Below are 72089 nucleotides of genomic sequence, written 5' to 3'. Positions count from 1 at the left end.
TTCTGAAAAACTAAGTATGTAGCTTATGGACGTAGTAACTACGTATCTCTATGGGGATCTTGATACAAAAATTTATATGAAAGTTCCCAAAGGACTTTAACTATATCAAATAGTTCCAGACCTTGGAACACGCTCTCAATTCATCTGAGGCATTCACTATACAATTTGAAGCAATTTGGAAGATTGTGGTATAACCGTCTCAGTGAGTATTTAACTAGTCAAGGATATCTATGTGAACAATGAACTATGCCCTTGCGTGTTCATTAAGAAGTCACATTTCGGTTTTACAATTGTTACAGTTTATGTCGACGACATAGACCTCATCAGAAGTCTTGAAGAGCTCGAGAGAACTACCGTGCACCTGAAGTCGGAATTTGAGATGAAAGATCTAAGAAAGACTTGATACTGTCTCGGTCTCAAGATGGAGCACCATTCGGATGAAATCTTAGTACATCAATTGAACTACACCTAGAAGATGTTTCGATGCTTTAACGAGGATAAAGTGAAGCCTTCGAGTACTCCTATAGTCGTTTGATTGCTAAATGCAAAACGAGATCCCTTCTGTCCGAAGGATGATGAAGAAGAGATTTTGGAACCTTATCTAAATGTGATAGGCACTTTATTGTACTTAGCTCAATGCACTAGACTCGACATCTCCTTCACTGTTAATCTTTTGGCAAGATACAGTAATGCACCGACACGCAGACACTAGATTGGTGTTAAAAACATCTTCAATTACCTTAAGGGTACTACAATTCTGGGCTTGTTCTATCCCTACGGATCCTCGAGTGATGCCATAATGCCCCTCGGTTCTCCAGTCGATTCCCGCCTTGTTGGTTATGCCAATGCATGCTACTTATCTGACCCGCACAAGGGGCGCTCTCAAATGGGTTACATCTTTACTGTAAGATCCCACATCGCCCAAGGGTGAGGATCCTGTAAGCCTTATATGTATATTCCCATCTCTACCTAGCACGAGGCCTTTTGGGAGCTTACTAGCTTCGGGTTCCATCGGAACTCCAAAGTTAAGCGAGTTCGAGCGAGAGCAATCCCATGATAGGTGATCCATTGGGAAGTTCTCATGTGAGTTCCCAGAAAAAAAACCGTGAGGGCATGGTCAGGGCATAAAACGGATAATATCGTGCTACAACGGAGTTGAGCCCAGGATGTGGTGGGGGCCTGGGCCGGGATGTGACATTTACCATTAGTGGCACTATAATATCTTGGAAGTCAACTAAAGTGACCTTAGTTACCACTTCGTCTGACCATGCTGCAATATACCTTACATGAAGCTACTCATTAATGCTTCTGGCTGAGAGCAGTTGTGAGCCATATTTAAAGCTCCTACGATCTTTACCCCTCGTTGATGTTTTCACGACGATTGATGAAGATAACACAGCTGCATCGAACAACTCAAGAAAGGTTACATCAAAGGAGACAACACCAAGCATATTGCACTGAAGTTCCTTTTCTAACATCAACAACAAAAGCATAAGAAGATTGAAGTCATGCAAATCCGTTCATAAGACAACTTGGCGGACCTCTTCACCAAATCACTACCAAAGGCGATGTTTCAGAAGCTTGTTCAAGGAATAGGTATGTGTTATGTCAAACATAGGGGGAGTATCTTGAAGTATACTTGCTTGATCTTAATGTACTCTTTTTCCCTACGATTAGGAGCATTTTTCCATTTGGGTTTTTGATACTTAACGAGGTTTTGACAAGGCACCCACCTTGGGTTGATCATATCCCTAATGATGTCCCATAGATGTTTCATTTGACTTTGCATTTTCTCACACATTTTTTCCTTAGACTATAGGTTTTCTCCCTACTCAGGTTTTACCATAGCCATTGGGTTTTCTGTGAGACTTAGTTCCATATGCAAGTTCCTTCTTTGTTTGAGACTAGCGTATTCCCAAAATCTGTGCCGACGAGTTGATTTCCTCAACTCTACATGATGCCGAATCTTCTTGAATATTTACACACTCAAGGGGGATTGTTATAAACATTGTATTAAAGTGTCATTGTGTAAATCCTAAATTAGTTTTGATAATAGTTATTCTTCCCTATTAGGACTTGTATTCCTTGGAAGAGAAGGATTCTTCCCTCCTTTATTATTATAAATAAAGGCACTATGTAGGGAGAATAACACATCATCCACACAACCCTACAAACACATCTTTCTCTATAATCTCTCTCTACTGCTGCACCTCCTTCTCCGTTGTCAGATAAAATATGCCACAACAAAATAGAATTTTTTTTATTATCCTGCTTCTTAGTCCTATGGTTCTGTTAAGTAAAATGGATAAAACAGCTATTGACCATTTGGGACATGTAAAGATGGCATGTTCTAGTCTTATATCGGGTATTCTTCTATTTAGCAAGTAGAGGCTATGGCTTTGAAGCAAGCTTTAATGTTGGATGTTCGAATGAAATTTAAGCAAGTCAATGTTAAAGGAGACTCGAAGATTCTAATTCAGGCTATCAAACTTTAATGCTTTAAAATTGAGAGTGTATTTTTTAGGACCTATGGTTGTCATTAATTTGCAAAGGAGGATAAAGAGTATATTAATGATAAATGTGTTGGAAATGTGCCCTAAAACCAATCATATGATGATACTTTACGGACATTTCACATGTTAAACTAATATAGTTTAATATAAAAGGCAACAATTATTGTTTGAAGCCTTCTCATATAAATGTTATACGCTTAAACAATAAGTCTAAGGAATATGTAATTGGGAGACTACGATCTAAAGAAGTTAGATTCATGAGACCATTCTCTTTCTTATACATATCATAAACGTTCTTGATCATAGGATTGCCAATTGAGCATTGAAAGTCCGTTAAGATCAGTACGTGCTATGTCTTCTCTTAGGGAGAGTGACTGGTCTCGAGTCATTGGTGTGACTGACACCAAGACAAGCATGTAGGTGCTCAATAGAGAATGAGTCCACTGAACACGATCAACAAGGAGTTCTCATACTCATGTCACATGAGAACTCATGGTTGGTATAATGCAAAGTAGTCCTTTGACCTGAGGCATCATAGTTGCCTTGTGGTTAGGTTCTTGATCTTTGACTATGTCAAAGTTGAAGAAAATTTTGTAACAAACATGTTCATTTGAGCAACATCTATGGCATGCAATTAACAATTAAAGGCGGAATCATGCTTGTATGCACTCAAAACAAAACATTACCCACGAAATTCAAAGCCTAGTAGTTATGTGAACCAAGACTCAACTCAAGAAGAAAGTGAGTTGAGAAATTTTATACCTTTGTTGATTCCTCTTTGCATAAGCAAAGGCTAATCACCCAAGGAGAGGGCCTTCATTCCTTGCTTCTTAGCTCCATGGATTTCTTGGATGAAGATGGTTGAAAGGATTCTCCAAGTTCCCAAAGTTGAGAACATCTAAGTCTCCACACCAAGGAAAGACTTGAAGAAGAGATGAGTGACCTAGAGGAAGTAAGATTGCTAGCTAAAATCCTCTAGGGTGGCCGACCTCCTAGAGAGAAAAGGGAGCTTGTGTTCTCATCTTTTCTCCAAAAGAAACCCTAATGAAGAAAAGGCTATAAAGTCATATTTATACCTACCTTCATTGGAGTGGCAAACTTGTAATAACTCCAAAACCCACTCCTTTATCAATATGGCCTGCCATAGGGTTTTATTGGGCTATTTGGGCCTTTGTGAATTATTAGTCATTAAGTTGTCATACAACTTAAGTCAATGGGCTTGACGTTCGAGGCCCATTGGGCCTTGAGGCCCAAAACTAACCCGAGGTCTTTAAAGAACTTTATTCGTTTGATTAATTAACATATTAATTAATCCTTGCCATAAATAATTAAACCATTTAATTATCCTTACTCATCTCTGTTGTTTCTTCAATCTCTACCTTACACGGTGTACGATCCATTAGGTTTCTTTTAGCGAGGCAGTGGGCGATTAGAACTCTTTCAAATCGATTGTGAATTGAAACTTACTTTCAATTCTCCCTTTAGTGATTATACATGTTTAGGGCTTCCACAAACCATGAGTGACACCTAGCAGTATGTCATGGTTACCCAAGCTAATCAGAAGAGGCGGATAACCTATTCAGTTTAGGATTACAATGCAATATGGTATTTCTCTAATATAATACTCTTGACCACATTGTTTGGTTTGATAGTTTATTCATGTCTACTATCCAATGTGATTCTCTTTCTTATATGATTACCTTGAATGTGATTTGGAACGATTTCCTAAATCTCATTCATACTCTGGCCAGAGATTCTTAATCATATCATAGAGTATTCTCCCTCAAACGGTTTAAAGGTTAGAGATCCCTTGTTGCGCATTCACTTGCCTCCATGGCTAAGTGGCTTAATCCCAACTATGCCATGGACACCCTCTGACGGAGTGACTTTGACATAATCAAAGATCAAGGACCTAACCACAAGACAACTATGATGCCTCAGGTCAAAGGACTACTTTGCATTATCCCAACCATGAGTTCTCGTGTGACATGAGTATGAGAACTCCTTGTTGATCGTGTTCAGTGGACTCATTCTCTATTGAGCACCTACATGCTAGTCTTGGTGTCAGTCACACCAATGACTCGAGACCAGTCACTCTCCCTAAGAGAAGACATAGCATGTACTGATCTTAACGGACTGTCAATGCCCAATTGGCAATCCTATGATCAGGAACGTTGAGGATTTGTATACGAAAGAGAATGGTCTCATGAATCTAACTTCTTTAGATCGCATTCTCCCAATTACATATTCCTTGGACTTATCGTTTAAGCGTATAACATTTATATGAAACGGCTTCAAACAATAACTTTGCCATTTATATTAAACTATATTAGTTTAACATGTGAAATGTCCATAAAGTATCATCATATGATTGGTTTTAGAGCATATTTCCAACAATCTCCTACTTGCACTAGAGCTAATCAGCTTGGTCATCAATGATTATACCTCTTCTGTAGTCATTTCAAAAATGGCTGAGTAGTAGGCCTAGACAATGGATATCTATATGTTATTCATAGAAGCAACCTTGAGAATAACGACGTCACCATTATACATGATTCTCAATCTTGTGGTTTAGTCTCTCATTTGAGTTCGGATCTTGATGAGACCTTGATTCCCTGGCTATCGCCCCATTAGTGTCGTAGTGTTGATACACTAGAGACACTTTCTGGTTGGAACCGAATAGAGAGTTTATGAATGAACTTTCTCATCCAAACAACATTGTTGTAAGCTTCTACATGGCAATATATTTTGCATTCACAATGGAACACACTAAAGTCATTACTTTTAATGTTTCCATCCAAATATCTCTTTAGTCATAATAAAAGGATATATGATTATCTCTTCATTCATAATGAAGAAACATCCAATGATGGATTAGACTCATAATCTAATACATTTACGCTTCCATTACGTTACCCTAATTCTTTCTCATTCTTTGAGGAATATATCCTTTAGTATTTCTTAAATACTTAAGGACTCACTTGACAGTTGCCATGGTTCTGATCCTGGGCTTGCACTGATATCGTCTTGTACCGTTCTAAGTACAACTCATACCAATGTTTTTCATATAATATGAAATACGTAAATCACCTTTCTGCGTATGCATAAAGGATTCTATTTATGCATTATGTTTCTTTAGGAGTCAAAAGGGTACGTTCGCTTTGAGAAGAGCAACTTCCTAGTCTCACTAGAGTTGTCCTTTTGATTTGAAGTTTATCATCATATGAGAAACTTCCTAGCATCTTTTGTCTATCATTAGGGCTTGATATAATCCAATTATATCCTGAATTCTATCATTATAGATTTCCATCCCATGTTTATAGACTATGTCTCCCATATACATTCTATTGTTATAGAATGTTTAAAGTCATAACTTTAACGAAGAAGTATTCTTTTCATTTCCAAAATTAATATATCATATATGTGTATATATATATATATATTCAAATTTAGGAACATGATTAACTCTCACTAATCTTTTGTAAACCTAGTAAACAAAAGATTCATTTACATCTTTATGAGAAATCAAACGATTTGATCTTTCTCTCATAAGACGCTTAGAGCTCCCACTAGCTTGCTAAGATTCTTGATGGATGGATCTCTACAACTTACATGTCTTGTGATTCATAGTTTCAGACATATATTATCAAGACTATCTTAATAATGGTTTTGGAAACCCATATTATGTCCAAACATTGAATCACCATTTAGTTGCAGCTAGCAATCTTTGAATTAATTGAAACCAAGACTATGTCAAAGATGGTTTCTTCCAAGTCAACCTGTTTGGGCACAAAATATCAGTTTGGGCCGAGTGTAGAATTATTCTCGGCCCAGAAGGCCTTATGACAGGGTTAGCAGGGATCGTTTAGTTCTGGATTGGTTAGGTCGTGGGCTTCCAAACCTGGGTCGGTTAAGTCATGCTGCATGACGAGTCAAATCTTGGTGCAATGAGGAGTCTCGGCAAGATTAATAACCCGGAAGTGAATCCGGCTCAATAAAGGACTAGGTTCACAATTATAGTGAAAATAGGACTGGTCGAGTTAGTGTTTGATTAGGAGAAGAAGTCCTAATCGGGGTAGGTTTTTAACTCGACCTTGAAGGTATCCGGTGCTATAAATAGAGGAGGCTGTACATCGTTCCAGGCCCTTCCAATTCAACACACAACTGCCCTGCGCAAATTCTCTCAACAACTTTGAGATTTTTATTTTCTCTTTTCGCTGACACATCTTCCGTTGGCATCAACATCACTGTGAAAGCAACCGGTGATATCTTAAGTCGGCATAGATAACTCTGTCGCCATAGAATTAGCCGATCTCGTAGCATCTTCTGTTGGCATCAACAGCACTGCGGCAAGGACGGTTGGTTACCTATCCAAGTCTCGGTCGAGAAGGATTTCTGAATCCTTATTGATTGAGGTCATCTCATTAGCCTTTTCGGCGAAGTGAGGTGTTATAGTTTACTGAGCTCGGCACATTGCACGCCGAGTTATTTTATGATTGGATACTCTCAAGTGGGATTTAGAGTTCGGCATTCAGACGGTTGAACCACGTTCACTATTAAGACTTATATTCGCTTTGAGTATTTGTGTCCTTACACTTTGGTGGCGATTCGGCGTGAGTTTACTCTGACGAATAACATCACTGTGACCGAATCCGACGATGACGATTTGTGAACTTTGTAAGAATAGTAACCTTGTCTTCAGGTTCGAGAACCCAAGAGGCCGAGACGTATTCTTTCCTCGGTCGTAATCGTGAGATGCAGAAGTCAACCGCGCACCCAACTCAACATCAACAAATTTACTCCTCGGCCAAGCTCGGTCGACGAGTTGGCACGCCCCTTATTCATCGAATGACGTAGTTAGCTTATAGATTACTCGGCCTGCGCGCCACGTAGGCTTGGTAGTTTTTTGGGTCAACATTTTGGCACGCCCAGTGGGACCCAGTGCTAAACTACGAAGTTCATGCCAATTGAAATGTGATCGGTAAAAAAGAAAATAGCTATGGGAAAGTCAACAACCAATTTGCCAATTCAGAATATAGGACAAAGTGTGTCGCATGCGCAGAATCCCATTAGCGTCGTGACACCTGAGTCCACAAGCGCGACTCGTCGAGAAAAGGAAGTTAATCTCGGCAGTCAGTTTCGCAGTCTTGAAGTCCCTAACAGGAACACCTGCGTTCTCAATGAAGGGATAATGGAGGATTGTGACGAGGATGGTGGTGAGGGAACTGATCCACCAACAAGATCGTTTCTTCAAAAATGACTTGACGAGCAATCTCAGACGGTTGAACAGACGTTTAGTCGAGGAATTGATAAACTTCATGACGTGATACACAATACTAGTGAGGCACAAACCAGATTACTCGAAATACTGGTTAGTAAGGTCAGCGACAGTAGGTCTTTCGATCTTGCCCTGCACTTGCCACCAAAAAATAATCTATTACCAATTGCACCGGCTGAGTCAACCCTTGTTCGGCTCAAACCAATTAACTTGGAAAAGGAGGAGGATCAAATAGTAGGTCAGACGGATCCGACCAGAGAGTGGAAGCAACACCCGTCGATATGACCGAGGTCCAACGGATGATCGATTCGGCCATGAAGAAAGGGCCGAAGTTCCCTAAATTTATACATCCGTATCCAGCTTATGTGGAACAGTTCGAATACCCTAGAGGTTTCAAAATCTCAGATTTTAGCCTTTTCGCTGGAGAATCATCCTTATCCTCGTTGGAACATGTGGCTCGTTTCACCGCGCAATGCGGAGATGTCAATAGCGACTTTCACAAGCTGCGACTGTTCAACTTTTTGCTGACCGGTTCAGCATTTGCTTGGTATATCAACCTCCCACCGAATTCTGTCCAGAGCTGGGAGGAGTTGGTCGAGAAATTTCATGAGCAGTTTTATCGGCCAGGGATGGAAGTGTCAGTATCCTCGTTAGCAAGGATGGCTCAAGCATCCGACGAGTCACCAATGGATTATCTTACTAGATTTAAATCAGCCAGGAATTGGTGCTGAGTACCTCTCCCTGAAGTCGAATTTGTCAGACTTGCTCTGAATGGTCTTGACGTAGAATACAAAAAGAAATTCTTGGGGGCAAACTTTCAGGATATGTATGAACTAGCCCAGCATGTCGAGCAATATGATTATTTGCTCCGTGAAGAGAAGATCTCGAAAGCTCCGTCCAGAGGGACGATCTACAAAAATCCCACTGTCAGTTATGCATCGGTCGAAGGTGAATGTGTTAGCATGGACGCAGCCGAGATAGTTATAGATAAGCTATACGTTTGCAAGGCACTGACTCAAATTGACTCTAAGGAAGTCAAAACCCGCTCGGCCCCTGAAGAAACAATGAAAACGTCAAAAGTCTATACTTTTGATATTACAAAGGCCGATGCAATTTTTGATCAATTGCTATCAGCGTAGATCATCAAACTTCGGCCTGGGCATACCATTCCCAAGGCCGACGAGCTTAAAGGAAAGATATATTGCAAATACCATAATTCAAGCAAACATACGACAAATAATTGCGTTGTGTTTCGAGACAACATCCAAAGCTGGATTGATAACGGCAAACTCAGATTTCTGGAGAAGAAGATGAGTGTTGATTCCGACCCATTCCCCAAGGCAACAGTAAATATGGTAGATGCTCGCCTACCTAGGGACAAAGGAAAAGGGAAAGGAGAGGTCGCTACACCGCAACGTTCTTTGAATCAGAATTCTCGGTCATGTTTCAATGCTGATTTTCATTCAAACAAACCACCTACAGCTCTAACGGGACCTGCTATCGTCAAGCCTATGATAGATTACAACACTGATGAAGACAGTGGGTCGGTAGTTTTATGCAGCAAATGTAAAGCAAATGTCAACATCGAGCCAAAGGAAAAGTCCTCTCCGCCTATAATGGAACAACCTACAGCCGCAACACAGCAAAATGTGCTCAACGCAGGCCAACATCAAGGGGTTTTTGATAGGCTCAGTCCTAAAGTACGGGTGGAAGAGACATCTTCAGTCAGACAGCGCCTCGATTTTGATGCTCCGTTTTATGACGAAGATTATTACATACGTAATTCTAGCAGCTCAGAATCATCACAGAGCCAAAAAACTTTCAAACCTCCTAAACCTCGAGACCAACGTTGGTATACATATCACTATTCGAAAGGTGTCTACACTGCACTGTCCAAATTCCAGAAACGTCGGCACCAAAGAATAGATTGCATGGCCCACCGACGGGCAGCCCAAGAAACTTCGGTCCCTAAATGGCGGCCGAAGGAAATAGTTACCAATAACGATGAACGACCATCTCTAACGATTATGACAGAGCTGGTTCCAAGGAAACGGCTGGTCAATCGAGATGTCGAAACCACGTTTGAGGAGGCTGATAAACGGATCAAACTTCTTCTGCGGCCCGGGGAGATGAAGGTACGCTTCGAGCATTTCAAGCAAGAAGCTGAAAGCAAACTACCCCCGCCAATCACACAAGCACCTTTGATTAAAATTCGACGGAATTTACATCCACCATTCCTCAGGGAGGCCTTGGAATATATGTGAGAGTTTCATAAAAAACATTCGGCCAACGATCTATATGGTTTGCCGAAAGCATGTCAAGATACAATCGATCTCGTCCTAACTTGCCCGGATGCCGAGCGAATTATTCAGAAGACCTCAGATCCAGGATTGAAAGCTAGGTTTCAGCGCATACGAGAAGATCGAGTCCTTGGTTTTGAAGTCGACCCATACACTGATATCGATGCAGCCGACTTTCCTTTCTCATTGGAGGACATTCAGTATTTACGATACCATTTTGAAGTCTTTTCGGCTGTTTCCTTTGTCGGCCTTACGGCCGATGAGATAACATAAGTCACACGGTTGGATGCCTATCTCGACACCAGGGATGCCTGTATAATGTACCAAGAGCAAGCTCGTATCCTGGCACCAATCCCAGGCACACTTCTGATCTCAGACCCACTTGAGGCACCTACGCAGAACCAACGGGCTGCTGAAGAGACACCAAGGGAACAAACTATTGAAGAAGGAGCAGAGGAGTCTCTTGGTACAACTAGGGCTGGGCACGGTTTGGTTCGGTGCGGTTTTGAGTGAAACCGAAACTGAAACCGAAATTTTTTGCGATTCGGTGCGGTGCGGTTTTGAAGCCAAAACCGAAATGAAACCAAACCGTTTGGTTCGGTTTGGTGCGGTTTGAAACGGTTTCGGTTTGGTTTTTAAGAAAAAATGTACAATTTGCAATTTAACATATTAATAAACATTTCCCAATAGCAATAGGAAAAAGACATTTGTTATGTAAACAATTAGCATGTTGCATGTAGCTGTGATGTTAAAACATGTTTGTGTAACAAAAGGGTGTCTCTTACAATGTTTATCATAAAACAAGTTGAATAAATTTGAATTCATTAAACGTGAGCGAAACTTTGATACTAGAATATGTGATATCATGCTTCAAATGAGTGGACTTCATTAGATCATTCTTCGACTCTTGATAACAAGATCAATCCACCCTTGTACATATATGTGTGTGTGATGGTATAAAATAACAAAGGTCCTTCAAGTTAATGAACGAAAGAAAGTGATGAATGATGATATTCTAGTGTGGTTGAGTCCTATACTAAGTGTACGGATTCGAACAAACAACCAATTAAAACATGAAATATAATATGGACATTTAATTAAATGTTTATTAATATTTGCGGTGCAGTTCGGTTTCAGTGCGATTTTCAAAAGCCAAAACCGAAACCAAACCGTTTTCTATGTTGCGGTTTGGTTTCAAAACCGAAACCGTTTCAAAACCGCAAAACCAAACCATTCGGTGCGGTTCGATTTGGTTCGTGTTTCGGTTTCGATTTTCGGTTCTAAGTGCCCACCCCTAGGTACAACTCTAACGGAAGCGGATGCCGCAGTCAGTGACCAGGAAAGAGAAGAGGCTGAAGAAGATGATCGTAACCTGATGCGCCCGTCAGTCCTGGATAACATGGAAATCAGTATGGTCCATGTTTTGCCCGCTGATTTTCAGTCGAGCACAACTCAACCAAATTTCCTTGATGGCGACGTAGTTGCCGAGGAAGCCGGTCACATTGATTTTGTAACCATTGCTGAAATCGAGTTGACAACAAAAGATGACAATCTCAAGGCAGCTTTGGCTAAATTGTTTCCTCGCTCCTCATCGGCCAAACTTCATCATTTGAAGCCATTGTACGTAACGGCCCATATCGAAGGGTATCCAGTCTCTAAAGTTTTTGTCGATTATGGAGCCACTGTTAATATCATGCTTGTAAACATCATGAAGGCATTACGTCGCTCCAATGACGAACTTATTCCCTCTGGGATCACAATGAGCAGTTTCATCGGAGACAAATCCCAAACCAAAGGGGTGTTTCCTTTAGCTGTAAACATTGCCGGCCGTAATCACATGACCGTCATTTTTATCGTCGACTCCAAGACCGAGTATAATGCACTGCTCGGTCGCGACTGGATTCATCAAACCAGCTGTATTCCTTCATCATTGTATCAAGTGCTCATTTTTTGGGACGGCAAATCGATCATTGTTCACCCGGCCGATAGTCAGCCATTCGAAGCTAACATGATCCAAGCACGGTATTATGATGACCATGTCGGCTACATCACCCTACAGGGTTTCAATAATGAAGGACGACCGACTCAGATTTCTGTTCAAAAAGCTATCGAGGTTGGCGCCGAAACTGTCCACCAGGATTCAACGAGACTCGGTTTAGCTAACTTCATCCCCGACCCCGATGTTTGACATCGATCGAGAACAACGTCGGGCCGCAGTTTCATATACTATGGAACGACTGTTGGCTCATTGGCATACTATATCTAAGCAACCAAATTCGGGCGTTAACCTCGTCGAGTTCCTCGCCGAAGGAGATAATGGTCCTGTCTTATCTCTTGACAAAATTCAAGCTGCCCCGGTCGAGCTTGAAAACAATCGGCCCCAAGTTAAGGACCCCTTGGAAGAAATTACTGTTGGGGCGGCCGATGACCCACAACCTTTATTTATTAGTGCTTTACTTCCCCAACCTATGAAAGCCGAACTTCGTGCCCTTCTTGAGGAATTCAAAGATTGTTTTGCTTGGAGCTACCATGAAATGCCTGGCTTAGATTGCACTCTCGTCGAGCATGAGTTACGTATTAAACCTGGATGTAAACCTTTCCATCAACCACCTCGATGATTCTTGACTGAAGTGCAACTCGGTATCAAGGATGAACTGGTTCGGCTTTTGAAAGCAGGGTTCATTCGGACAGCTCGATACGTTGAATGGTTAGCCAATATCGTTCATGTTTTAAAGAAAAGTGGTGCATTGCGCATTTGTATCGACTTCAAAAATCTGAATCTGGCAACTCCCAAAGATGAGTATACAATGCCGATTTCAGATTTGTTAATCGATGCTACGGCGAATCATGCAATCTTATCTTTTATGGATGGACATGCTGGGTACAACCAAATTTTCATTGCCGAAGCCGATGTGCACAAGACTGTTTTTCGCTACCCGGGGGCACTCGGCACTTACGAATGGGTTGTCATGCCATTCGGCCTCAAGAACGCCGACGCCACATACCAACGAGCAATGAACACCATATTTCATGATTTAATTGGAACCATCGTCAAAGTCTACATCGACGATGTTGTAATTAAATCTAAACGCTGGCAGACACATCTGGATGATCTTCGACAGGCTTTCCTTCGTATGCATCAACACAACCTCAAAATGAATCCTGCCAAATGTGCCTTCGGTGTGTCAGCTGGTAATTTTCTCGGCTTCCTTGTGCATCACCGTGGGATTGAAGTGGATGAAAATAAAGCATGCGCAATCATCAATGCTCCACCCCCGACGACGAAGAAACAACTACAGTCCTTACTCGGTAAGATAAATTTTCTCCACCGATTTATAGCTAACTTGATGGGTAAAATGAAAGCGTTCTCTACGCTTTTGAAACTTAAGGACTCAGATAAATTTGAGTGGAAAGACGAGCATCAGGCGGTGTTTACATAAATCAAAGTCTCCCTCACGACACCACCTGTCCTTGTCCCACCCCGACGCGGTAAGCCTCTCAAGCTATATATCTCTGCAGCCAAAGAGTCCATCGGCTGCCTTCTCGTGTAAGACAACGATGCTGGACAAGAGCAGGCTATTTTCTACCTCAGTTGAAATCTTAATCAACCGAAGATCAATTATTCCGCCGTCGAGAAACTCTGTCTTGCCGTATTTTTCGCCGCCTCCAAGCTTCGACATTACATGCTCTCATTGGTCATACAAGTCATTGCCTAGACCGACGTCATTTGCTACATGCTCACCTGACCAATCGTAAAAGGCCAAATTGGGAAGTGGACAATGGCGTTGTTCGAGTTTAGCTTGCAATACGTGCCCCAGAAAGCTGTCAAAGGCCAGGCACTGGCTGATTTCCTCGCTCAACACCCTTCCCCCTATGGTTTTGGGGGCATCGACGTCGAAATCGGCATGGTTGAAACGCGCGATAACTACTGGACGATGTACTTTGACGGCTCAAGTACTTCATCCTCGGCTGGCGTCAGAATTGTCATTCAATCCCCAAACCACCATCGTTGGTATTTTTCGCTCAAGCTGGATTTTGAATGCATAAATAATCAGGCCGAATACGAAGCCCTCATCATCGGCCTTGGCATCCTTCATGACTTGCGGATAACCCGTGCCCTCATCCTCGACGACTTTGAACTTGTGATTAACCAACTTAATGGGTCTTTTCGATGCATGAGTTGTACCCTAGCACCCTACCACATGGTTGCCAGCTATTTGGCCGAATCCTTCGATGGTATTACATTTGAACATATTTCCCGGATTCATAACACAGAGGTCATCGGCGCCGGACTCCGGCGAACCAAGGAAGAAGGAGAAGAATATTCCGTCAACTTTGACGGAATATTTTGACGCCGTTAGGTAAAACTAACAAATTCTATTACTTTTTAATGGAATATTCCTAACAGCGTCACGGTTACCGTTAGTGTGCCAGGCACATGCCTGCGTGTGGGCCGCGTATCTGCCTGTGCCTTGGCCGGAGCGTGGCGGAGCGTGGGAAGTCAAAAAAAATTTCTAAAAATATGGGGATGTTTGTGAGGTTATGTAGATCATGTTGGTATATTCAAACATCCCATTTGAGCAATGTATGAGAAGTTATTAGCTAGTAAGGGTTATGTACTTTAAATTGACCTTTTTATAGTTGTTTCGCATATAGGGGAGGCTTATCCCGAGGACGAGCGTAGTCAAGGGCGACTCAGGGGCTACGACCCTTCGACATACCAGTGAGTGGGCTTTTGGTTTTTAGTATATACTTATATACTTGATATTTTCCCAGAAAATGCGTTTAAATGAAAGTATGCCTTGAAATGCAATGCATATAAATTATGTTCAATATATGAATTAGTATATGATGCATAATATATAATTGTGGTGCTGTGGACGCTCAGGTAAGCCCAGGTGAGTTTATGAATTGTAAATTTGAATAACGGTTGTGATTAATTGAGAAGCATAGAGCTTATAAACCTGCACCCCGGTGTTAGTGATTAGCCAGAGATATGTCACAGGCCTGTATATAATGTCACCTCCCGCACCATATGCTCACATTGGATCCAATTTAGGTGCACAGTCTTGTCGTACAGACCATCATAGATGGTTCGGACTCGTAGGTAACTAGCAATTTATCGCCCAGCTATCATGAGAGCGCAATATTGAGCATAATTATATTACACCCAGTCTTGTCATATAGACCCTTTTAGTGGTTCCGACTTGTGTGCAGTGTAGTGCCGTATAGGTCATTGTAGTGACTCCGGCTAGATTGACTAATGAGCTATGAATTCAACCGTACATACTTCTTCAGGGGTTCCGGCTAATACGTTATTTTCCATGAATTTATTTTGGTATGGCATACTTATGAATTTGGTTATATGAAGCATGATTTGAATTGATATATATATATATATATATATATATATATTTATGCATATGTTTATATTCTATTTCTGGGAAAATTATACATGTTTTATGGCGAGAGGTTAGAGCATATTAATGATGAAATGGTTTTGAAAAACATTTGTTTTTGCCCACTCACATTTTCTGTTTTGCGCCCCTCCATGTTTTAGGTAGACTTGTTGTTGGTGGCTTTGAGGATCTCGGCGGTTTTGACAGAATGAAATAATTGTAGGACGTCTTCTGGTACTGTATAATTAGTACTTGTCATATTGGATTGCACCTAGACTTTCTATACTCTAATTAGGAGTATTTACACTTGTATCTCACTCCTAGCACTTCCTGTTTATTAGTGCACATTAGTAGCTTTCGGCTTTTATTTATAGTTGGCGGACAACATGCCTCGATCTCGGTTCGAGTGTGTCAATTATAGTTGGCGAAAAACAAAAACAGAAACTGAAAATGTTTGCGTAAGATAGATGTGAGCAATTTTTAAGTGTATTTGGATTAGTATCACTTGATATTAATGTTACACATGTTATAGTATGAGTAGATGTCATAGTTTGTATTTGTTACACTTTTTAAACATAATAATAACACTACACCGCGGTCTACGAGTACACTTTTCTCGAAAGTGGGTGGGATGACTAGATTGATCTTAAATGCTGGTAGAGAGTTGGATTTTGAGGCATTAAAGCGATATCTACTTGCTACCCCTTTAAATGGAGAGATTTTTCAGTATGACCGTCACATAAGATGACACACCACGTGTTTCTATATAAATGGTGGGTTATGTGTGTTAAAAGATTAATAACTTAAAAATTAAAATTTTCCACCACTTGTATAAAAACACGTGGTGTACCATCCGTGTTCCCGTCACAACTAAAAATTTCTCCTTTAAATGCTTGCCTGCCCTCCTATTAATGAATGTGTGTTTGATGAAGGCAATTTAACAACACTCCTTAAGTAGACAGGCACACTTTGCATGACTCCTGCAATCGAAACTGCACCATTTATATTATCTACTTATACTTTCTCCTTCGTGTATCCAAACTTTCCTCAATTATTAGCTATAGATCTCCTCTTCTCTTTTTTACTTTTTCTTTTTCTTCTTGTTAATTTGTTCCTTCTCACTGTTTTATTTCCAGTTCTTATATCAAATTCTAGGTTTTTTTTCTATAAAATTTTTAGGGAAATGGAACCTCCAGAGCTCTCTTTAGGTCCAACACAGTTGTTTTTTAATAAAACAAGTAGTAGAAGTCCACTGGAATCTGCAGAAAGCAATACTTGTAGAAAGAGGAAGTTTTTACAAGATCACCACCTGAAGAGTACTGCTCCATCTCTATCACTTCAAACAAGTGTTGATCTTCAACTTAAAGATCCCCTTCCATTGGATTGGGAGCAGTGCCTTGATCTTGAGGTATCTCACTCTATCTCTCTCTGTGTATGATTTTTATGATAAATTTGCATAAAACAAGACCTTAACTATTAGAAGTACACGCAAATATATATCACTCAAACATTTTCTTAATTAAGATAATTTGTTTGTCTGATTAATTTTCGTACTTGAAATTGTTTGGTACGTACTTCTTGTTTGGCATGCAATGCAGACAAGCAAAATGTACCATCTGAACAGAAAGACCTCGAGAAAGAGTTGGAACTGGCCTATGAACCAGGCACCTGTGAACCTTGAGCTCAACATCTCAACCCTCTCCGATTCGAGTTCTGATTCACGATCCATCCGAAGCTCTGAGACAATCGAAGAGGCCAAGAATAAGAAAGTACAATGTTCGTCAGGCAGCAGAGACAGTAGTAGCAACAACATGGTGGCTTTGGCTTGCATGAAATGCCATCTCCTTGTTATTCTTTCCTAGTCTTCTCCTTGTTGCCCCAACTGCAAATATGTCCACTCACTTTAAACTTCCAACCAAACCCTCCAAAATCTCATCAAGTTTTTAATCAACCATTATTCTTATGCTTTTTTTCAATAGCCTAGAAAACTGAACATGATCTACAAATTTGGCTATGCAAATTCCTTCTGCCATGTTTGGGTTTCATTATGCGGTAATTTGGTTTAGATGAGTAAATATAATATCTCCATGTGAAGCCATTCTTGTGTAATTTTTAGTTTTTGGTTTTTGTTATGCTGACCTTTGTTTGGGATGAGTAAATCCAAAGTTCGACTTGATTTAGCCAGGTCCTTGTGCGTTTAAAATTTCATGGTACTTATCGCTACATTTTTTCTGGAAAGCACTACCAAATTTGACGGAGGAATCTAAAAATACTAGATCCAACCCATTTGAGGCAACTTTCAAATGAAGCCTGGAAATATACTTCAGTTTGAAGATCTTTTTATTACAGTAGAGTGTTCATCACTCCTCCTTAGTTTGCGTTCTTGTATATCAAGTTAATTACGATTGCGATCCCTTTAGGCTTCCATCCACATTTGGGCTTAACTCAACCTTATATATTGATTATAAATTTTATATATTAACTTAATACGAGAACGTATATTTCAACATGTTTATTAGAAGAACTTCAATTTCCTTCATGGTATCAAAGCAGGTTGAGCCACAAGTGAAGCCAAATTGTAACACGTGCACCACACCGCTTAATTTGTGTTATTCTTGTGTTAGGGTTGAGGATGTGAAGAAATGTCTCATATCAAAAGTTTATTAAATCTTGCACTAAAAACTTCGATTATTCTTCACATTATCAATTACTCCTATAATAGAACTAACACCCCGACTTAGAGTAGTTCTGATGTATGTGTATTTAATTCTTCTATTTTGTTGTTGATTATGGATTAGCTAAAGTCAAGCTCTTTATCAAGTAACTTGAGTGGAAAGATAAATGATTTATGTAATTGTTTGATTTTATAACCAAGAAGATGAGGTCGTGCGACAGGGTTTCATGACTCAGGTTCGAGTTCTGTCAGAAGAAACCTGCACCATCTTTTTTTTTTTTTTTTTTTTTTAATATCCTGAATAGGGGTTGGAGGCACCTCAAACCAATAACTAGAGACAAAAGAAATTAAGGTCAACTTGACCAAATTATGTGCCACTAAATTGACGAAACGACTATGTGACTAATTCTCACAATGGAGAAATTTTGCAAGCTAAGTTTAACATCCTCAATTTGTAAACCCGCAGCAGAAAGACCACTGCTAGAGCTATTAATAGCTTGGACCACTTGTAATGCATCACATTCCAGAACAATGTGTTGCCATTGTTGTTGGACCGCTAGACGCAGACCTTCACGAGCAGCTAGGATCTCCATAGTGTGGGGGTCGATCGTGTGGGGAATTTTGCAAACGAAACCTCCAGCATAGCTACCGGCTTTGTCGCAAAAAACCACACTGATACCCCCACTTTTTGAATTTGCACAGAAGGAAGCATGAACATTAATCTTGATCTAATTCGGTGGAGGTGGAGTCCAACGAGAAGGAGAAAGCAATGGGCAGGAAGTGTGGGACGGCTGAGCATTCACAAAATCAAAGAGAAATAAGCCAGCCATCTTACTAACTACCATGGGGTTCTCTGGCCCATAAGAGGCTATTCCTTGCTCGCCAGATAGAGTAAATAATAGTAAGAAGAAGATCAAATTGCCCTTAAGAAAGAGCAGCAGCACGATGCCAAGCCATTCCAAAAAGGAGGAGAAATTCGCACTACGTGGTCCAAGCCCAATGTTGGCAGAGGAACAAACGGCTCTTGCGAAAGGACATTCAGTAAACACATGTAGTGCCAACTCCGGAGAGGAACTACACAAAACACAGATGGGGAGAATATCTCGGGAGGCTCGCCATACACACAGTTTTACCTTGTTAGGGACCGTGGATTTCCAAATAAAATTCCAAGGAGAGTGCGTGTTGGAAATGTGCCCTCAAACCAATCATGTGATGATACTTTACGGACATTTCACATGTTAAACTAATCTAGTTTAATATCAAGGGCAAAGATTATTGTTTTAAGCCGTCTCATATAAATGTTATATGCTTAAACGATAAGTCCAAGGAATATGTAATTAAGAGAATGTAATTTAAACAAGTTAGATTTATGAGACCATTCTCTTTTGTATACCTATCCTAAACGTTCCTGATCATAGGATTGCCAATTGGGCATTGACAGTCCGTTAAGATCAGTACGTGTTGTGTCTTTTCTCATGGAGAGTGACTGGTCTTGAGTCATTGGTGTGATTGACACCAAGACAAGCATATAGGTGCTCAATAGCGAATGAGTCCACTGAACACGATCAACGAAGAGTTCTCATACTCATGTCACATGAGAACTCATGGTCGGGATAATGCAAAGTAGTCCTTTGACCTGAGGCATCATAGTTGTCTTGTGGTTAGGTCCTTGATCTTTGATTATGTCAAAGTCACTCCATTCGCGGGTGTCCACGGCATAGTTGGGGTTAAGCCACTTAGCCATGGAGGCAAGTGAATGCGCAACAAGGGATCTCTAACCTTCAAACCGTTTGAGGGAGAATACTCTATGATATGATTAAGAATCTCTGGCCAAAGTATGAATGTGATTTAGGAAGTCATTCCAAATCACATTCAAGGTAATCATATAAGTAAATGAATCACATTGGATAGTAGACATGAATAAACTATCAATCCAAACAATGTGATCATGAGTATTGTATTAGAGAAAGACCGTATTGCATTGTAATCCTACACTGAATAGGTTCTCCACCTCTTCTGATTAGCTTAGGTAACCATGACATACTGCTAGGTGTCACTCGTGGTTTGTGGAAGCCCTAAACGTGTATAATCACTAAAGGGAGAATTGAAAGTAAGTTTCAATTCACAATCGATTTGAAAGAGTTCTAATCGCCCACTGCCTCGCTAAAAGGAACCTAATGGATTGTACACCGTGTAAGATAGAGATTGAAGAAACAACGGAGATGAGTAAGGATAATTAAATGGTTTAATTATTTATTTATGGCAAGGATTAATTAATATGTTAATTAATCAAACGAATAAAGTTCGTTAAAAGACCACGGGTTAGTTTTGGGCCTCAAGGCCCAATGAGCTTCGAACGTCAAGCCCATTGACTTAAGTTGTATGACAACTTAATGACAATTAATTCACAAAGGCCTAAAAAGCCTAATGAAACCTTATGGCCGGCCATATTGATAAAGGAGTGGGTTTTGGACTTAATTACAAGTTTGCCACTCCAATGAATGTAGGTATAAATATGACTTTATAGCCAAAATTCATTAAGGGTTTCTTTTGGAGAAAAGATGAGAACACAAACTCTTTTTCTCTCTAAAGAGGCCGGCCACCCTAGAGGAAAATAGCTAGTAATCTTACTTCCTCTAGGTCACTCATTTCTTCCAAAGATCTTACCTTGGTGTGGAGACTTAGAGGTTCTCAATTTTGAGAACTTGGAGAAACCTATTCTTCCATCCAAATCCATGGATCTAAGAAGCAAGGAATGAAGGCCCTATCTCTTGGGTGATTATCCTTTGCTTATGCAAAGAGGAATCAACAAAGGTATAATTTCTCAACTCACTTTGTTTTGAGTTGAGTCTTGGTTCACCTAACTACTAGGCTTTGAATTTAATGGGTAATGTTTTGTTTTGAGTGCATGCAAGCCTGATTCCGCCTTTAATTTGTTAATTGCGTGCTATAGATGTTGCTCAAATGAACATGTTTTTCACAAAATTTCCTTCAAGTGGTATCAGAGCCTAGGTCTAGTAGTTGGTGAATCCTTTTGGGTTTTGTAGTTCATAGTTTATGATTTGAATGTTGTAATTGTTACAAGCTTTATTCTTGCTTCTTTGAATGTAAATTTTGCTAGAAAATTTGCCATCTGAAATGTTGTAGATGTAGTTCATATGAGCATGAATTTTGGAGCTAAAATTTGGTGCCATGTTTTTGGGGATTTTCGGCCAAATCCAAAGGGTGGATTTTTGGGTTCTTGTTTAACTTGTTAAAAGTGTTTTAAGGTGACTTTTGGAACCCCTATGTACCCTAGGATGTTAACCCCATTTTGAGAAGTGAAAATTTGAGTTTTATTGAGTGAAAATGTTCATGGAACTCTTATGGGTTTTCATGGATGTTCTTCATTGTTCTTGAGGTTCTTACCAAGAACAAAAAGTTTAATGTTTTGATTCAAAGTTTTGGTTAATTTCATAAAGTCTTTGTTTTGTGTTGGTTGGTGTGACTTATCTATCAACAAAAACATATATTGAAATTTTGAAAGGTGATAGAAATGGTGATGGGTGTGTAAGAAGTACTTCTCTTACACACACACCACTTGCATGGCTTTATTCGCACCAACCTATTTCCACTTGCATGGCTTTATGACTTTGTTGAAAAATTTACAAAATTTTGATGGTTTCACTCTCCAAAACCGGCCACCCTACAAGTGGGGTGTTTTTGGGGCTTTTATGCAATTACATAAAGTTTTGATACTTTTGTGTATTTTGTAGTTTGACCTAAAAGTTTACATATTTACGTAAAGGCCCAAAATCATTAAAGGACAAATTGTTTTGCTCCTTTAATGAAGTTTTGAATTTATTGAAATTTTTGGGTTCTAGTTGTAATTACATGAAGTAGTGGACTTTTGTGTTTTTACAAAGTGACCCCAAAAGTTTGTGTTTTTGCAATATAGCCCAAAAGTTGTGGTAATTGCATTTTGGCCCAAATTAGGTTGAGAACAAAATGGTTTTGTCTCTTTAAATGAGAATTGGATTTTCATTTCATTTAGCTCCATTTAAATCAATTCTATGGATACAAAAACCAAATGACAATGTTGCATTCAAAGTTTAATTAGTTAAAGCGTTAATTAATTAAAGGGTGATTATGAACCTAAGCCTACGATAATTGAGCTATGTGAAAGGCCGTCTCAAATTTTTTTGAACCATGGGAATGTGTAGATTAGATTTTGGTTGTAATTTGATATGATCAAATGTTGTAAAAGAGCATAAGCTCTTCTTTACTTTGAAGTACTCATTTTCTTGTTTTATTTGATATGAATGAAATTGGAGTAGTTGGGTCCAACGCCCAATAAGACAACACGCCTTAATGTGATTAAACGCGTAACTAAAATCAATCACCATCCCTAGACCGAGATTCAACACTAGGCTCGTGTTGGATCTAATCAAAGGTTCATAGTCATCCTAAGGCCCTAAGGAAACTATATAGTCCATCAATGAATGCAAACCTTATGTTAGTAGTACCATATACTCTTGCTTTAAAAACTGTTTTACAAGCATAGTGGAAGTATCATGTACAACTAAATCAATCACATGGACCAATAGTTGTAATAGGACCAAATTGTTTTAATAAGATTAAAATGCATGCTTATATGTGATGAGACCTAAAACCCTCAACCAAACCATTATTAAGTTGATAAGCGTGAGAGTGCTTTGAACACTCTTTCGTGGCCTTCCACCGTGGTGGGCTCCAATGGGGAAGTTCAAAGTATGTGCTTACATCCAGGAGGAGTCCATAAACATATATGATGAAGTGAGTGTAGACAACGAGTAAGACCAACATGATATAATTCTGAGGTTGTGCTTGAACCCCTACATCAACTAGCATGGTGGGAATGACTTAACTAAGTGCAATGGTGCCAAAATGATATAATTCTGAGGCAATCATTCTCTAGAGGCCAAAACAGATGGGTAATTACAAAAGTTGTAAATGGCTAAGAGTTATCCTCTCATCATTATTGTTGCTAGCCAAAATGATATAATTTTGAGGTGGGATTGGTAATGATGAGTCTCCCATACCCTACTAAGAGTTTCCTCCAAAACTCTCGAATTCCGATGAGGGATATGGAATTTGCCAAAAATAGTGGGTGGTGCTATTTGATTTAAAGACCCGAATCAAATGGCTTCAAATCAATCAATTTATATTCGTTATGTATTTGTTTACCAATATATTTGCAAACGCTATCCAAAACTTGACTAAGAAAAGCCGAATGCTTTAGTTTCCGGACTTGGTACCACAATCCCAAAGATTGTCTTAAATGGATTGCATATGTACCTAAGTAGTCTAATCCTCACAATCTTCCTATTGATAATGTATCATTGGAAGAACATGTTAGATAAGTCTATCATAAAGAGGACAACACTTTTAATGTCATAGTTCTTCACTTACAAATCGTTGTATGAAGAAATAAGAGTTGCTTTGAACAACCCTTAGCTAATGCAAACACTAGTGCTTGTTTCTTTGTTAAATGAACAAAGAACTTGAGAAGAAAGCACAAGGGCATGGACACTTTATGTGCCATGATTCTTCACTTACAAATTGTTGTATGAAGAAATGAGAGTTGCCTTGAACAACTCTTGAAAGTTTGTAATTATGTTTAGAACATAATGGTTGGTTGACAAAAATAGTCCATCAACATGGACTTATGATGATTTTGAATCATTGAGTGTTGAAGTGTTAAACCACTTCTAGAAACAGAAACTAGGCAAGGACTTCACCTTTGTGTCCCTATCCAAATGGTTCACTAAGTTTATTGTAAACTATATAGTGAACAATAACCACACACTCCCCAAATCGTTTGATATGTATAACACAATTGAAATAAGTTTCAAGAGAGATAGTGGGAGTTTAGGGACCATGACTATTGTAGTCAAAGGAAAAGTCAAATGAAGAAAGCAAAATATGAAGGGAATACTATGAGATTCATGTGGGATTTCTAGTGACTAGCATGCATATACAATTCAAAATTTATATACGAAAGCAACGGAAGCATGTTATCAAATAATATCAAAGCAATAGTCATGTAAACCCCCTTCAAGATGCATAGGTTTATGTAAGATGCATCAAAAACAAATTTATATAAGAACAAAGTTTAGGAGTAGTTTTATACCTCTTGATCTAGATCTTAGACCAAGGATGGACCACCTCCAAGCCCTTTGCTCCTTGAACTCCTTGAGCCTAGCCTCCTTCCTTGCCTCCTCCACTTTGTTTAGAATGAGTGCTCCTAGGTTCTCTTCAAGTTTCCAAAATTGAAAACCTCTAAAGATCCTCACCCACTAGTGTAGTGAGAAGGATGAAGGAATAACCAAAGGGGTGAAAAGATGATTAGCTAAATCCCCCTATGGTGGCCGGCCCTTTGAGTGTTAGAGAGATATTTTTCTTTTTCTTTTTTTTTCTTTTATCACTTCAAAAACCCTAATAAAACATTTGCTATAAAGTTCCTTTTATAGCCAAAAAGAAACAAGTCAACATTTGACCTTTCTCTCCCTCCTTTGGTCGGCCCCTTTGTGTTGTTTGGGCTTTGGGCTTTTATTTATTTCAAGTCATCCAATGCTTGAATAAAAGCCCAATGGGTTTAGGCCCAATGGGCCCAATTAAACCCGAACGTTTCTTTAAGCCCAAAACGATCTTATATCGCTTTTATGATTTCTTTAGACTTTCTAATTAATCACAACGCTTAATTAATCCAATTAATTATTTCCATCATCCATTAATTACTCACTACAAGAGTGTATTGGTGAACAATCGTTTTAGGTTCTAATTAGCAAGGCAGTGAGGTGATTGGCACCAATCCAATTGATTATATTTAATCCAATCACTTATTGAATTAAAACTTACTTTTAATTCAGCTTCTTCTTTGACGACTACATTTAATCATCTAGAAGAACTCACAAGCCATGAGTGACATCTAACCATATATCATGGCTACCCAAGCTAATGTAGAAGTTGTTCGGAGAACCTATTCAGTTGGAATTACAATGTAATTCGATCATTCTCTAAAACAATACTCTCAATCACATCACTAGGGTATGGATGTATTATGTCAAACCCCTAATGTGATTATTCCTTCTTATATGATTCAATTGAGTCGTATAGGAGCGCTTTCCTTTATTACGCTCGATACTTCGGCCGAAGATTCCAGAATCATATCTTAGAGTATTCATCCTTTCTTAACGAGGATTAGAGATTCCTTGTTGCACATTCACTTGCCTTCATGACTAAGTGGCTTAACCGCAACTATGCCGTGGACACCCGCGGATGGAGTGACTTTGACATAGTCAAAGATCAAGTACTTAACCACAAGACAACGATGATGCCTCAGGTCAAAGACTACTTACATTATTCCAACAATTAGAGTTACTTGCTTGACATGTGAGTAGACCTCCATGCAAGTACTCTCGTTCGATTGTGTTCGGTGAACTCATTCCTTTAATGAGCACCTACATACTTGTCTTAGTGTCACTACACGAATGGGATGAGACTTTCCATCCTTCTAATTGAAGCGGACATAGTATGTACCGGTCTATGCATTGTCAGTATCCCTCCGACAATCCTATGACCAGGAACCTTTTGGACATGATGGTTATGTGAAGAAGGTCTCTGTAGTCTAACTTCATTAGATTACTTCTTCAATCGATCCATTGTCCATGGATTCACCATTTAGGACATATATCGTTTATAGAGATAGTCCTAAATAGTATCTTTTCCATTTGATGTATAAGAGTCATCTATACATCCATTTATCGTCTTGAAAGGTTTCTTCCAAAGATTGACTTTCAGGGCATATTTCCAACAATCTCCCACTTGCACTAAAGTCAATCACTAGTGTATCTTATACATGCTAGTTGAGAGAGCTTATGCTTGTAGGTTAACTTGGTTATGTATTAATCCTTTTTATTTAAAAGGGATTCAATTATCAAATGTTTCCAAAACATTTGATGATGTCACTTTCTTGTGTTCGAATACTTTGATGAGACCTTGATTCCATGGCTTGAGCTATCACCCCATTACGTCGTAGTGTCCTACTAACGACCTTATGGTTTGGATTCAATCATTGGTTCTAAAAGAACCCCTTCCATTCAAAACACCTTTTGAAGCAGTTTCTAAAACAATATATCGTCATATATTTCGTTTGTATACTTTATACAAACTTTACTCCAACCTTGAGACCATTGTAGTACAATACTTACAATACATTCATATGATTAGTACTTCATCCATTATGAAGTTCCATTTGTTAAAATGGCTTATTTTCACTTTGGTTTATAACCTAAGTGAACGCACGCTTCCAGAGTCCCACTCTGATGTTCCTTTCTTAAAGGCAATAATACTCTATCAGTTGCTTTGGTTCTGATCCTGGGATATAGTAATATCTTAAAGTGACAACCCCTGTGGTTCTTCACTTTTGGATATCTACTCACAAGTCCATACATGTGTCCCTTTTGTGATTTTGTGACACATTCATTATAAGGGTTACGAAAGTGATTTTCTATCATATAGGAAAATGCTTTCTTAAATCTTCAATATTTGAGATTTAATTTCCCCATTTAACATCCTTGAGGTAGCCTTGCTATATCAATGAGTCCAATTTCAAGTCTATACTTCAAAATTGACCGTGTGATGTTTTGTCAATCTTCGAGTAACATCTATGTTCTATCAAGTCTATCAAATAGACTTTATTCATATCTTGTTGCTCAAATTATGATATCACTCCCACTGGCCTTGTTGTAACTTAGCATTCATTCAAAACCTTCACAATTATATTTTCTTGATTTGAATGCATATTGCTCCCACTAACTTGTCTTGGATCTATTGACAATCATTAAGATCCATTAGCTTATTGATGATATCTCAACTATTTTGAGACTATCAACAACTCTAGCTAACACAAGTTATTTAAACGAATCATACACAAAAAAAAATCCCTTCTCAAGTAATTCCTTTCGAAATGTGTGACTTGCTTTATCAAGTCTATTCATTTAAATTATATGGTGTCACACACCATACTACCAGTTGTAGTCATACTAAGACCTTTAATGTAGTCATATAAGAATTATCCAAGTCTTTAGTGGAAGCATGGCTCCTACTAAGGCTATAGAAACTCAACCATTCCTTCTAGGTGGTTGATATAATTCTTTATCAAAACTACATAGAGCGTTATAGTTACATAAGATGTCGAATTTGGATTGTCTTGTTGTTAAACTATATGTTGTGACTCATTTTCAAACTATTCCCTTTTATTTCATCAAATTTGTCCATGGGCTTTGTTATTAGCTTGTTCTCATAAAAGAGAAAGATGGACAACTCCCAACATATAACCATTTTATGTTAGGTTGACGAAACCAACATTCAAAGACTATTCTTTAGAATGTTACACAACATAGAATTTTAACGTTTGAAGAGCTTGAGTCCTTTAACAATTAAAATTACAAACTCTTAATAATAGTCAAGTACAATTATTCCTTAGACAACTATAAACCAATCATATTCAAGTTTATATCCATTTTCACACCTCCCACTATTTCTCATGACATTAATGAGAAATCACTTCATACATTCAAAATGTATAAACGTGGAGTATACGGGTAGAAGACATTGTGTAGTAGCTTTAAAACATTTCAAGCTCGTTTGTTTCAATCTTCACTAAGTTAATGTCTCGTTATTAAGTGACTAAAGTCTTTAAACATTTTATAGATTTAGACACTTCTTTCTTGGTTTAATCACTAACACAATTGACATTTTAAAACAATTTGAAGAATGCCCAATTAGTTGTTCAAAACTACTAATTGAATCAAGAGTGATCTTGATTATTGTGGTGTAAGTGATAACCATATAAGAAACGTTTTTCTTATTACTTATATCATTATAATGTGATCTTCCTTTTCTTCAAGAAAGGAATCTCTAGACCTTTGTCAATTCTTATAGAATTCATAGGTAGACAATTGGAACAAAATCTAAAGATTCATTGTATCCTTCTATGTCCTACATGTGAGATCTATCCATAATTGATAAGTCTAAAGTTTGGTTATCACATTACAATAAGTGATATAAATCTTGTATCTCAACTAGAATACAACAAGACAATATTCAATTCATAACACTACTTTAAGGAAATAATATATTAGAAGGCATTCATCACATTACATTAATATGATAATTTCAAACATTTATAATGTTTAATACAAAAAGTATTAGCTCTATACATTTAGAGACTAATTTAAATACCTTTATACATTTAGGCACTAATAGTGGTCTTCCATCATATGAAGCCACATAATAAGTTCTTAACAAAATAAGAAAGTTTAAAGACTATCTTTAAATGCCTAACAAACTTCCTAAGTAGTAAGCAAAAAATATGGTGGCCTAACCCTTCTCCAACGCTTTCCTTGCTTGTTCATCTTCTACTTGGCTCCTCCACCTATATACAATTATATAAGTGATTAGCTCTTTATATCAAATATAAATATTTAGAAGATCTAACAATTAGAATTGAAGATAAGAACATAAACCATACCTTGTGGTTTGTCCTTTAGAGTTGCAAGGTATAACCTGCAATTCCTCTTCCAATGCCCCTCCTTTCCACAGTGGTGGCAAGTCCCCTTGGGCTCATTTGCCCTCTTTTTCCTCACTCCTCCTTGCGGCTTAGGAGTGGGAGACTTCTTCTCCTTCCCTTTGCCTTTGCCTTACGGCTTAGCCTTGGAAGATGATGGCTTGTTGTAGGCTACTGCAGAAGTCCCTACAACGTTCTCTTTCTTCATAGTCTTCTTGGCAGTTACTAACATATTTAGTAACTCAGAGAGAGTACTATCCATCTTATTCATATTGTAGTTCATTACGAACTACGAGAATGAATCAGAAAGATAAGCCAATATGAAGTCCTGGGCCAATTCCCCGTCAAGTGGAGTACCTAGGTTCTCCAATTGTTCAATGAGTCCTATCATCTTCAGTACATGTTGATGCACTGGAGCCCCTTTGACCATCTTGGTCTTCACAAGTTCACTAACAGTGCTAAAGCGACGGTTGCGCGTCCCTTCACCATATAACTCCGTAAGATGGAGTATTATGGAAGATGCACTGTCCATGCCCTCGTGTTGTCTTTGTAGCTCCTCATTCATGGAAGCCAATAGATAGCACTTGGCTTGTGTGTCATCCTCAACGTGCTTGTCATACTTAGCATGTTCATCCTCAGTGGCCTTAGAGCCGAGAGGTATGTGAGGTGGGGCCTTGTCTAGCACGTAAACAATCTTCTCCAATGTTAGGAGAATCTTGACATTACGATACCATGATGGGAAATTGTGCCCCTCTAGGCAATGTTTGTCGAGTATTTTCGCGAGTGTGCTTCCAACCATATCTAAATACATAAACAATAAAATAATTAGTTTGATTGTTGATTAAGTCAAAAGATTCGGGTCTTTAAACCGAATGACACCACCCACCATTTTTGGCAAATTCCATATCCCTCAAGATGGAATCCGGGAGATTTCAATGAAAGCTCCTAGCGGGTTATGGAAGGCTCACTATTACCAAGCCCACCTCATGATGACACGATATTGGCTAGCAAAAATAATAATGAGAGGGTACACTTACCCATTCACAACAACCTCTTGTGATTACCCATCTTTTTGGCCTCTAGAAAACAATGCCTCACGATGATACGATATTGGCACCATTTTTCTTAGTTAAGTTCTTTCCCACCATGCCGGTTTAGATAGGGGTCCAAGTATGACCTCACGATGATACGATATTGGCCACACTCGTTGCCTACCTTCACCTCATCAAATGTTTTAAATAAACTCCTCCTGAGTATAAGCATGCACTTTGCACTCCCCCATGATAGGGTGAATGCGGTGTACAAGTCATAAACGATTGGAGCCTACCACGGTGGAAGGCCACGAAAAAGTGTTCAAAGCACTCTTACGCTTTCAACTTAATATTGTATGTTGGTTGAGGGATTTCAAGGTCTCATCAATTTTATTTATTTAATCACATTCAAATAAATTGTGTCCTATTATAACTACTAGTCCAGAGTTAATGAAATTAATAGCATATGAAATCCCCACTATTCGTTTTCATAAAACAAATCAATATCAAAACATTTTTTCAAAATATTGGAGATATATATAACTACTAATTGTATTCATTATAGTTTAGTAGCATATGATACTCCCACTATTTGTTTTAAGAAAAACAAATCAATATAAAAAACGAATTTTTTAAATATTGGAAGTAACTACTACTACTACGGTTTTTGCATTCCTTTTTGAATTTGGACTTTATAGTTATCTTAGGCTCTTGGATGACCATGGACTTATTAGGTTATTGCAACAACGAGCCAACATTGTTGAATAAGAACTCGGGGAGGTTGTGTCAATTTAATTACGTGCTTTTCAATCCAATTAAAACATTTTCATTGAGCCATTAGAAATGAAAGACAATCATTCATTGCTAATTAGGGCGTTGGAGCCATTTAATCTTTAATCTCATGTCAAAACCCTCTTTCAGTTATGTCTCTTTACCAATAGTTAAAGAAACTCTAGTCTAGCACTAGAGGGAATCAACTAACTAAAAGAGATTAAGAAGTAAAAAGAATTACAAACCGATTTGTTCAAATTCCTACAAATTACACATACTAAGAGGGAGAGATAGATTAATGTCCAACGTGACAAGGTCCAATTGAAACAGTAATTAAAACACATTTCCAAGGTTCAAACAATTTGAGTTTAGCGCCTTATCTCATAGCTCAATTATCGTTTAAGGCATAAGTCCATAGTCACCCATTTTTCTAACTACTTAATCACATTAAATAATCATATGGAATGCAACATAAACATTTAGATTTAGTGCATATGGGCATAATATTATTATGAGTTTAAACAACTAATAAAATTAAAATCAAATATTTTAACTTTTCAAATAGTAGGGGCCTAAATGCAAATATGAAAAGTTAGGGGTCAAACCGTAAATACTTGAAAGTATAAACAACCCTTTTAACATTACAAAAAAGCCCCACAAGTGGGTAATCCACTAGGGTGGCCGGCCAACATAATGGGGATGTGAGGTTTCACCCATCTTTCATTGAACCAACATAAAGTAGAGAAAAAAATTAAATTTTGCTTGTCACTTGGTTTTGCTTTAAGGACTTTAGTGAAAAGGGTGATGGAAATTTAACTAGACTAGTCTAGGTTTGAATAAATTTTGAGATGGCTATGGATGGTTTGTACATCATCCAAAACCACAAGACAATGCATAAGAAACAAATAAAACCATTTTCCCCAAAAAACCAAACCATGAACACCAAGAACAAAACCATGAACACATTTTCAAGATTTGTATATTCTTGGTGATTTTTCAAACCCAAAAAACAAAAGTGACAAGATTTCTACTTTCTTGCTTTAAAGTGTGTGTGTGTGATTCAAAATAAAAATACAAACACATAGCCAAAATCCCCTTTTTGCCGTGCCCTCCGTATGACTCAAAACCCCAAAATTTGTTCTAAACTCATTCTTCATTCGTGCATCCAAAACACTTTTTGCATACATATCTTTCTCAACTATTGATTTACATTTTTCAACAATTGAAAAACAAAAGATAAACATACTTTGAATGAAGCAATAATATGTCATACATAAAATAAAAACCCATATGCATAAAATCCAAAATGACACATTATACATAAACCTTTGGCTCTGATACCACTTGAAGGGAATACTATGAGATTCATGTGGGATTTCTAGTGACTAGCATGCATATACAATTCAAAATTTATATACGAAAGCAACGGAAGCATGTTATCAAATAATATCAAAGCAATAGTCATGTAAACCCCCTTCAAGATGCATAGGTTTATGTAAGATGCATCAAAAACAAATTTATATAAGAACAAAGTTTAGGAGTAGTTTTATACCTCTTGATCTAGATCTTAGACCAAGGATGGACCACCTCCAAGCCCTTTGCTCCTTGAACTCCTTGAGCCTAGCTTCCTTCCTTGCCTCCTCCACTTTGTTTAGAATGAGTGCTCCTAGGTTCTCTTCAAGTTTCCAAAATTGAAAACCTCTAAAGATCCCCACCCACTAGTGTAGTGAGAAGGATGAAGGAATAACCAAAGGGGTGAAAAGATGATTAGCTAAATCCCCCTATGGTGGCCGGCCCTTTTAGTGTTAGAGATATATTTTTCTTTTTCTCTTTTGTTTTTTAACACTTCAAAAACCCTAATAAAACATTTGCTATAAAGTTCCTTTTATAGCCAAAAAGAAACAAGTCAACATTTGACCTTTCTCTCCCTCCTTTGGCCGGCCCCTTTGTGTTGTTTGGGCTTTGGGCTTTTATTTATTTCAAGTTATCCAATGCTTGAATAAAAGCCCAATGGGCCCAATTAAACCCGAACGTTTCTTTAAGCCCAAAACGATCTTATATCGCTTTTATGATTTCTTTAGACTTTCTAATTAATCACAACACTTAATTAATCCAATTAATTATTTCCATCATCCATTAATTACTCACTACAAGAGTGTATTGGTGAACAATCGTTTTAGGTTCTAATTAGCAAGGCAGTGAGGTGATTGGCACCAATCCAATTGATTATATTTAATCCAATCACTTCGTGAATTAAAACTTACTTTAAATTCACCTTCTTCTTTGACGACTACATTTAATCACCTAGAAGAACTCACTGTTGGAAATGTGCCCTAAAACCAATCATATGATGATACTTTACGGACATTTCACAAAGTTAAACTAATGTAGTTTAAATATAAAAGGCAAAGATTATTGTTTGAGTCGTCTCATATAAATGTTATATGCTTAAACGATAAGTCCAAGGAATATGTGATTGGGAGAATGCAATCTAAAGAAGTTAGATTCATGAGACCATTCTTTCGTAGACACATCCTAAACGTTCCTGATTATAGGATTGCCAATTGGGCATTGACAGTCCGTTAAGATCAGTACGTGTTGTGTCTTCTCTCAGGGAGAGTGACTAGTCTCGAGTCATTGGTGTGTGTGACATCAAGACAAGTACGTAGGTGTTCAATAGAGAATGAGTTCACTGAACACGATCAACGAAGAGTTCTCATATTCATGTCACATGACAACTCATGGTTGGGATAATGCAAAGTAGTCCTTTGACCTGAGGCATCACAGTTGTCCAATGGTTAAGTGCTTGATCTTTGATTATGTCAAAGTCACCCCATCCGCGGGTGTCCACGGCATCGTTGGGGTTAAGCCACTTAGCCATGGAGGCAATTGAATGCGCAACAAGGGATCTCTAACCCTCAAACCGTTTGGGGGAGAATACTCTATGATATGATTGAAAATCTCTGATCAGAGTATGAATGAGATTTAGGAAGGCGTTCCAAATCACATTCAAGGTAATCATATAAGTAAACGAATCACATTGGATAGTAGACATGAATAAACTATCAAACCAAACAATGTGGTCAAGAGTATTGTATTAGAGAAAAACCGTATTGCATTTGTAATCCTAAACTGAATAGGATCTCCACCTCTTCTGATTAGCTTGGGTAACCATGACATGCTGCTAGGTGTCACTCATGGTTTGTGGAAGCCCTAAACGTGTATAATCACTAAAGGGAGAATTGAAAGTAAGTTTCAATTCACAATCGGTTTGAAAGAGTTCTAATCGCCCACTGCCTCGCTAAAAGGAACCTAATGGATCGTACACCGTGTAAGGTAAAGATCGAAGAAACAAGGAAGATGAGTAAGAATAATTAAATGGTTTAATTATTTATGGCAAGCACTACTACAAAATAGAGCTTTTATGACACTTATTAAAATTTTTAATGACATTTTTTTATTAAAAACGTTATTAAAATAAATCGATGACGCAACTAAAAAAACCAACGGTAAAGATTTATAAACGCAACTAAAATAAAAGACTGGTATGTGAATTCATCAAAACTTCCCAACCCTCACGACTCATTTGCTCCACTACCCAACCCACTCCCAGTCTCCCAGTCCCAGGCCAACTCCCAGATAGAGAATGAAATATCAACCCTCACGACTCATGGCGGAAGACTCCCTGTCTTTCTATCTCTCCCTGTCTTTCTCTCTCTGGGACGCCCAGAGTCTTCATCACAGAGTCTTCATCACGAACACTCACTGTCTTTCTATCTCTCCCTCTCTTTCTCTCTCTCTCTGGGACGCCCAGCCTTCATCAACCAGATTGATTGTCTTCCCCAAATTTCACTCAAAACCTAATTGTGTAAGGTAAGTTTGTTGGAATGGTTATGGGTTTTCTAGAAAATAATTTATATATTAATCTCTTTTGTGAAGTTGTATGGATTATTTGGAGCTATGTGGCTGGACAGATTTTAGTTTAGCCTTGTCATTTGCTAAAGTAGTTGTTGTACAAATTGTAGTTGAGATTGATTATTTGATTTGATTTGGTTAGTCATTGCCATGATCGTTGTTTTTTTTTTTTTTTTTTTTTAATAACTTTGTCATCCCCTTAATACCAATTCTGAATTAGATTAACTATTACTTTTATCTTCTTGTTTTTTTTTTAATCTTTAGATTGTGTGTTCTTGTGGGAGTTGGTGCTTATAGCACACCACATGTTTGATAAAACTCCTCATAAGCTCTGTTTATGGTCTTATGTGACATATGAACTGGACATAATAACTCGTGTTGGCTAATAGCAGTATGGTGTCTATCAATGCATTCAATTGTTTGTAGGTAGACAGACACACATATCTAACCCACAAGTGCACATTGGATAAATGAGCTTTATGTTCAGTTTGTCTTGAATTCACTCTCGTCTATTTATACGCTGCTATACACACACACATATGTACATGCAAATCTATGTGCACACACACAATACGTGACCTTTGGCTTGCATTTACTATAGCTGTAAATAATTCAAGAAGTAATAAATTCTTTTTTATCTTTAGCCTGCATTTACACACACATACGTACTTGACCTTTGGCTTGCATTTACAATCTGTTTTAGATGGATAAATCTTGGATGTCTATGGATAGAAGATCACAAATGTATTCTGAAGGGGTTGAAAACTTTTTGAATTATGCGATGCTTCACGCTACTGATATTAACTACATACGTTGTCCGTGCCTAAAATGTGGTAACATTAAATCAAGGACGGTTAAAGAGATAAGAGAGGATCTCTTTTTCAATGGTATAGATCAAAGTTATTGTACATGGTATTGGCATGGAGAAGCTGTTCCAGATAGTAAGAATGAGAAAATGAGTAATCGGGAAGAAATAGTTGAAGATAACATTATCGGGATGGTGGAAGCAGCTTATGATCATTTTGCGTCAAATCCTAAACAATTTGAGAAGTTGTTAGAGGATGCAGAGAAGCCTGTATACCCTGGTTCAAACTTCACAAAGTTATCAACCTTGGTCAGATTGTACAATATAAAAGCAAAGAATGGGTGTAGTGATAAACTATTTGCAGATTTACTAGAATTTTTAGGAGTTTTGCTCCCACAGAAGAATGAAATACCCCCCTCTGTGTATGAAGCAAAAAAAACATTGTTTTCTCTCGGAATTGAGTACGAAAAAATACATGCATGCCCCAATGATTGCATCCTATACAGGAAAGAGCATTTAGATGCAATTGCATGTCCTACATGTGGTTTTTCTAGATGGAAGGTTAACAAAAGTTCTAGGGAGCCTAGTAAGGGGGTACCTGCAAAGGTACTATGGTATTTTCCCCCTATTCCAAGATTTCAAAGAATGTTTTATAATAGCAAGACAGCAAAGAATTTGATATGGCATGCCCAAGATAGAGAAGTTGATGGTAAGTTGCGTCATCCGGCTGACTCTCCCTCATGGAAGCTTGTTGACCACATGTGGCCAGAATTTGGTGATGACCCAAGAAATCTCCGACTAGCAATTTCAACAGATGGGATTAATCCCCATAGTGCTTTAAGCAGTAGATATAGTTGTTGGCCAGTGATTATGGTCACTTACAACCTTCCACCATGGTTATGCATGAAGCGAAAATTTATGATGTTAACACTGTTAATATCCGGCCCTAAGCAACCAGGTAATGATATTGACGTTTATATGGCACCACTTATTGATGACTTAAAAACTCTATGGGAGATTGGTGTTGAAACTTATGATGCATACAATAAGGAGAACTTTATGTTAAGGGCTGTGTTATTATGGACCATCAATGACTTTCCTGCTTATGGAAACTTATGTGGGTGTAGTGTGAAAGGATACTCTGGATGCCCTATATGTGGTGATAGAACATCTTCTAAATGGCTAAAGTTAGGGAGAAAGGTAATCTTTACTGGTCATAGAAGATTCCTACCACAAAATCATCATTACCGACAACAAAAAAAACCATTTGATGGTACTCAAGAGTTTGGGTTAGCTCCATCTCCGTTGAGCGGGGAAGAAATATTGCATGAAGTTGAAGGAATCAAAATATCATGGGGTAAGAAGAATGTAAATCTCCTTGGAAAAAGGAAGGTGAGGAGTGGAACAAAGGCAAAAGAAATATGGTACGTATATATGATTTCAAAATTAAGTAAGAAGCATTTGGTAAATATTGTGTTTTGCTATTATTAAAGACTAATTATTGAATTGCATTTGATAGAAAATCCATGAAGAACAATCGAGGAGGCGAGCTAAGCATAAGTACCCTCATCGACTTTCTAGAAAAGGCTATGCAAGATTGGAAGAACAAATAGTAATGTCCTGTTTCTTTTGTATTCATTTAATTATCATACAAATAAAAACTATCTGATCTAATTTTGATATGTTCATCCAAATAGAAATCAGCTTATGGAATCACTGCTGACATTGACCGATCAGTGCTTTGGAAGCTTGGGCGTGTTGATAAAAAGGGAAACTATACGAATGAGATGGTGAAAGTACGCGCTGATAAAATAGTAAGTTTTATGTGTAAGGTTGGGAAAGATACTTAATTGATGTATTTCATACTAATGCCAATTGTTATAGGATGAAGTAACTAAGGCCGTTGAAGATGGGACTTTGCGAACGTCTGGTAGTAATGACATATTGACAATTGCTTTGGAAACACCTGAATATTCGGGTCGTGTAAGAGGTGTTGGAACTGGCATCAGTCATAAATTGTACTTCAAGACTCCAAGATGCAAAACTCAATCGAGTCAACAACAAATGATGCAAACACATTTGGAGCAGCAAAGTTTACACATTGAGGAGTTAAATAAGAAGTTCAATTTGATTGCTTCTTTGTTAACTCCAGATCAGTTGAGCAAGATGCAAGAGTTAGTCCAATCTAATGTGGTACAGTCCAATCATATTTCTGAGAAAGCTAGTTGCACAGCAAAGAAAGAAAAAAATGAAACATCTACTGAGAAAGTGAAACAGGGTGATCTGGTGGAAATCATGTCTAAGAAGAGAGCGAAACATGACGATGTGCCGGAAATCATGTCTAAGAAGAGAGTGAAACAAAAGGTTAGCAAGAATACTAAAACCATGGATAAGATTGAAGCTATGAAGGTATGTACTAGTCATGCAAGTTTCGTTCTTCTTAACTATAATAGTAGCATGTTAATCTAAGTTTACTTTTCTTAGGTCAAGCAAAAGGATATGCAGGAAATATCTGATTTGAACATCATGGAAAAGACGAACAAAATTGCAAATTCAAACGAAAAAGAAAGTGATATCAAGAAGTATTTCAAGGTACATAGTCATTGCAGTATTTGTTCTTCTTGGCTATTTTAAGTAGCGATTATTAATTAAATTTAATTTTTCAAGGTAAAGCAAAGTGACCAACAGAACATATATGATGTGAACATCAATAATGAGACAAACAAAATTGCAAATTCCATGGAAAAAATATCTGATATCAAGAAGGTACATGCCTTTTATGTCTTCCCTATTTATGCTATAATCCCAACAGTAGTTGATTATTAATGAAATATTTTTTTAAGGTACAACAGTGCAAGCTCGCTATAGACACTGCTAGTAACATTGTTGCATATGGATCAGTCATTCCATTAGACGGGCCAATACATGGAGTTCCACTTGGGCCTATGAATCTACGTGTTTCTATTGATGTAGCAATTAAAGAAGATGCTCTTCTTCCAATACCTAGTTGTGAAGCTGTGAATATCAAACAAGCAATTGGGAGTCACGTAGCTTGGCCACGGCATCTTGTTGTGACAAATGATGAGGTACTCCTACGTCATTTTCTTATGAATATGTGGAAAAAATTATAGTACTAATATGTCTCATTTCACTATATTAATCTGTCTATGCAAAGTCGAGAACGAATCCTCCCCTCAGACAAAGATCCCAAAAACAACCTTTGGCTTTACGTTCACTTATGCTCATAGCTCAAAACATGCATAAGGATGTTACAGTGCCTATCATCATGGAATCTGATCTATTTGGAAATGAGCACACAACATTTATTGGTGGAGATGACATCATTCAATTTTGTTCTATGGCTGAAATATCGACTGTTTGCATTTCAATTTACATCAGGTTTGACATAATCTTAAATTTATATACAATACAATCTATTGCATGCAATCCACATTGGGTAATGATAAGATACTAATTGCCTCATTTTTTTGTAGGCAACTTTGGTCAACGTTGAAGAAGAACAATCTTGATGGATTGTTTGGATTTGTAGATCCTGGCAGAATCTCTCAAAAGGCTTGCAGAAAGGAACAAAGATCAAATGCACTGGCTCTTAGATTACAGAACTGCAAAAAAGGACAATTAATTTTTGCTCCGTATAACAAAGGGTTATTAGTACTATGTGTTTTGAATTTTTTGTTCCTAACAGATCAGTAGTTGACCATTGTGTAATAAAGAATGCAATTATCTATGTTTTGTAGGTTTCATTGGTTGTTGGCTATTATTGACCCCTATGAGGAATTAGTGTATTATATGGACTCGCTTAATTGGATACAGATAGATCCTGGAATGAAGGACATTGTTGAACTGTAAGTATTTGGATATATGTTTGTCTTTATTTCATGCATTTCAAGATTTGTATATATTCATGTGTTCTTATCCTCTATGTGCAGAGCACTGAAGATGTTTAAAGCTCAAAAGGGAATAAAGGGTCGAAAAAACATCAATTGGAAAGTAGTAAAGGTAAGGAACATTGTGTTTTGACTTTAAATTAATCTGACTAACTTACATTTTATTCTTTTTTATTTGTATATGCAGTGCCCTTTGCAAGAAGGAACTGTAGAATGTGGATATTATGTGATGAAATACATGAAGGAAATCATTAATGATCCAAACTGCTCAATTATTACCAAGGTTAGTACTACTATTACAAAGAGCACTTAAGCGGGTGTATTCGCTACTATCTTATTAGTATTAGTTCTTTGTAGGTAATTTATAGTTCAGGAAAATTAATTTACAGCTAACCATGGTTTTTACTCAAATCATTGGCAACCCATGAAGGAAATCGGCATAACTGAACTAAATTACTTGAATGTTCACACTATTGATGATGAGATGGATTGTTGTTAGCGTGATTTGTAGTGTTTAATTAAAGTTAATTACAATAGAAATTGGAACTTTTGAATCTTCCAAAAGATGCCCAATTGGATTTTAGCTCTTCAAAACCATCCTAGGTATTCGTGTATTGAGTTGATTCAAGTCATCAATGAGTTTGTTTTTTTTTTCTTGTCTGGATTCAGATTCTAATTCTTGATTTTTTTTTTTTGTCTTCAATAAAATTGTAATGCTAGTCTATCTTTTGTTTACGTTTGAATGTGATAAATAAATAGGTTCAGAGCTGATTTTGTTAAGCCATGTTGTGTTTGAGCTTGGTGTTATTTACCATCAAGATGAGGCCTTTAAAGTTTAAATCTTTTGCTAGACCGCTTGACGTTTTATTAGCTCTATACCAAGTGGAAAAAAAAAAACACATTAGCGAAAAATACGACTAGAGAACCCTTGTTCTTTCTGGGCTAGTTGATGCTAATTGACCACCTCCTTATTAGTTAAATGATTGAAATTAGTTTTTGTCCTGACATGTTCTCTTTGGTTGTGATTTGTTGCAGTTCAAAGAAAAAGCTACATACACTCAACATGAAATTGATGCGTTAAGAATAGAGTGGGCTGAGTATGTTGATGACTTCATCCCAATAGATGAAACACTAGATTAGCTGGTTTGTGAAATTTTAAATTAAGTGAACTTATAGTTTTATTTTAGTAGGAAACTCTACACATTATATTGTCTTTTGTAATACTTTGGTAGTGGATGAATTACAAATTTATGAAGCAATACTGTTTAATTTGAGGTAAATATCTTGCTTCTTGGATGAATTATGTAAGTCTTCTTATATGTCATCATACATATTTTAGGACATGTATTGAATCGTTTATGACACGCTTTGTGTGTCGTTGGTAATATTCAATGACACTGCAGTGCTATGGTAAATGACGCTATACAGATGTCATGTTTACTATACCATGACGCTCATTCCTCTGTTTATGACACATATTCTGCATCTCAAATTGAAATAGATGACACGCGTTTTTAATTCAATGACGCTTGTTAGGTGTCTCTAAAAGCTATACATGACACTGTGTGTATGTCATGATTAGTATATCATGACGCTTATTCCTATGTTTATGACACTTATTTCATGTCTTAAATGGTAATAGATGACACAAGTTCTTAATTCAATGACGCTTGTTAGGCGTCCTTAAAAGTAATACATGACATTCTTTCAACGTCATTAAAAATATCTTTAATGACACCCACAAAGATGACGCTAAACCCTTGTGTCATTAAACTTTTAACATGACCCATAAAATGCGTCATGTATGTAAAAATTTGTAGTAGTGAAGGATTAATTAATATGTTAATTAATCAAACGAATAAGTTCGTTAAAAGACCACGGGTTAGTTTTGGGCCTCAAGGCCCAATGGGCTTCGAACGTCAAGCCCATTGACTTAAGTTGTATGACAACTTAATGACTATTAATTCACAAAGGCCCAAAAGCCCAATAAAACCCTTGTGGCCGGCCATGTTAGAAGAATGGCTTTTTGGTTCTGTAGGTCACTTATTTGAAGGGACTATATAAAGGACTTTATAGCCTAAATTCATTAAGGGTTCCTTTTTGAGAAAAGATGAGAACACAAAGCTCTCTTTTCTCTCTAAAGAGGCCGGCCACCCTAGAGGAAATTAACTAGCAATCTTGCTTCCTCTAGGTCACTCATTTCTTCATCAATCCATCCTTGGTGTGGAAAGTTAGAGGTTCTCAATTTTGGGAACTTGGAGAATCTATTCTTCCATCCAAATCCATGGATCTAAGAAGCAAGGAATGAAGGCCCTCTCCTTGGGTGATTAGCCTTTGCTTATGCAAAGAGGAATCTACAAAGGTATAAATTTCTCAACTCACTTTGTTTTGAGTTGAGTCTTGGTTCACCAATCTACTAGGCTTTGAATTTCATGGGTAATGTTTTGTTTTTGAGTGCATGCTAGCATGATTCCGCCTTTAATTGTTAATTGCATGCTTATAGATGTTGCTCAAATGAACATGTTTTCACAAAATCATCCTTCAAGTGGTATCAGAGCCTAGGTCTAGTAGTTGGTGAATCCTTTTGGGTTTTGTATTTCATAGTTTTGATTTAAAAGTTGTAATATGTTACAAGCTTTATTCTTGTTTCTTTGAATGTAAATTTTGTTAGAAAATTTGCCATCTCAAATGTTGTAGATGTAGTTCATATGAGCATGAATATTAGAGCTAAAATTTGGTGCCAAGTTTTTGGGGATTTTCGGCCAAATCCAAAGGGTGATTTTTTGGGTTCTTGTTTGACTTGTTAAAAGTGTTTTAAAGTGACTTTTGGAACCCCTAAGTACCCTAGGATGTTAGCCCCATTTTGAATGGTGAAAATTTGAGTTTTATTGCTTGAAAACATTCATGGAGCTCTTATGGGTTTTCATGGATGTTCTTCATTGTTCTTGATGTTCTTGCCAAGAACAAAAAGGTTTGATGTTTTGATTCAAAGTTTTGATTTATTTCATAAAGTCTTTGTTTTGTGTTGGTGGGTGTGACTTATCTATCATCAAAACATTTATTATTTTTTGAAAGGTGATAGAAATGGTGATGGGTGTGTAAGAAGGACTTTTCTTACACACACACCACTTGCATGGCTTTATTCACATCAACCTATTTCCACTTGCATGGCTTTATGACTTAGTTGAAAAATTTCCAAATTTTTGTGGACTTATCTCCACTTATTTTTTTCCCTAAAACCGGCCACCCTATTAAAATAGGGTATTTTTGGGGCTTTTATGCAATTACATAAAGTTTTGATACTTTTGTGTATTTGTATTTTGACGCTAAAGGACAAATTGTTTTGCTCCTTTAATGAAGTTTTGAATTTATTGAAATTTTTGGGTTCTAGTTGTAATTACATGAAGTAGTGGACTTTTGTGTTTTTACAAAGTGACCCCAAAAGTTTGTGTTTTTGCAATATAGCCCAAAAGTTGTGGTAATTGCATTTTGGCCCAAATTAGGTTGAGAACAAAATTGTTTTGTCTCTTTAAATGAGAATTGGATTTTCATTTTATTTAGCTCCATTTAAATCAATTTTATGGATACAAAAACCAAATGAAAATGTTGCATTCAATTTAATTAGTTAAAGTGTTAATTAATTAAAGGGTGATTATGAACCTAAGCCTACGATAATTGAGCTATGTGAAAGGCCGTTTCAAATTTGTTTGAACCATGGGAATGTGTAGATTAGATTGTGGTTGTAATTTGATTTGATCAAATGTTGTAAAAGAGCTTAAGCTCTTCTTTACTTTAAAGTAATTTGAATTGTTCAAATGTTGTAATGAGCATAAGCTCACCTTTACTTTGAAGTACTTCTTTCTTGCTTTATTTGATATGCATGAAAATGAAGTAGTTGGGTCCAACGCCCCTAAGACAACATGCCTTAATGTGATTAAACGCGTAACTAAAATCAATCACCATCCCTAGACCGAGATTCAACACTAGGCTCGTGTTGAATCTAAACAAAGGTTCATAGTCATCCTAAGGCCCTAAGGCAACTATATAGTCCATCAAATGAATGTAAAAGTTTATGTTAGTAGTATCATATACTCTTGCTTTAAAAACCGTTTTATAAGCATAGTGGGAGTATTATATACAACTAAAAACAATAGAATGGACCAATAGTTGTAATAGGACCAAAATTGTTTTAATAAAGATTAAAATGAATATTTATATGTGATGAGACCTAAAAACCCTCAACCAAACCATTATTAAGTTGATAAGCATGAGAGTGCTTTGAACACTTTTTCGTGGCTTTCCACCGTGGTAGGCTTCAATCGTTTGTGACTCATACACCGTATTCGTCCAGTTCTGGTGTTGCAAAGTATGTGCTTACATTAAGGAGAAGCCTATACACATATGATGAAGTGAAGGTAGGCAACGAGTGTGGTCAATATGATATTCTTCTGAGGCCATTCTTGAACCCCTACTTGAACTAGCATGGTGGGAATGACTTAACTAAGTGCAATGTGCCAATATGATATTCTTCTAAGGCATCATTCTCTAGAGGCCAAACTAGATGGGTACTTGCAAGAGATGCAAATGAGTAAGCGTACTCTCTCATTATTATTAACGCTAGCCAATATGATTTTCTTCTGAGGTGGGCTTGGTAGTAGTGAGTCTCCCATACCCTACTAAGAGTTTCCTTCAAAACTCTCGAATTCCAATGAGGGATATGGAATTTGCCAAAAATAATGGGTGGTGCTATTTGATTGAAAGACCCGGATCAAATGGCTTAAAATCAATCAATTTATATTCGTTATGTATTTATTTACCAATATATTTGCAAACGCTATCCAACACTTGACAAATAAAAGCCGAAAGCTTTAGTTTCCGGACTTGGTACTACAAAACCATAGATTGTCTTTAATGGCTTGTAAATGTACCTAAGTAGTCTCATCCTCACAATCTTCCTATTGATAATGTATCATTAGAAGAATATGTTAGAAAAAGTCTATCATAAAGAGGACAACACTTTTAATGTCATAATTCTTCAATTACAATTTGTTGTATGAAGAAATAAGAGTTGCTTTGAACAACTCTTAGTTAAATGCAAACCTTAGTGCTTGTTTCTTTGTTACATGAACAAGGAACTTTAGAAGTAAGCACAAGGGCATGGACACTTTATGTGCCATGATTCTTCACTTACAAATTGTTGTATGAAGAAATGAGAGTTGCCTTGTACAACTCTTGAAAGTTTGTAATTATGTTTAGAACATAATGGTTGTTTGACAAAAATAGTCCATTAACATGGACTTATGATGATTTTGAATCATTGAGTGTTGAAGTGATAAACCACTTAACGAGACGGAAACTAGGCTAGGACTTCACCTTTATGTCCCTATCCTAATGGTTCACTAAGTTTATTGTAAACTATGTAGTGAACAATAAACACATGCTCTCCAAAATGTCTGATGTGTATAACACAATTGAAATAAGTTTCAAGAGAGATAGTGGGAGTTTAGGGACCATGACTATTGTAGTCAAAGGAGAAGTCAAAAGAAGAAGATAAAATTAACTCCAAGGGAACAAACTTTCTTTATGAAAGGATGGACATTGGAAGGGGTATGTGCAAGAAATGTCTTGCAAGTGTCAAGAACACACCTTTCGAAGGTGTTGTAAATTGTTCTTGAATAGTTCAAAACAGTTGGTTCTTCTACTTGAATGCTTGATTCTGTATTAGTAACTATGTTTTACAATCATTGTAAAAGTGTGACTAATAAGAAGTAGAAGATATATGAGAGAAGAAAAGGTGCTTCACATTCGGAACGTGAATAAAATATAGATCTCTGCGAAAGCAGAGAGTACTTACTTCCTCATATGAACTACCAAAGAAATTGGAAAAACCAAAGATAGTCTTTACATTCCAATTTTAAGGAACTTAATTCCGTCACTATAGTAGAGATGGATGAATGTTTTGTTTGACAAAACATTGTTCTTTATTAATCAATGATTGGATTATAGTAATCTAATTGATTGTCTCTATAGTAGAGATGATATGGTAATGTTAACTGTTTAGAATATAATGATGCTTAAAACCGAAAAGGTTGCAAGGTAGTGACTAATCCCAACTAAGTTGTGATACCTCTAAAACATAAATTACGAGTTGGTCATAAATGGATGCTTTGGATCGTTAGATCCGGATCCAATACCTTCTTGTTAAAATTGTATAGAGGCGAAATGTTCGAATCTTTATTCTTTTGGAAAGAAGAAAGAATCACAAAGTTGTTGAGGTTAATTCACTTAGATGTTAGTGGCACTTGTCCACAACATAATACTACTCATGTTGTATGACATTCACCGAAGATCACTCTCGGTTGGACTATAGTTTATTTTGAATAAACACAAGTCCGAATACTTTGCAAAATGTTTCAAAGAATTCAAGTAATGTAAGTTGATGAGTAAGACGTCTAAAGTATTTACCTCCTTAGATTTGATCCAAGATAAGGTAACACTTTAGAACCGTTTCCTTGAAAGATATCAAGGAAATAAGCATCATAAGATAATAGATTTCTCCATAAGGAGAAGAACGAACTTAAATAAGATTTAGTTCGTTGAATGTTATCTATTACCCATATATAAGATATATACTTCTAAGACAATATGATTGCCAATTAGAAGATCTTCCAAAATTTTCATAACTCCATAAGATGTAGTTGGAAAGAAAGACAAATCTTAAGAATGTTAAGATTTGGGGTTGTGTGCTAATAAGCAATATTTGTTTGATAACAATCTTGTGGGATATCCTTAAATTAACTTTTGGATATCACTTCTATAAACCAACTAACAAATGTTGTTTTGTTGGGTAGTTCATTGTAATCCTACAATGTGATTTGCCTAAGCGCAAATGAACGAGAGATAGAACTCAAAGAATGGGTTCTTTGAAAGACAAGATAATAATCAACAAATATAACAACCTAGTTCCTATACCAAAAGCTCCAAGGTAGTTGAGAAGGATTTATAAACCGTCTCAGTTGAATGGTTTGAACTTTATGACTATGTTATAGAGTTGCACCTCTTAATTCGAAAGAAATAAGAATGAAAATCCTTATGACTACATTGAGTGTATATATGATATATACTCAAGGAAATGGTAAAGTACCATTTGACCCGAAATAATGAAACCTTCATAAGCTAATTGGTAGCTTAAGGTGACTACAATCAAAGAGAATGGTTGACTTTGAAGAAACCATCTTTGAGATAGTCTTGGTTTCAATTAATTCGAAGATTGCTAGCTACAACTAAATGGTGATTCAATGTTTGGACATAATATGGGTTTCCGAAACCATTATTAAGATAGTCTTGATAATATATGTCTAAAACTATAAATCACAAGACATGTAAGTTGTAGAGATCCATCCATCATGAATCTTAGCAAGCTAGTGGGAGCTATAAGCATCTTATGAGAAAAAGGATCAAATCGTTTGATTTCTCATAAAGATGTAAATGAATCTTTTGTTTACTAGGTTTACAAAAGATTAGTGGGAGTTAATCATGTTCCTAAAATTTAAATATATATGATATATTAATTTTGGAAATGAAAAGAATACTTCTTCGTTAAAGTTATGACTTTAAACATTCTATAACGATAGAATGTATATGGGAGTTAATCATGTTCCTAAAATTTAATATATATGATATATTAATTTTGGAAATGAAAAGAATTCTTCTTCGTTAAAGTTATGACTTTAAAACATTATATGAAGATAGAATGTATATGGGAGATATAGTCTATATACATGGGATGAAAATCTATAATGATATATTTCAGGATATAATTGGATTATATCAATCCCTAATAATAGACAATAGATGCTAGGAAGTTTCTCATATGATGATAAACTTCAATTAGAAGGACAACTCTAGTGAGATTAAGAAGTTGCTCTTCTCAAAGAGAACATACTCTTTGACTCCCAAAGAAATAATGCGTAAATAGAATCCTTTATGCATACGCATAAAGGTGATTTATGTATTTCATATTGTATGAAAAACATTGATATGAGTTGTACCTAGAACGGTACAAGACGATATCAGTGCAAGCCCAGGATCAGAACCATGGCAACTGTCAAGTAAGTCCTGAAGTATTTAAGAAATACTAAAGGATAGATTCCTCAATAATTGAGGAAGAATTAGAGTAACATAATGGAAGCGTAAATGTATTAGATTATGAATCTAATCCATCATTGGATGTTTCTTCATTATGAATGAAGAAATAATCAGATATCTCTTTATTATGACTAAAGAGATATTTGGATGGAAACATTAAAGTAATGACTTTAGTGTGTTCCATTATGAATGCAAAATATATTGCCATATAGAAGCTTACAACAATGTTGTTTGGATGGGAAAGTTCATTTATGAACTCTCTATTCGGTTCCAACCAGAAAGTGTATCTAGTGTATTGACACTATGACACTAATGGGGCGATAGCTCAAGCCAGGGAATCAAGGTCTCATCAAGATCCGAACTCATATGAGAGACTGAACCACATGATTAAGAATCATGTATAATGGTGACGTCGTTATTCTCAAGGTTGCTTTTATGGATAACATATAGATATCCATTGTCTAGGCCTACTACTCAGCCATTTATGAAATGACTATAGAAGAGGTATCATCACTGATGACCAAGCTGATTGACTTTAGTGCAAGTGGGAGATTGTTGGAAATGTGCCCTAAAACCAATCATATGATGATACTTTACGGACATTTCACAAAGTTAAACTAATGTAGTTTAAATATAAAGGGCAAAGATTATTGTTTGAGCCGTCTCATATAAATGTTATGTGCTTAAACGATAAGTCCAAGGAATATGTGATTGGGAGAATGCAATCTAAAGAAGTTAGATTCATGAGACCATTCTTTCGTAGACACATCCTAAACGTTCCTGATCATAGGATTGCCAATTGGGCTTTGACAGTTCGTTAAGATCAGTACGTGCTGTGTCTTCTCTCAAGGAAAGTGACTAGTCTCGAGTCATTGGTGTGTGTGACATCAAGACAAGTACGTAGGTGCTCAATAGAGAATGAGTTCACTGAACACGATCAACGAAGAGTTCTCATATTCATGTCACATGAGAACTCATGGTTGGGATAATGCAAAGTAGTCATTTGACCTGAGGCATCACAGTTGTCTTTTGGTTAAGTCCTTGATCTTTGATTATGTCAAAGTCACCCCATCCGCGGGTGTCCACGACATCGTTGGGGTTAAGCCACTTAGCCATGGAGGCAATTGAAAGCGCAACAAGGGATCTCTAACCTTCAAACCGTTTGGGGGAGAATACTCTATGATATGATTGAAGTGGCTTAACCCCCGACTATGCCGTGGAGACCCGCGGATGGAGTGACTTTGACATAATCAAAGATCAAGTACTTAACCACAAGACAACGATGATGCCTCAGGTCAAAGACTACTTACATTATTCCAACTATTAGAGTTACTTGCTTGACATGTGAGTAGACCTCCATGCAAGTACTCTCGTTCGATTGTGTTCGATGAACTCATTCCCTTAATGAGCACCTATATACTTGTCTTAGTGTCACTACACGAATGGAATGAGACTTTCCATCCTTCTAATTGAAGCGGACATAGTATGTACCGGTCTATGCATTGTCAGTATCCCTCCGACAATCCTATGACCAGGAACCTTTTGGACATGATGGTTATGTGAAGAAGGTCTCTGTAGTCTAACTTCATTAGATTACTTCTTCAATCGATCCATTGTCCATGGATTCACCATTTAGGACAAATATCGTTTATAGAGATAGTCCTAAATAGTATCTTTGCCATTTGATGTATAAGAGTCATCTATACATCCATTTATCGTTATGAAAGGTTTCTTCCAAAGATTGACTTTCAGGGCATATTTCCAACAATCTCCCACTTGCACTAAAGTCAATCACTAGTGTATCTTACACATGCTAGTTGAGAGAGCTTATGCTCGTAGGTTAACTTGGTTATGTATTAATCCTTTTTATTTAAAAGGGATTCACTTATCAAATGTTTCCAAAACATTTGATGATGTCTCTTTCTTGTGTTCGAATACTTTGATGAGACCTTGATTCCATGGCTTGAGCTAGCACCCCATTACGTCGTAGTGTCCTACTAACGACCTTATGGTTTGGATTCAATCATTGGTTCTAAAAGAACCCCTTCCATTCAAAACACCTTTTGAAGCAGTTTCTAAAACAATATATCGTCATATATTTCGTTTGTATACTTTATACAAACTTTGCTCCAACCTTGAGACCATTGTAGTACAATACTTACAATACATTCATATGATTAGTACTTCATCCATTATGAAGTTCCATTTGTTAAAATGGCTTATTTTCACTTTGGTTTATAACCTAAGTGAATGCACGCTTCCAGAGTCTCACTCTGATGTTCCTTTCTTAAAGGCAATAATATTCTATCAGTTGCTTTGGTTTTGATCCTGGGATATAGTAATATCTTAAAGTGACAATCCCTGTGGTTCTTCACTTTTGGATATCTACTCACAAGTCCATACATGTGTCCCTTTTGTGATTTTGTGACACATTCATTATAAGGGTTACGAAAGTGATTTTCTATCATATAGGAAAATGCTTTCTTAAATATTCAACATTTGAGATTTAATTTCCCCATTTAACATCCTTGAGATAGCCTTGCTATATCAATAAGTCCAATTTCAAGTCTATACTTCAAAATTGACCGTGTCATGTTTTGTTAATTTTCGAGTAACATCTATGTTCTATCAAGTCTATCAAACAGACTTTATTCATATCTTGTTGCTCAAATTATGACATCACTCCCACTGGCCTTGTTGTAACTTAGCATTCATTCAAAAACTTAATAGTTATATTTTCTTGATTTGAATGCATATTGCTCCCACTAACTTGTCTTGGATCTATTGACAATCATTAAGATCCATTAGCTTATTGATGATGTCTCAACTATTTTGAGACTATCAACCACTCTAGCTAACACAAGTTATTTAAACAAATCATACACAAAAGAATTCCTTCTCAAGTAATTCCTTTTGAAATGTGTGACTTGCTTTATCAAGTCTATTCATTTAAATTATATGGTGTCATACACCATACTACAAGTTTTAGTCATACTAAGACCTTTAATGTAGTCATATAAGAATTATCCAGTTCTTTAGTGGAAGCATGGCTCCTACTAAGGATATAGAAACTCAACCATTCCTTCTAGGTGGTTGATATAATTCTTTATCAAAACTACATAGAGCGTTATAGTTACATAAGATGTCGAATTTGGATTGTCTTATTGTTAAACTATATGTTGTGACTCATTTTGAAACAATTCCCTTTTGTTTCATCAAATTTGTCCATGGGCTTTGTTATTAGCTTGTTCTCATAAAAGAGAATGATGGACAACTCCGAACATATAACCATTTTATATTAGGTTGACGAAACCAACATTCAAAGACTATTCTTTAGAATGTTACAGAACATAGAATTTTAACGTTTGAAAAGCTTGAGTCCTTTAACAATTAAAATTACAAACTCTTAATAATAGTCAAGTACTATTATTCTTTAGACAACTATAAACCAATCATATTCAAGTTTATATCCATTTTCACACCTCCCACTATTTCTCATGACTTTAATGAGAAATCACTTCATACATTCAAAATGTATAAACGTGGAGTATACGGGTAGAAGACATTGTGTAGTAGCTTTAAAACCTTTCAAGCTCGTTTGTTTCAATCTTCACTAAGTTAATGTCTCGTTATTAAGTGACTAAAGTCTTTAAACATTTTATAGATTTAGACACTTCTTTCTTGGTTTAATCACTAACACAATTGACATTTTAAAACAATTTAAAGAATGCCCAATTAGTTGTTCAAAACTACTAATTCAATCAAGAGTGATCTTGATTATTGTGGTTTAACTGATAACCATATAATAAACGTTTTTCTTATTACTTATATCATTATAATGTGATCTTCCTTTTCTTCAAGAAAGGAATCTCTAGACCTTTGTCAATTCTTATACAACTCATAGGTAGACAATTGGAACCAAATCTAAAGATTCTTTGTATCCTTCTATGTCCTACATGTGAGATCTATCCATAATTGATAAGTCTAAAGTTTGGTTATCACATTACAATAAGTGATATAAATCTTGTATCTCAACAAGGATACAACAAGACAATATTCAATTCATAACACTACTTTAAGGAAATAATATATTAGAAGGCATTCATCACATTACATTAATATGATAATTCAAACATTCATAATGTTTAATACAAAAAGAATTAGCTCTATATATTTAGAGACTAATTATATACCTTCATTTAGGCACCAATAGTGGTCTTCCATCATATGAAGCCACATTATAAGTTCTTAACAAAATAAGAAAGTTTAAAGACTATCTTTAAGTGCCTAACAAACTTCCTAAGTAGTTAGCAAAAATATGGTGGCCGAACCCTTCTCCAACCTTTTCCTTGCTTGTTCATCTTCTAGTTGGCTCCTCCACCTATATACAATTATATAAGTGATTAGCTCTTTATATCAAATATAAATATTTAGGAGATCTAACAATTAGAATTGAAGATAAGAACATAAACCATACCTTGTGGTTTGTCCTTTAGAGTTGCAAGGTATAACCTGCAATTCCTCTTCCAATGCCCCTCCTTTCCATAGTGGTGGCAAGTCCCCTTGGGCTCCTTTGCCCTCTTTTTCCTCACTCCTCCTTGCGGCTTAGGAGTGGGAGACTTCTTCTCCTTCCCTTTGCCTTTGCCTTGCGGCTTAGCCTTGGAAGAGGATGGCTTGTTGTAGGCTACTGCAGAAGTCCCTACAACGTTCTCTTTCTTCATAGTCTTCTCGGCAGTTACTAACATATTTAGTAACTCAGAGAGAGTACTATCCATCTTATTCATATTGTAGTTCATTACGAACTGCGAGAATGAATCAGAAATAGAAGCCAATATGAAGTCCTGGGCCAATTCCCCGTCAAGTGGAGTACCTAGGTTCTCCAATTGTTCAATGAGTCCTATCATCTTCAGTACATGTTAATGCACTGGAGCCCCCTTGACCATCTTGGTCTTCACAAGTTCACTGACAGTGCTAAAGCGACGGTTGCGCGTCCCTTCACCATATAACTCCGTAAGATGGAGTATGATGGAAGATGCACTGTCCATGCCCTCGCGCTGTCTCTGTAGCTCCTCATTCATGGAAGCCAACAGATAGCACTTGGCTTGTGTATCATCCTCAACGTGCTTGTCATACTTAGCACGTTCATCCTCAGTGGCCTCAGGGCCGAGAGGTATGTAAGGTGGAGCCTTGTCTAGCACGTAAACAATCTTCTCCAATGTTAAGAGAATCTTGACATTACGATACCATGATGGGAAATTGTGCCCTTCTAGGCAATGTTTGTCGAGTATTTTCGCGAGTGTGCTTCCAACCATATCTAAATACATAAACAATAAAATAATTAGTTTGATTGTTGATTAAGTCAAACGATTCGGGTCTTTAAACCGAATGACACCACCCACCATTTTTGGCAAATTCCATATCCCTCAAGATGGAATCCAGGAGATTTCAATGAAAGCTCCAAGCGGGTTATGGGAGGCTCATTATTACCAAGCCCACCTCACGATGATACGATATTGGCTAGCAAAAATAATAATGAGAGGGTACACTTACCCATTCACAACAACCTATTGTGATTACCCATCTTTTTGGCCTCTAGAAAACAATGCCTCACGATGATACGATATTGGCACCATTTTTCTTAGTTAAGTTTTTTCCCACCATGCCGGTTTAGATAGGGGTCCAAGTATGACCTCACGATGATACGATATTGGCCACACTCGTTGCCTACCTTCACCTCATCAAATGTTTTAAATAAACTCCTCCTGAGTATAAGCATGCACTTTGCACTCCCCCATGATAGGGTGAAGGCGGTGTACAAGTCATAAACGATTGGAGCCTACCACGGTGGAAGGCCACGAAAAAGTGTTCAAAACACTCTTACGCTTTCAACTTAATATTGTATGTTGGTTGAGGGATTTTAAGGTCTCATCAATTTTATTTATTTAATCACATTAAAATAAATTGTGTCCTATTATAACTACTTGTCCAAAGTTAATGAAATTAGTAGCATATGATATCCCCACTATTCGTTTTCATAAAACAAATCAATATCAAAACATTTTTCAAAATATTGGAGATATATATAACTACTAATTGAGTTCATTATGGTTTAGTAGCATATGATACTCCCACTATTTGTTTTGAGAAAAACAAATCAATATCAAAAACGAATTTTTTCAAATATTGGAAGTAACTACTACTACTATGGTTTTTGCACTCCTTTGAAATTGGACTTTATAGTTATCTTAGGCTCTTTGGATGACCATGGATTTATTGGGTTAATTCAACAACGAGCCAACATTGTCGAATAAGAACTCGGGGAGGTTGTGTCAATTTAATTACGTGCTTTTCAATCCAATGAAAACATTTTCATTAAGCCATTAGAAATGAAGGACAATCATTCATTGCTAATTAGGGCGTTGGACCCATTTAATCTTTAATCTCATGTCAAAACCCTCTTTTAGTTATGTCTCTTTACCAATAGTTAAAGAAACTCTAGGCTAGCACTAGAGGGAATCAACTAACTAAAAGAGATTAAGAAGTAATAAGAATTACAAACCGATTTGTTCAAATTCCTACAAATTACACATACTAAGAGGGAGAGATAGATTAATGTCCAACGTGACAAGGTCCAATTGAAACAGTAATTAAAACACATTCCCAGGGTTCAAACAATTTGAGTTTAGTGCCTTATCTCATAGCTCAATTATCGTTTAAGGCATAAGTCCATAGTCACCCATTTTTCTAACTACTTAATCACATTAAATAATCATATGGAATGCAACATAAACATTTAGATTTAGTGCATATGGGCATAATATTATTATGAGTTTAAACAACTAATAAAATTAAAATCAAATATTTTAACTTTTCAAATAGTAGGGGCCTAAATGCAAATATAAAAAGTTAGGAGTCAAACCGTAAATACTTGAAAGTATAAACAACCCTTTTAACATTACAAAAAAGCCCCACAAGTGGGTAATCCACTAAGGTGCCCGGCCAACATAATGGGGATGGGAGGTTTCACCCATCTTGCATTGAACCAACATAAAGTAGAGAAAAAATTAAATTTTGCTTGTCACTTGGTTTTGCTTTAAGGACTTTAGTGAAAAGGGTGATGGAAATTTAACTAGACTAGTCTAGGTTTGAATAAATTTTGAGATGGCTATGGATGGTTTGTACATCATCCAAAACCACAAAACAATGCATAAGAAACAAATAAAACCATTTTCACCAAAAACCAAACCATGAACACATTTTCAAGATTTGTATATTCTTGGTGATTTTTCAAACCCAAAAACAAAAGTGACAAGATTTCTACTTTCTAGCTTTAAAGTGTGTGTGTGTGATTCAAAATAAAAACACAAACACATAGCCAAAAACGCCTTTTTGCCGTGCCCTCCCTATGACCCAAAACCCCAAAATTTGTTCTAAACTCATTCTTCATTCATGCATCCAAAACACTTTTTGCATACATATCTTTCTCAACTATTGATTTACATTTTTCAACAATTGAAAAACAAAAGATAAACATACTTTGACTGAAGCAATAATATGTCATACATAAAATTAAAACCCATATGCATAAAATCCAAAAGGACACATCATACATAAACCTGGCTCTGATACCACTTGAAGGGAATTCTATGAGATTCATGTGGGATTTCTAGTGACTAGCATGCATATACAATTCAAAATTTATATACGAAAGCAACGGAAGCATGTTATCAAATAATATCAAAGCAATAGTTATGTAAACCCCCTTCAAGATGCATAGGTTTATGTAAGATGCATCAAAAACAAATTTATATAAGAACAAGGTTTAGGAGTAGTTTTATACCTCTTGATCTAGATCTTAGACCAAGGATGGACCACCTCCAAGCCCTTTGCTCCTTGAACTCCTTGAGCCTAGCCTCCTTCCTTGCCTCCTCCACTTTGTTTAGAATGAGTGCTCCTAGGTTCTCTTCAAGTTTCCAAAATTGAAAACCTCTAAAGATCCTCACCCACTAGTGTAGTGAGAAGGATGAAGGAATAACTAAAGGGGTGAAAAGATGATTAGCTAAATCCCCCTATGGTGGCCGGCCCTTTGAGTGTTAGAGAGATATTTTTCTTTTTCTCTTTTGTTCTTTTGACACTTCAAAAACCCTAATGAAACATTTGCTATAAAGTTCCTTTTATAGCCAAAAAGAAACAAGTCAACATTTGACCTTTCTCTCCCTCCTTTGGCCGGCCCCTTTGTGTTGTTTGGGCTTTGAGCTTTTATTTATTTCAAGTCATCCAATGCTTGAATAAAAGCCCAATGGGTTTAGGCCCAATGGGCCCAATTAAACCCGAACGTTTCTTTAAGCCCAAAACGATCTTATATCGCTTTTATGATTTCTTTAGACTTTCTAATTAATCACAACACTTAATTAATCCAATTAATTATTTCCATCATCCATTAATTACCCACTACAAGAGTGTATTGGTGAACAATCGTTTAAGGTTCTAATTAGCAAGGCAGTGAGGTGATTGGCACCAATCCAATTGATTACATTTAATCCAATCACTTAGTGAATTTAAAACTTACTTTTAATTCACCTTCTTCTTTGACGACTACATTTAATCGTCTAGAAGAACTCACAAGCCATGAGTGACATCTAACCATATATCATGGATACCCAAGCTAATGTAGAAGTTGTTCGGAGAACCTATTCAGTTGGAATTACAATGTAATTCGATCCTTCTCTAAAACAATACTCTCAATCACATCACTAGGGTATGGATATATTATGTCAACCCCCTAATGTGATTATTCCTTCTTATATGATTCAATTGAGTCATATAGGAATGCTTTCCTTTATTACGCTCGATACTTCGGCCGAAGATTCCAAAATCATATCTTAGAGTATTCATCCTCTCTTAACGAGGATTAGAGATTCCTTGTTGCGCATTCACTTGCCTTCATGACTAAGTGGCTTAACCCCGACTATGCCGTGGACACCCGTGGATGGAGTGACTTTGACATAATCAAAGATCAAGTACTTAACCACAAGACAACGATGATGCCTCAAGTCAAAGGACTACTTACATTATTCCAACTATTAGAGTTACTTGCTTGACATGTGAATAGACCTTTATGCAAGTACTCTCGTTCGATTGTTTTCAGTGAACTCATTCCCTTAATGAGCACCTACATACTTGTCTTAGTGTCACTACACGAATGGGATGAGACTTTCCATCCTTCTAATTGAAGCGGACATAGTATGTACCGGTTTATGCATTGTCAGTATCCCTCCGACAATCCTATGACCAGGAACCTTTTGGACATGATAGTTATGTGAAGAAAGTCTCTGTAGTCTAACTTCATTAGATTACTTCTTCAATCGATCCATTGTCCATGGATTCATTATTTAGGACATATATCGTTTATAGAGATAGTCCTAAATAGTATCTTTGCCATTTGATGTATAAGAGTTATCTATACATCCATTTATCGTCTTGAAAGGTTTCTTCCAAAGATTGACTTTCAGGGCATATTTCCAACATCAATATCCTACAAGTATCAGTCATCCAGAAGATGGGCCTGGAAAGCATGATCCAATGCAAAGCAGAGCTCTTGACCGGATTTAACAGACTTACCTCAATTACCATTGACATAATCACACTCGACGTAACCAACCCACTGATTGTCTCATCCAGACCTTCATGATTATCAATGACCTTTCTCCCCTTAATGGGATATTGGGCCAACCCTGGCTAGTGAAGATTGGAGCTGTGACCTTGATCGAGTACTAGAAAATCTGATTTTGCATCCCTGGAGGAGTAGTCAGATAGATCAAAAGCGACCAGGCCAGGTCCAGAAGATGCACTGTACAAGTTCTGAAGGAATTTAAGAAGAAGTTTTTCACCTCAGCAGTAGTAGCTGAAGTGCAGAAGGACGACTCTACCTCCGACAAATAGCAATTACAGCAGGCAGGTCAAGAAGATGGCATCAAGGTCGACAATGCCTTAGAAGATGAATCAGAATGGAAACTTGAAGACACCAAAGACATCATTCTTGACCCCCACCACCCGAAAAAGACAGCTAGAATTGGCTCACGTCTAAGCTCGCTTAAGAAGGAAGAACTCACGGTTTTCCTTAGGGAAAATTACGACATCTTTGCATGGTCACCCTCTAACATGCCCGGTATTAATCCAACGATAGCTTGCCGCAAGCTGCACGTCAATCCCACTACCAAACTTATGATTCTAAAAAGGCAACATTTCACACCCGAGTGAGTAATAATTATCGAGGCAGAGATTGACAAATTACTGGAGGCTGGTTTCATCAAGGAAGTGGCACACTCAGTGTGGCTGGCCAACATCATGCTAGTGAAGAAAAAAGATAAGGGCAAGTGGAGAGTATGCGTGGATTACAATGACCTTAACAAGGCGTGCCATAAAGATAACCACTTGTTTCCTCGAATTGACTTGTTAACTCAACATCTGGGAATCTGTTACTCAACTTCTTGGACGAATACTCAGGCTATAATCATATTGTCATGTATGAGCCTAACAATGAGAAAATCGCATTCATGATCAAGCGAGGCACATACTGTTACAAGGTTATGCCCTTTGGCCTAAAAAATGCAAGAGCAACCTACCAACGGCTCGTAAACATGATGTTCAAGAAGCAAATTGAAGTCACCATGGAGGTTTAAGTCGACGACATCATGGTGAAAGGTAAACAGGGGTCATACAACATTTACAACTTGGCAAAGACTTTTAACATCATCCGAGAGTACAAAATGAAGCTTAACCTAGCCAAGTACACTTTTAGCGTCTACTCATGCCGATTCTTAGGGTACCTTGTAACCCAGTGAAGAATCGAGGATCACCCAAGGCAGATCAAAGTGATCATAGACATGAAGTCTCTCACAACTCAGAAGGAGATCTAAAGTTTAACCGGACAAGCAGCCATACTCAACCGTTTCCTCTCGCAATCTACCGACTCATGTAAGCCCTTATTCAAGGCAATCAAGAAGGCGTAAAAGGATAAATAGGACAACGAGTGCGAAAAAGCATTTCAAGACTTGAAGTAGTACTTGACATCACCTCCACTACTATCCAAGTCGGAAGTAGCGGAGAACCTGTTTTGGCGATATCAGAAGTAGCAGTAAGCTCTGCCCTCATATGAGAAGAGTTGGGGGCCCAACTCCCTATATTCTATACATTCAAAGCTCTCCTCAATGTGGAAACCAGATACCCGAAGATTGAAAAGCTAATTTTGACCCTAGTTGTTGCAGCTCGGAAGTAAAGACCATACTCTTCAGGGCATCTGGTCATCGTCATGACCCAGTACCCACTGCGATCAGTTTTGCATAGTCCAGATGCTTGTTAACGAATGATGAAATGGGCGTTGGAACTTGGCCAATACGGCTTAGCATACCAACCTTGCATGATAATAAAGGCCTAGGCATTAGCGGACTTCATAGAAAAATTCACCCCAAGCCTAAATGATGCATCAACTGAACCTGAAAATGCCCCAGAGGCAGTCAAGCATGCCATAACCGTACCAACCCCACCTGCTGGAGATTTCTGGTATTTGTATATCAATGGATCATCCAACTACTAAGCATCGGGGGCAGGCCTAGTTCTTACTACCCCAGACGGTTCGATGCTCGAGTAGGCAAACATTCAAAGCTTCAAGGCATCAAACAATGAAGCAGAGTATGAAGCCCTATTAGCAGGTCTCCGATTGGTGAAAAACCTAGCAGTGAAGAAACTTGTAATATATTCTAATTCTCAGTTGATCACCAACCAAACCTCAGGGGAGTACACAACAAAGCATATTTCCAACAAAATAAACTCCAAGGGAACAAACTTTCTTTATGAAAGGTTGGACATTGGAAGGGGTATTTGCAAGAAATGTCTTGCAAGTGTCAAGAACACACCTTTCGAAGTGTTGTAAATTGTTCTTGACAAGTTCAAAACAGTTGGTTCTTCTACTTGAATGCATGATTCAGTATTAGTAACTATGTTTTACAATCGTTGTAAAAATGTGGCTAATAAGAAGTAAAAGATTAATGAGAGAGGATAAAGTACTTCACATTCGAAACGTGAATCAAATGTAGATCTCTGCGAAAGCAGATGGTACTTACTTTCTCATATGAACTACCAAAGAAATTGGAAAAACCAAAGATTGTCTTTACATTCCAATTTTAAGGAACTTAATTCCATCACTATAAGGGATGGATGAATGTTTTGTTTGACAAAACATTGTTCTTTATTAATGAATGATTAGATTATTGTAATCTAATTGATTGTCTCTATAGTAGAGATGATATGGTAGTGTTAACTGTTTAGAATATAACGATGCTTAAAACCCAAAAGGTTGCAAGGTAGTGACTAATCCCAACTGAGTTGTGATACCTCTAAAACATAAATTACGAGTTGGACATAGATGGATGCTTTGGATCGTTAGATCCGGATCCAATACCTTCTTATTAAAATTGTATAGAGACGAAATGTTCGAATCTTTATTCTTTTGAGAAGAAGAAAGAATCACAAAGTTGTTGAGGTTAATTCACTTAGATGTTAGTGGCACTTGTCCACAACACAAAACTACTCATGTTGTATGACATTCACCGAAGATCACTCTCGGTTGGACAATAGTTTATTTTGAATAAACACAAGTCTGAATACTTTGCAAAAGGTTTCAAAGAATTCAAGAAATGTAAGTTGATGAGTAAGATGTCTAAAGTATTTACCTCCTTAGATTTGATCCAAGGAAAGGTAACACTTTATAACAGTTTTCTTGAAAGATGTCAAGGAAAGAAGCATCATAAGATAATGGATTTCTCCATTAAGAGAAGAACGAACTTGAATAAGATTTAGTTCGTTGGATATTATCAATTACCCATATATAGGATATATACTTCTAAGACAATATAATTGTCAATTAGAAGATCTTCTAAAATTTTCATGACTCCATAGGATGTAGTTGGAAAGAAAGACAAATCTTAATCATGTTAAGATTTGGGGTTGTGTGCTAATAAGCAATATTTGTTTAAAATTATCTTGTGGGTATCCTTAAATTAACATTTGGATATCACTTCTATAAACCAACTAACAAATGTTGTTTGTTGGGTAGTTCATTGTAATCCTACACTAGGATTTGCCTAAGATAGCGCGAATGAACAAGAGATAGAACTCAAAGAATGGGTTCTTTGAGAGACAAGATGATAATCAACAAATATAACAACCTAGTTCCTACACCACAAGCTCCAAGGTAGTCGAGAAGGATTTATAAACTATCTCAGTTGAATGGTTTGAACTTTATGACTATGTCATAGAGTTACATCTTTTAATTTGAAAGAAATAAGAATGAAAATCCTTATGACTACATTGAGTGTATATACGACATAAACTCAAGGAAATGGTAAAGTACAATTTAACCCGAAATAATGAAACCTTTATAGCTAATTGGTAGCTTAAGGTGACTACAATCAAAGAGAATAGTTGATTTTGAAGAAACCATCTTTGACGTAGTCTTAGTTTCAATTAATTCGAAGATCGCTAGCTACAACTAAATGGTGATTCAATGTTTGGACATTATATGGGTTTCTGAAACCATTATTAGGATAGTCTTGATAATATATATGTCTAAAACTATGAATCACAAGACATGTAAGTTGTAGAGATCCATCCATCATGGATCTCAGCAAGCTAGTGGGAGCTATAAACGTCTTATGAGAGAAAGATCAAATTGTTTGATTTCTCATAAAGATGTAAATGAATCTTTTGTTTACTAGGTTTACAAAAGATTAGTGGGAGTTAATCATGTTCCTAAATTTAAATATATATATACACACACACATATATGATATATTAATTTTGGAAATGAAAAGAATACTTCTTGGTTAAAGTTATGACTTTAAACATTCTATAACGATAGAATGGATATGGGAGATATAGTCTATATACATGGGATGGAAATCTATAATGATATATTTCAAGATATAATTGGATTATATCAATCCCTAATAATAGACAAAAGATGCTAGGAAGTTTCTCATATGATGATAAACTTCAATTAGAATGACGACTCTAGTGAGACTAGCAAGTTGTCCTTCTCAAAGGGAACTTACCCTTTGACTCCCAAAGAAATAATGCGTAAATAGAATCCTTTATGCATACGTAGAAAGGTGATTTATGTATTTCATATTGTCTGAAAAACATTGATATGAATTGTACCTAGATCGGTACAAGGCAACATCAATGCAAGCCCAGGATTAGAACCATGGCAACTGTCAAGTGAGTCCTTAAGTATTTAAGAAATACTAAAGGATAGATTCCTCAAAGAATGAGGAAGAATTAGAGTAACGAAATGGAAGCGTAAATGTATTACATTATGAATCTAATCCATCATTGGATGTTTCTTCATTATGAATGAAGAGATAATCAGATATCTCTTTATTATGACTAAAAGAGATATTTGGATGGAAACATTAAAAGTAATGACTTTAGTGTGTTCCATTGTGAATGCAAAATATATTGCTATATAGAAGCTTACAACAATGTTGTTTGGATGGGAAAGTTCATTTATGAACTCTCTATTCGGTTCCAACCAGAAAGTGTCTCTAGTGTACCGACACTACGACACTAATGGGGCGATAGCTCAAGCCAGGGAATCAAGGTCTCATCACGATCCGAACTCAAATGAGAGACTGAACCACATGATTGAGAATCAGGTATAATGGTGACGTCGTTATTCTCAAGGTTATCCATTGTCTAGGCCTACTACTCAGCCATTTTTGAAATGACTACAGAAGAGGTATCATCACTGATGACCAAGCTGATTGGCTCTAGTGCAAGTGGGAGATTGTTGGAAATGTGCCCTAAAACCAATCATGTGATGATACTTTACGGACATTTCACATGTTAAACTAATCTAGTTTAATATCAAGGGCAAAGATTATTGTTTTAAGCCGTCTCATATAAATGTTATATGCTTAAACGATAAGTCCAAGGAATATGTAATTAGGAGAATGTAATTTAAACAAGTTAGATTTATGAGACCATTCTCTTTCGTATACATATCCTAAACGTTCCTGATCATGGGATTGCCAATTGGGCATTGACAGTCCATTAAGATCAGTACGTGATGTGTCTTCTCTCATGGATAGTGACTGGTCTCGAGTCATTGGTGTAATTGACACCAAGACAAGCATGTAGGTGCTAAATAGCGAATGAGTCCACTGAACAAGATCAATGAAGAGTTCTCATACTCATGTCACATGAGAACTCATGGTTGGGATAATGCAAAGTAGTCATTTGACCTGAGGCATCATAGTTGTCTTGTGGTTAGGTCCTTGATGTTTGATTATGTCAAAGTCACTCCATTCGCGGGTGTCCACGGCATAGTTGGGGTTAAGCCACTTAACCATGGAGGCAAGTGAATGTGCAACAAGGGATCTCTAACCTTCAAACCGTTTAAGGGAGAATACTCTATGATATGATTAAGAATCTCTGGCCAGAGTATGAATGAGATTTAGGAAGTCATTCCAAATCACATTCAAGGTAATCATATAAGTAAATGAATCACATTGGATAGTAGACATGAATAAACTATCAATCCAAACAATGTGATCAAGAGTATTGTATTAGAGAAAGACCGTATTGCATTGTAATCCTAAACTGAATAGGTTCTCCACCTCTTCTGATTAGCTTGGGTAACCATGACATACTGCTAGGTGTCACTCGTGGTTTGTGGAAGCCCTAAATGTGTATAATCACTAAAGGGAGAATTGAAAGTAAGTTTCAATTCACAATCGATTTGAAAGAGTTCTAATCGTCCATTGCCTCGCTAAAAGGAACCTAATGGATCGTACACCGTGTAAGGTAGAGATTGAAGAAACAACGGAGATGAGTAAGGATAATTAAATGGTTTAATTATTTATTTATGGCAATGATTAATTAATATGTTAATTAATCAAACGAATAAAGTTCGTTAAAAGACCACGGGTTAGTTTTGGGCCTCAAGGCCCAATGGGCTTCGAACGTCAAGCCCATTGACTTAAGTTGTATGACAACTTAATGACAAATAATTCACAAAGGCCTAAAAATCTCAATGAAACCCTATGGCCGGCCATATTGATAAAGGAGTGGGTTTTGGACTTAATTACAAGTTTGCCACTTCAATGAATGTAGGTATAAATATGATTTTATAGCCAAAATTCATTTAGGGTTTCTTTTGGAGAAAAGATGAGAACACAAACTCTTTTTCTCTCTAAAGAGGCCGGCCACCCTAGAGGAAAATAGCTAGTAATCTTACTTCCTCTAGGTCACTCATTTCTTCCAAAGATCTTACCTTGGTGTGGAGACTTAGAGGTTCTAAATTTTGAGAACTTGGAGAAACCTATTCTTCCATCCAAATCCATGGATCTAAGAAGCAAGGAACGAAGGCCCTATCTCTTGGGTGATTATCCTTTGCTTATGCAAAGAGGAATCAACAAAGGTATAATTTCTCAACTCACTTTGTTTTGAGTTGAGTCTTAGTTCACCTAACTACTAGGCTTTGAATTTAATGGGTAATGTTTTGTTTTGAGTTCATGCAAGCATGATTCCGCCTTTAATTTGTTAATTGCATGCTATAGATGTTACTCAAATGAACATGTTTTTCACAAAATTTCCTTCAGTGCGAAGGTCCCCCCGTTAAAGAAGACGGTTGATCATCCAAAGCATGGGCAAACTTGTAGGCACTTTAGAGAGAAAATGTGGCTTTTGGATCATAATGCCACACGAAATGGTCAGGAGGCAGTCTTGAGCTTATTGTGATAGATAGGATCATCGAAGCCTCGATAGGCAGGAAGATCTCCGAGATCAAATTAGTATTCCACACAGCTAGAGGATGAATAATCAGGGAGGAAACCAAATCAAACTCACAGTTAGGTGGAGGAAGTGAGAAAAGCCGATATAAGTGTGGTCGCTCCAACCACCTGTCTTTCCAAATGTGAATTGATAAATCTGTTAGAGTCTGAGTGTGATTCTTATAGTTTAGTAATAATCATTATTATTTTAGATTGGTATAAAGATGTTTTAATGTGTTTATAAGAGTTAATTCAACTTTGGTTTGGATTGAAACTCTACTATTGGCTCGAGAATAGAAATCATACTTATACAAGGATTTGGTCTTGTATTCCTTGTAGGATTGTAATAGGGCAATCTATATTTAGTATAAAAACATAAGCCACTGCTCTCACAAAACATACGCTCAATATTGAACTAAGACCTATTGTTAGTTTGAGTACTTTTGGTTTTGCAAGAGAGGAGAAGGTGCACTGTTTAGAAGTCTTCTTTGGCTTCTTCTTCTACTACGTTTACAGGTTAGTTTGTCATTGTGTTTATCGAATTATGATTTTAATACTTGAATAAATTTGTGGTTCATGAGCTTAATCTCTTAACTTATATTTTTGAGAAGTTTAATCTTACATGTGGTATCAGAGCCTAAGATTATTGCTCTTGAATTCAAATTGAAAGTTTTGAAACTAAAACAGTAAAAGATGTGATGTTAATTAGCAAAGATCAAATTTTGTTTGTGAAGAAATATGTAGGGCTTTTTCTAGAAAACCTTTCTTCTCGGTTGCGATCATTTTTAATTCCATGTTATTTTGTTTGGGATCTGTAAAGATTTCATGAATTTTCTTCTACTTCCTTATCTGGAATTATACTGATATGACATGTCAAACTTCTAAATTTTCATCTTGCTATGAGTTTGAGCTTTCTAGGTTCACAAGAGTCAATTATCACAGCAAATTGAACATTGTGCTTTTGTGGGCCAAATTATTCAATTGGTCAACATTGTCTCTTTCAAATCTTGATCATCCAATTTTAATTGAGATAAAGAAATAATAGAGAGGAAGTCTTTATGCAAAAGATTAGGTAGTGTTGTTTTCAAAATTATTTGGACGATTGCAATTTTGAAAAGAGGGAAAATCGTGTTTTATCTAAACCATCTTTCTGCAAAAGATCAAGGGGTTGTTGAGGTTTGTGAATATATGAACGCATACATGCACTTGTGATATTTATTTTGAGCTAGAATTGTTATTGTACATATGTCAATATATATTGAATTGCATATGTCGATATTGGAGGCCATGGTTTTGTGTCTTGATGCATCTAATGGTTAGTCTAATAATTAACCTTTTTATTTGTTGTTATTATTAATGTCACAGCCCGTTCCAAAATATTACATTCGTGGCTGTGAATGGACGAAATTGCCCTTAAGAAATACTAAGTATGTGAAGCTCAAGTTGATAATTATCTAAGTTCCTAAGTTTTGAAAATAAAATGGAATTTAATAAGGATGGAACTTAGATTTTTAGGTTAAAATTTTGTGGTTTAGAGTTGGGGATTGGAAAAGGACCACGTGGGATCCCCATTCCTTATTTCCCTCCCCATTTCCCGTATACTGTCCTTCACACTCTCTCTCTCTCCTCCCTCACGATTACTCTCAGTTCTCTCTCCCTCTCCTTCGAACTCACACGGACCACCACAAAACCATCCTAAATCTATACCAACGACGAATCTAACACCACCATTGGAACCCTGAAGACTTCACGATCACGATGGTATCCATTTCAAGTAAGTTTTGCTTCGGAAAACCCTAGTTTCAAAGTTCCCGTGAAATGGTACTGTTCATGATCTTTTAAATGGTTACGATTTAGGCTAAAACAAGATCACAGAGAGCTTGGTGAGGTCCCAAGGAAGCTCGGAGTGCTTCGTTGGAAGTTTTTGGACGTAAGAACACGGAGATCGACAAGTTCAAAGTTTGGCCGGAGCTTTCGAGGCTTTTTCCGGCGAATACGCGGCGCGTTAGGAGTCGAGGTAGGTATCAATCTCTTCGTCTCGTCAAGTACTACAACTTTCCTTTTTGTTTCACTCAATTTCGTTGAGTATTGAAGAAGTTATACTCATTTGAAAAATACCCAGTTTCCGGCGACCTCCGAGGCTTTCGAGGCAGTTTCCGGCCAAACCACGGCGAACTAGGTGTTGTGCAAGGTACCATTCTCTTTGTATATTCAAGGGCTACAACTTTCGTTTTTGAATCACTTGATTTCGTTGAGAAATGACAAAGTTATGGCAATTTGAAAAACTGCCCAGAAAACGGCCGCCGGAAAAACCAGTCCGGCGACCCAAGGAAGAAGAAGGTGCTACAGTAAAAAATAAAATAAAAATGAAAATAAAATTATTTTAAAAATATGTCGACGTCCGTGACGTCGAGTAGATCACTGTGGTATATTCATATACCTAAATTGAACACCGTATGAGAAAGTTATTGAGGATTGTTGGTTAGGTGTTCAAATAACGTTTTATAGTTTTCACATTTAGGTGAAAATGTGAATTGATGATCCGACCGTTGGATCATCACCAAACTTTGATACGTTGTAATACGTAATATTTGAGGATTATTGGAACTTACGGATTGGGAATCCGAGTTACGGATCTTCCGGAATTGGAATTGTAAGTCCATAATATAAAATGTTAACCGTCACTTAGTTTTGGAAATTGACGGAGATCCGACCGTTGGATGGTAATGAAATTTTAGGATGTTGTCCTAGAGGTATAATGTGGACCTCTGGAAGTTATGGATTTAAAATCTGAGTGGCAGATCTTCCGGATCGATCAACGTAGTGACGTATTTTATATAAGTTATGTATTCTATCGATATGAATTCTGAGCCTGGATTTGATTACTATTCTAGGCGGCGATCGTCATGACGCCTTGATGTGTGGTGCTAGGGAGTTGTTGGACGAACTCCAGGTGAGTGGGCAGTTTTGTTTTCCGTATATATATATACTTGACGTTTCCCAGAAATTGAATTGAAATGAAAATATGTTTAAAATGAAATGCATATGAGTTATGTGGAAAAAACGGGAAGTGAAATACCATGCATAGAATTGATATGAAAAGTATATAGAAATGTGAGTTGAAATGCCATGCATGAATTAATATATGATGCATATGTATGAATTGGTGCGGTGGACGCACAGGTAAGAATTGATTTATGATGCATATGTATGAATTGGTGCGGTGGACGCACAGGTAAGAATTGATTTATGATGCATATGTATGAAATGGTGCGGTGGACGCACAGATGAGTATTTAATTACTGTTATGATGATGATGATATATATTGAGCTCAAATCCTGCACCATGGTTTAGTGCTTATAGTATTCACCGCATCGCACGCTCGCCTTGGATCCAAGTAGATGCTAGTCGTACAGTCCACGCGGAGTGGGTACGACAGACCAGTCGCGAGAGTGTTAGTGAGATTCCGACTGGTGGGTGACCTTAGATTATGTGCACAGATGATTTATGAGAAGCACTAGAGCGTAACTTGTGTGCAGAAGGCCGGACGGGTCACAGAGGTGACTCCGGTAGAGTGATAATGATAGATTTTGAGCTCTAGGTTCAACCGTATAGGGCTATTAGAGGGCCTACGGTTGATTACTTTCTTGCACCTGATATGATTATGTTGATGCATTCATACCTTATTACTGTTGAGATGATGTGGCATGGCATAATTAATATGAGAAATGTTGAGATGACATGGCATGGCATGATTGATAAAGAGATAATGTTGAGATAGTAAAAATGAAGTTTTGAGAATATATATGTATATTTATATTTTACATTTCTGGGAAAGTATACAGGTTTTACGGAGAGGGGTTACAACGTTTTGAGAAATGTTTGGATTTGGAAAAGAATTGTTTTACTGACCCACTCAATTTTGGTTTTGCGCCCCTCCAGGTTCAGGAATCACAAAGGTGTGGTGACTACGAGGAATTCGACGGTGTTCTGACAGATTGGACAAAATTAGGACTCACCTTCGGGTGTATCAATTTAAATTGTATCTTAAAGCTTCCGTACTGTGCAAATGGTTACGTCACTCTCACGTGACGGCCAGCATGCCCTCCTTCGGGACGGGGTGTGTCAGTTGGTATCAGAGCATGGTTGCAATCTTGGACATCTTGAGAAGTTTCTAGTGAATTCTGTCAGAACTACACCGCCTCGTAGCAAACCACGTAGTTAGAGGAACTTAGTCTCCTTGATTTAGCGGGTTAGGGGAAACTATTCTTATGGTGATTCAGTATATTAGAAAAATGGACATTTTAAGACGGGTTATGAGTTGAATTTGAATCACTTAAGAGAAATGATGAACCTGAGGGAACAAAGTGACGGATTAACCAATTGGAAAAGATGTTTCGGAATATGCAAGTCAAAGGAATCTTCCTTCTGACAAGGGGTCGAGACGACTACCTGGTTTTGGTTATGAATTTGTATCCTGGTGGAAACAGGAGTATGAATTGTTGTCACCAGAGGAATCAGTCGATTGAGAATTGTTTAAGGACTTGTTTAAAGGAAAAGTTTATCCCTCCGGCATTTATCAATGGTAGTAAACAAGTGTTTACAAATATGAGACAAGGAAGGTGATGATCGAGGGATATTATAGAAAGTTTTCAGACTTGCCTCGTTCCATCCAGATATTGTTGTTAATTTGGTGGAGGTGTTATGTTGTTTTAAGCTGGGTGACAAAAAGGGAAGTGGTAATTTGGGTGACCACTATCCATTGTACTTCTTACCAGGAATATACGAGATGCTGTTGAGTCTTGAGGACTCTGAGAACATGAGCAACGAGAATAAAGAAGAATAAGAAATGAATGGGAATTAAAAGAAGACGATAAAGTTAATGATTCGTCATATCAAGGATATAGAAAGATTCAGAGCTTCGAAAGAAGTGAAGCTAGAGTTAATTCTTCCAGCTGAGGTTTTAATGTCGCTGGTCAGAATAAAAGTGATGGATATACTGGTAATCCCAGATATTTGAGACAAGGTGTCTCGAGTAAAGGAAATGTACCTTGTGCAGCAGGTACAAAAATTAACACTTTGGGAAGTGTGAAATTAATGAATGTGTTTATGTGAACAGAGGGGACACAGAATTGTGAATTGTCCCTAGAATCAGTTGTACTCAATAATTTTCCATGATATCATAGTGTCGATTCAGAAGAGTTATAAACTTAGTAGTTTGGTCGGATTGACTGTGAGTACAGAGAGATTTGATGAGTTATATGTTCAGCCGTACAGGCCACGAGAAGTGGATTCGATTGACACATGCGAAATTTATGAGTTATAGGCTCGGCCGTACCGACCACGCGGAGTGGATCCGGCCGACGTATTATTGAGATAAGAGTTGAATCTACCGTATTGGTCATTCTAGTTGACTTCGGCTGATATATTTCTTATTATGTATGTTATTACCTAGAGAGTAGTAAATAAATGTAGTTGAGACGAGTGTATGTATTTTGCATTGAGTGACAAAATAGTAATGTTATATCTTTGTGAGTGGTTGCCTACTTATCGAGACAACGATGATTTATCAGTATTGCGGGCTGCAGACCGTAATATTAATAACTCATTCGTGGATTCGTTAAGTAAGTAAACCGGTAGATTATTTTGTACTTATTCAGAATGCTTAGTAGTAATAGAGTATGTATTGTGTCGGTTAAATTATTTCCATTAGATTGGTTGGTTATAATTGTGACAAGACGGAATGTTAAGGGAAACCAGTACTTTCCATCGATCTGGATGACCAGAGATTACTTTTGTAAGTATGCAAAGTGGATTGAGTTCAGCCATTATTTATGCTGTGAGAGCAAAGAGATTGTTTTCGAAAGGCTGTCAAAAATACTTAGCTCATGTGGTGCTAAATGATGTTGTTTGGAGTAGTGTGAATAATGTCGAAAGAGTTAGACTTTTCTTGATGTCTTCCTTGAAAGTATACCTGGATTGCCTTCAGGCAGAGATATGAGGTTCACTATTGAATTGTTGCCAGGTATAAATTTATGTTAAAGATTGGTTCATGATGAGTTAAGGGAATTGGAAATTCAGTTGAGAGAATTGGTTGATAAAAGTTTTATTCAACCTAGTACAACACTTTTGAGGAGCCCCAATTTGTTGGTGAGGAAGAAAATGGATCTTGAGGTCTGTTTATTATCAATTGAAGATTATGAGTAACGTTGTTCCTAAGATTGTTTTTCTGGACTCGTTATAGTTTTTATGAAATTTGGTGATGCTATATGGATACTCATGCTGTTTTATGAATTATTGGATGAAGTATTCCAATAATGCCTTGATAAATAGATATCATTTTCATTGAAGATATTCTGGCATATTCTGAGCCAGAGCAGAGCATGTAAACGTATTAAGTCGGTAGAACAAAGATTGGAAGAATGTCGATTGTATGCTAAGTTTAGCAAATGCGAATGTTGGATGAATCAAGCAGCATTTCTGGGATATGTTATATATTCTTAAGGTATTCAAGTGAAACCTTAAAAGGTAACAGAAATTAAAATTTGGAACAACCACGAGTCGTAATTGAGATTTGGAATTTCTTAGCTTACCAGGCTATCTTGGATGGTTGTGAAAGATTTTTCAGTCATTGCTTTGTCATTGACGAGACTGTTGAGAAAAGAGGTCATGTATGAGTGGGAAGGAAATTGTGAGCAAAGGATTCAACAACTGAAGTATTTCCTCACTCATGCACGTATTTTGGTATTCCTAGAAGATAGTGGTAATCATAAATTTTTAGTGATGTTTCTTGAATGGTATTGGAGGCATGTTGATGCAAATGTTAGGGTGATTGCATACGTTTCACGATAAATGGAATCTCATAGGATGAATTACCCTACTGGTGATTTGGAAGTCACGATTACCATTCTTGCTGTGAAGTTATGGAGACATTATATTTTAGTGGGAATGCAAGATTTTTTTTTACGAATCCAAAAAGTCTTCAATATCCATTACTTGGAAGGAATTTGATATGAGGCAGCGAAAGTGAATTGTATTGCTTAATGAACATGATTGTACGATCAGGGTGATCGTAAAGTTTGTTCTAGCTGAAGCACTTGGTGAGAAGACTACATTAAGATTAATATCTGGCACGTTTGCCAAGAGTATCATATTGTGGATTGAAAACCAACGGAAGAAAAATTAAGAATGGAAGATCGAGAAGAAGTTATACTTGTTAAATTTCAAGTTAGGCCTATTTGGTAAGGTCGTACTCGAGACTCAAATGCTTGACGAAGGAATTCAATAATTAACCGAGGCAGAATTGGATGGTATGTTTATGCAAGAGAATGGGACGTATGTGCCAAATTATGTGGAATTAAAGAAAGCAATTTTGACGATGTACACTGTTAAGTTTTTGAGTATGTTGGTTACTTCTAAGTTTTGGATAGCGTACAAGAAGCTTGGTTACCAAGTTACCTTATAGTACACCTTTGTGTTGGACAGAAGTTGTCAAAAGAGTTCTTGCGGGCCCTGAGACTATGGATGAGTCTCCTCAAAATATTCAGGTGAGTAAGTTAACCTGAAAGTAGCCAGGAATGACAAAAGAGATTAACAGATGGATATGCCACTAATCAAGTGTGTAAGGTAAATGGTTTGATATTTTTGGAAATTTCACCATGAACAGAAATAGTAAGATTCAGAAAGGGAGACAAGATAAGTCTTGAACACATCAGTCCGTTTTGATCATTAAAGGAATCGACGAAGTTGCATACAAGTTTGTGATGCCTTCAGAATTGGCTAAGGCACATAATGTATTTTGTGTTTGATGCGTTGTCACTAGGTGGCAGATTTGTCACATGGGATTATGGTGTAACTATTGAGAATTAAATTGGATTCGACTTGATAAGGAACCAAGGACGACTTTGGATTGGAAAAAGAAGG

General features: G+C 37.0%; 3 protein-coding genes and 1 long non-coding RNA gene across 6 annotated transcripts in view; all 4 read left to right on the top strand.

The window, feature by feature from the left end:
• The first annotated feature begins 16501 nt into the window (after positions 1–16501).
• On the top strand, positions 16502–17588 carry LOC126597720 (uncharacterized). Its single transcript, XM_050264531.1, has 2 exons — positions 16502–16898; positions 17089–17588. Exons 1-2 carry the CDS (start codon positions 16674–16676, stop codon positions 17350–17352), a joined length of 489 nt encoding a protein of 162 aa, XP_050120488.1. The 5' UTR covers positions 16502–16673; the 3' UTR covers positions 17353–17588.
• Positions 17589–34142: 16554 nt separating this feature from the next.
• LOC126595467 (uncharacterized) lies at positions 34143–38995 on the top strand. Its single transcript, XM_050261751.1, has 11 exons — positions 34143–34430; positions 35176–36669; positions 36797–36889; positions 36975–37091; positions 37162–37641; positions 37762–37869; positions 37945–38043; positions 38121–38363; positions 38453–38676; positions 38772–38850; positions 38984–38995. Exons 2-11 carry the CDS (start codon positions 35176–35178, stop codon positions 38993–38995), a joined length of 2949 nt encoding a protein of 982 aa, XP_050117708.1. The 5' UTR covers positions 34143–34430.
• A 17-nt stretch (positions 38996–39012) lies between these two features.
• Positions 39013–40523, top strand: LOC126597721 (uncharacterized). The gene is made up of 4 exons (XM_050264532.1): positions 39013–39143; positions 39228–39297; positions 39373–39468; positions 40221–40523. Exons 1-4 carry the CDS (start codon positions 39013–39015, stop codon positions 40323–40325), a joined length of 402 nt encoding a protein of 133 aa, XP_050120489.1. The 3' UTR covers positions 40326–40523.
• Positions 40524–65527: 25004 nt separating this feature from the next.
• Positions 65528–72089, top strand: part of LOC126597768 (uncharacterized) — a 9525-nt gene continuing 2963 nt past the window's right edge. Inside the window, exons 1-2 of one of the 3 annotated variants that reach the window (XR_007614319.1) lie at positions 65528–65939; positions 66023–72089. The exon at positions 66023–72089 is cut by the window's right edge and continues 595 nt beyond it. This is a non-coding gene — a long non-coding RNA (uncharacterized LOC126597768). The other 2 variants (XR_007614320.1, XR_007614321.1) reach the window with 2 other exon arrangements.

The sequence above is a fragment of the Malus sylvestris genome, chromosome 13 (assembly GCF_916048215.2).
Source record: "Malus sylvestris chromosome 13, drMalSylv7.2, whole genome shotgun sequence".
NCBI lineage: Eukaryota > Viridiplantae > Streptophyta > Magnoliopsida > Rosales > Rosaceae > Malus > Malus sylvestris.
This window is presented reverse-complemented; position numbering and strand designations above follow the sequence as displayed.

Bases quoted from the DNA above. Each gene is read 5' to 3' on its own strand.
- LOC126597720 (XM_050264531.1), top strand. From the start codon at position 16,674: ATGGAACCTCCAGAGCTCTCTTTAGGTCCAACACAGTTGTTTTTTAAT. The intron at 16,899-17,088 runs GTATCTCACTCT...CATGCAATGCAG, and splicing joins AGCAGTGCCTTGATCTTGAG to ACAAGCAAAATGTACCATCT.
- LOC126595467 (XM_050261751.1), top strand. From the start codon at position 35,176: ATGGATAAATCTTGGATGTCTATGGATAGAAGATCACAAATGTATTCT. The intron at 37,092-37,161 runs GTAAGTTTTATG...CAATTGTTATAG, and splicing joins AAGTACGCGCTGATAAAATA to GATGAAGTAACTAAGGCCGT. The intron at 38,677-38,771 runs GTTTGACATAAT...ATTTTTTTGTAG, and splicing joins TGCATTTCAATTTACATCAG to GCAACTTTGGTCAACGTTGA.
- LOC126597721 (XM_050264532.1), top strand. From the start codon at position 39,013: ATGCAATTATCTATGTTTTGTAGGTTTCATTGGTTGTTGGCTATTATT. The intron at 39,298-39,372 runs GTAAGGAACATT...TTGTATATGCAG, and splicing joins TCAATTGGAAAGTAGTAAAG to TGCCCTTTGCAAGAAGGAAC. The intron at 39,469-40,220 runs GTTAGTACTACT...GATTTGTTGCAG, and splicing joins ACTGCTCAATTATTACCAAG to TTCAAAGAAAAAGCTACATA.